Source organism: Pholcus phalangioides, unplaced genomic scaffold (assembly GCF_987345545.1).
Source record: "Pholcus phalangioides strain wild (caught in Gottingen) unplaced genomic scaffold, Ppha-v1.0 ptg000015l_1, whole genome shotgun sequence".
Taxonomy (NCBI): domain Eukaryota; kingdom Metazoa; phylum Arthropoda; class Arachnida; order Araneae; family Pholcidae; genus Pholcus; species Pholcus phalangioides.
In genome coordinates this window covers 33728769-33800857 of record NW_028301608.1, presented here as the reverse complement: position 1 = coordinate 33800857, position 72089 = coordinate 33728769, and the positions used below count along the sequence as shown (strand labels likewise).

Sequence of the window (72089 nt, the reverse complement as noted above, 5' to 3'; positions counted from 1 at the left end):
AATGTGGGTTGTAGGAAAAAGAAAAAGGATAAGAAAGATAAAAAGAAGATCTTGGAGCAAGTCGCAAAAGTCGGCGTAAATGCTGATGATGATCCTGAGACATCCAACTTGGAACAGAAGGGGAAAAAACCCATACCTTTGACGAAAGCAGAAAGAGCGTTTCTTATGATGAAGGAGAAAAAGGTGAGTACCAGTTTTGGTATTTTGCTATTCAGTACTCAAGTCTTTTGACTTAATAACCATTACATACAGCCTTTTTTTGGAGCTGCAACGATATTGCAACTCATTGGAAATGATGGTTTCTAAAACATTTCACGATACAGATGTGAAGCAGAGGTTGACTTAAGGCCGAAGCAATAGAAAAAAAAAGTGGGGAAGGTGGGGTTATCTGTGAATCTGAATTCACTCCAAATGTGAGAAAGTAACTGATATGAAATAAAATACTTAAGAGCCTGTTGTTTGATCACTTTTGTCTTTCCCTCCTTGAAACGATTTATCAAAAATTTCTAGCTGAGAAAATTCATAGACTAACAATTCCCCAATAACAGGTTTGACAGGAGTGAGAGTGAGCTAGTGATTAAGCAAGTAAGTGAGCAATGACTTAGTGAGTCAGTGAGTGACCTAGTGAGTGATTGAGAGAGAGAGGCAGACAGAGGAAACAGCCTAGTGAGTGAGTGAGAGACTAAGGGCGATATTCATAGACATGGTTTGAACTATATTCAAAATTTTTGGATAGGGGAATATCACGGATTGGCTAAAAACCTGGATTTAACCAATTCGCATCAATCTCCTATGAAAAAATTGTGACTATAGATTAAACCATATCAGTGAATACCACCCCTAGTGACTAGGTGAGCCACTTAGTGATTGAGCAACTTAGTGAGCGAATGAGGTAGTGAGCAACCCAGTGAATAAGTGAGAGAGCAAGTTAGCTTTAGTTACTGGCTGATTTTATTCAGTCCCCTGACTTGCTCATTTGCTCACTCACCCAGTTATTCACCTTCCACTCACATGATTTAGTGATCATGTGAGTGGAAGGTGCACTCCCTTCTCTCTTCCACTCCCTTATTTACTCACTCATTCCCTTGCTCTGACTTACCCATTTGATCACTTAATTGCTCATTCACTCACAAGGTTCGCTCACAACTTGCTCAATCGATGACTGTCTTGCTCATTCATAGACACACTTAATTGTTCATTGACTTAATAACTCATTCACACTTAATTGCTCATTGTCTGACTCATTTGCTCATTTACCCACTCACTTAATTTCCTCATTCACATTGAATTGCTCATTCACTCTCATTTTCTTTTTTTCAGCAAATGGAACGTATAATGGAAAAAGCAGCCAAAACTCACAAGCAGAGAGTGGAGGTACGTAACGATTTACTCAGCATTTCGGTGTCTGTGTTGATAGATTCATAATACATAATATCCTGAATTATGTAACCCTCGCATAATTGTCTCTTCTTAAAAATTATTATTTTCTCAATTAGACACAGTTTGAATGAAGCTTGAAGACTTTTCAAATTGCGTTGTTGAAGAGAAATGTTTCTCCGAGAGAGTCCTATGATAAAAAACACAAATACATAGGTCGGCTTTTTTTAGTAGTGGCAACTATTTATTTTCTAGATATATAGTGAACATACAAAGTTCTAGTTTTACAAGTCTTCGATATAACCAGCAGCATGGCCCCCACAAGGGGTGGGCTGGCAAGGCTTCAGCCTATAGAACTTTTTACAGAGGAGTCAAAGGTGTCAGTTAGATTTTCGTGGATCCCAGGGAAATGTTCGTGAAACATTGATGCATGTGCACCAAAAAAAAAAAAAAAAAAAAATGGGTGTTGAGATATTGTGTGACCTCATGAAACTAAGGCACTGGGCACTGACAAAGATATGTTAAAATATTTTAAAGGTGATCCAACAAAGTATTGAGTGAGTGAGATACATTAAAGAAATATACCTTTTCTGGATATTATGTCGAGGTGAGCTTGGAAAGGGAAGTAATCTAGTTTCCGCTAGGAACCAAACCTAGCCCCTCTTACAAACTGGGCAATAGCGCTACCATATGCACCTCTGGGAAACACTGCCTTCCGTATTTCATGCACTGTGGAATGAAAGGCTGAAATATATATATGTATATAGAGGCATAAGAGGTTCCCCCCCAAGTTCAGCAAATGGCATAAGCCATGAGTGGCCAACTTCTCACTGTTCAAGGGCCAACATGACACTGCCTTCCGTATTTCATGCACTGTGGAATGAAAGGCTGAAATATTGCGGGCATATTAAATTTATGTCAGCTGCAATGTTGCGGGCCACACCACTCTGGTGTATAAGTCACACCAGTGAAATGACCCAGAAAACTCAGATTTGTGTCCGCCATAAATAATACGGTGGAAAAACAAACATTCAGTCATTAAAGTTTTACCCTGGGCTCCACTTCATAAACTGGGACGTATCTATTTTTTTTCTGGTTCCCAGCTAGTAGATGCACTGAATAAAAAATTACAGTTTCTTTTGCAAATTAGTCAATTCAATTACATCCATTTTTCTGCAATTATTTTTATCCCTTACTCCTGATTTGTCTGGTCATGGCTGGATTTCGAATACATCAAACTATGTTACAGTAAAGGCACCAACTGAAAGGTGCAGATTTTTTAGAATGCCAAAGGGGAGGGGGTGATTTTTAGGATGCCAATTGAAAGGGAGGGGTGATTTTTTTATATCAAAATATCCTTCGCTTACATTTGAAAAGTGTCCAGAACTGGCTCAGCAACATGTAGGGTCACACGGGTTGAATGGACGCTCAAAGAAATGCTTCACACACTGGTAAACTTTGAGAAGAGTTTTATTATCACAAAAAAATGAGTAACTTTGCCTGGTTTTAATTTATACAAAAATTGCCACGTTTTTAAGACAAATAAATTACACTGGTCGAATGGTCGACGCGTTTCGGCTCTTCAATGGAGAGCCGTCATCAGGACCTCGTGGTCAGAACTCACACGAATGAAGAGTGATGTTTACGTCTGGTCGTCCGAAGAGTTCGCCTTTGTATTTGCTGCGTCCGAGTGGTCTTTGGATGCGAATTGGGGAGCCATCTGTTGTAAAGTGTTGAAAGTTTTTTCACGACTGAGGTTAATAAAGCCTGTCCAAGCTGACGAAATAGGTGGTGTGTTTCTTCCATCATTAACGAGGAAATTCTGGCATGTTCTGATGAAGTATCCCTCGAGAAAATTCAATTCCGAATTGTGTGTTGCTTTTTTAAAAACAAATGCTTTGTCAAAATCAAAATGATGTGAATGTTGCCAGCAGTGTTGGGCAATAGCCGAATTATCCGTCCGTCCCTTCTCAACATGCTTTCGGTGTTCGAGAACTCGAATATTTAGATTTCTTCTAGTTTGGCCAATATTTAGATTTCTTCTAGTTTGGCCAATATATCCATTTTCACAATTCTTGCATGGGATGAAGTAGATACCAGATTCTTTGGAGGGTGAGATAGGATCTTTCAGATGGGAAAAGGTGAGTATATTTGTTGGCTGGAATATTGTATGGAAGTCAAATTTCTTGAAGATAGAAGAGATCATGAAACTTGAAGAAACGAATGGAAGAACAACGGTATTAGAAAACTGTTTTGAGTCAGCTGGAAGCAGGTTCGTGGCGCATGTCTGGGTCATTTTTCTGAGGACATTGTCGATGATAAAAGGTGAAAAACCCCGATTAGAAGCGATGTCACGAAGGATATTGAGTTCATTCTGGAGGGAGGCTGAATCACTGCAAAGTTTTAGTGCTCGATGAACAAAAGAAGAAAATGCCGAAAGTTTCTGATTGGGAGGATGAAAGGATTTTGCATGAGGTGGCATGGAGATAGCGAATGGCTTACGGTACACAGATGTATGAAATTCAGTGTCTGTCTTTTGAACAACGTCTGCACGTTCCTGAAACAACGTCTGCAAGAATTCCACTTCTCCTCGATTGAAATCGAAGAAATATGTCAACTCACCCAACTTTGTGTATCGCACAATTATTTTTCAGTGTTTGGAAAGTTTTACCGCCAAACAGAAGGTCTTGCCATGGGCAACCCACTCTCGCCTATCCTCTGTGACATATATATGGATTTTTTCGAAACAAAACTTTTGGAAACCCACCACTTCAAACTTTGGATCAGGTATGTTGATGACACATTCACTTTAGTTGATGAGACTGATGTCAATGTCACTGAGTTATTCAATTTTATGAATTCTATTGACCCACATATTGAATTCACCTATGAAATGGAAAAAAATAATATACTGCCTTTTCTCGACGTGCTCATTAAAAAGACAGACACTGAATTTCATACATCTGTGTACCGTAAGCCATTCGCTATCTCCATGCCACCTCATGCAAAATCCTTTCATCCTCCCAATCAGAAACTTTCGGCATTTTCTTCTTTTGTTCATCGAGCACTAAAACTTTGCAGTGATTCAGCCTCCCTCCAGAATGAACTCAATATCCTTCGTGACATCGCTTCTAATCGGGGTTTTTCACCTTTTATCATCGACAAGGTCCTCAGAAAAATGACCCAGACATGCGCCACGAACCTGCTTCCAGCTGACTCAAAACAGTTTTCTAATACCGTTGTTCTTCCATTCGTTTCTTCAAGTTTCATGATCTCTTCTATCTTCAAGAAATTTGACTTCCATACAATATTCCAGCCAACAAATATACTCACCTTTTCCCATCTGAAAGATCCTATCTCACCCTCCAAAGAATCTGGTATCTACTTCATCCCATGCAAGAATTGTGAAAATGGATATATTGGCCAAACTAGAAGAAATCTAAATATTCGAGTTCTCGAACACCGAAAGCATGTTGAGAAGGGACGGACGGATAATTCGGCTATTGCCCAACACTGCTGGCAACATTCACATCATTTTGATTTTGACAAAGCATTTGTTTTTAAAAAAGCAACACACAATTCGGAATTGAATTTTCTCGAGGGATACTTCATCAGAACATGCCAGAATTTCCTCGTTAATGATGGAAGAAACACACCACCTATTTCGTCAGCTTGGACAGGCTTTATTAACCTCAGTCGTGAAAAAACTTTCAACACTTTACAACAGATGGCTCCCCAATTCGCATCCAAAGACCACTCGGACGCAGCAAATACAAAGGCGAACTCTTCGGACGACCAGACGTAAACATCACTCTTCATTCGTGTGAGTTCTGACCACGAGGTCCTGATGACGGCTCTCCATTGAAGAGCCGAAACGCGTCGACCATTCGACCAGTGTAATTTATTTGTCTTAAAAACGTGGCAATTTTTGTATAAAGAGTTTTATTATTATTGTTATGAAAAGCGTGTCAAAAACCAGTCGAGTGGATAGTATTGAGTAGCACGAGTAAACCCATGATGGTATCAAGATAAAAGAGACAAGTTTTGCATGCACCAGGGAAACTACCTGTAGATGTGAAAAGATACACACATGCACCATCACCTGGTGATTCTGTGATTAGTGGTACCTGGTGGTTCCATGAGATTACCTGTAACCAGATTTGTGATACCTATTTCTTATTATTTGAGTTACCTTTTTGGAACAGAATATTGACATTTTGGTTTGAGAAAGTGTTGGTCAACTTCAATGTGGAATGTCACCACCCTGCTATATTGAAATTTAGAAATGACCGCTTCTCTGTTTCGACAAAAAAAATCATAGTGTCTGAGTGTGGAACTCTCTTGTTCAATGGCTCAACCCGACTATCCCATATGACACATTGTTGCTCTTTGGAATTATTGGGGTCAACATAGCCTAGTTGATTGTAATTTCGAGGTGCTATTGTGAATTGGCATCCACTTCGAAAAAGTTGTCGTGCTTGAGCAGAGCATCACAAATATGCATTCAGTTACAAATACAGAGGCCACAGAAAGGCAACTTGCCCAACAAGGTGGCAGAAAGAAATGGTTTAAAAATGTCTGTAACAAACTTCAAGAGCAATACGTGCGTACGACAAGGCATTGTGATGATAACATAATTACTATTGTCATATATAGCTAATTACTATCGTCACTAGAAATAATGAATGTAAATAGTCTGTTAATCAGGTTTGCTGTAGAGAATGATAGCTTAAATAACGATAAAATTAATTTAAAGCACAGTAATTTTGCCTAGTCATGGGTCACACAAAATCACCCTATGGCCCACCCTCGGGCTGAGAAAAGCAATCTCATACTTTATACCATCCCAACTTAGTGGGGGAAAGAGATATTTTTTGTTGGAAATTTTTTTACACAGGCAAATGTGTCTTAAGAAAGGACACCACCTTGAATATTCCACCACCTACAACCTTGTAGGTGGTGGAATATTACGCAGTGATGATGCACTCAGCTATTGATTGCTCATAATTAAAATATGCACTTAAGTATTTCAGTATTCACCATAGATTATCTGTTAGTGATGTTCTTTTTTTTCCACAGGAGTTCAATCGTCATCTTGATTCCTTGACTGAACATTATGATATTCCGAAAGTGAGCTGGACAAAATGAGGAGTGCCCTGCAAAGTGTCGAAGTTTGCTTACGCAAACATATGCTGGTTCATACAATTCGTGTTTGTATTATGAACATTGTACAATCTACATTTTATTTTCATTAAACTTCATGTATCCACAACTGTTTTCTCTTTTATGTAATGAATCACTCTTCATTGATCAAATGGAACTTGAAATGTGGAAGGTATTTACTTGCCAGGGTGCCTCTTATATAACGAAGTGTGAATATAGTGAAACCTTGATACAACAATACTCTGCTGACCAAGGAAAAAAAATAGTTGTAGAGAGATTTGTTATATCTAGCGGCAATTATCATCAAGACCCACCAAATTTATGTTGCTGTGGACAGTGTATATCTTGTGTTGTCTGGGAGTATTTAGTGTTAGTCCGAGTTCTGTCTGGTTATCAGTGCTGCATCTATATTTCAGAAGCGAAGTGTAATGTTTGAATTACAATTGTACCGTTTGTAGGTCTGTGGCAAGACTTTTTAAAGGAGAGATCGGCTCGCATTCGCATCGAAGTTGGGAACCACAATAGAGGTATACTGCATTGCACTTTTGTGGCTTACACAGAAAGTAGTAACACCAACATCTTCAACAACACTTTTGGTAATCATGTGGTGCAAAATACTGATGTTATTAAATGGTTCAAAAAAACAAAAACAGATGAAGCGTTTAAAAGTTATTCGAAGGGATTTTGAGCAAGATTTGAAAAATATCTTAGTAGCGGTTTCGAAATCTCTTAAAAAAATATCGTTATAGAGATGATTTATCATTAGTGAAGAGTATCGTTATATCGAGGAGTTTCACATTAGATTATAGACAATTCCAAACAAGATTTGAAAAAATATTTTTGTAGGGCGATTTATCGTTATACTGAGTATCGTTGTAGGGAGGTTTCACTGTATTGTTATTGAGTACGCAAAAATTTTGCGAATTAAAAGGGGGGGGGGGAAAGGGAAACAACTTTGGCCACTTTCTCCTGTTCCGGGGGGGGGGGCAACATAATGGGCAGCTTCAGTCTTGGGCCACAATCCCACATATAAGACGCAGCAGTAAAATGACTCACAAAATTGCAGATTCTTCTCCGCCATATGTAATCGTGAAATACGTTCAATTTAGTTGAATTTTTACCCTGAGCTTCACTTCTTCATAAACAGATACATACTCATTTTTCATCTGGTTGCGTCCCTAGCTAGATGCAATGCATCAAAAATTACCGTTTCCTCTGAAAAAAATTCCATCCATTTCATCCACGTTTGGATGTTTATTCTACCCATGTTACTCCATGGAAGTTATTTTCCTAAAATGTTTTGTAACATGTGTTTCAATAGGGATATGCATTCACATTTCAGATATCATCGAATACCTCGTTGGGCATTTTGCCTGCTGTGATCTTGCATTTGTATTTGAAAACTTTGAGAGCACCCATATCTCGAATTTCATTTGCATTTGTAAGTTTTTGCGGCCGCTAGGTGCTCGTATATCGGCAAAGTTACTTTATGACCACCCTGTATGTTTATAAGATGAAAACAATATAGCTTATTTAACGCTCAGCCTGCATTCTTAGAGCACAAGCATGCAGAGTGCAAAGACGTGTAGGAGTATGCCCTAATTGTATTTGGGATCATTATGGGTATCTTTTTTTTGAGCCACCTAGTTGGGAATTTTGCCTGTTGTAATCTTGTATTTGTATTTGAATACTTTTGTCACAAGAAATAGATGAGTGGAGTATTTAAATATTTACAACAGGGTTTATCAAATAGTTTGAACTCATCAAAAGCAATTTTGACAGAGGATTTGTTTGTGAAGATATTTTTTCGGTCATAATTTTCATTCCAATAATAAAAGAATTGGAAATAATGTAGTGATGGATTTTGGAAGGAAAAATTACAGGCCTCTGCGGGAGATCGAACCACCGTCTTCTCACAATTCAGACGAGTGCGAGTATCATTTCTCTACATCAGGGGAAGGAAACCCTTTTTTTCCGCGTGCCGTGCCACTATTAAGACCATATAAAATGCGTGTGCCAATTTTACATTGGTATGCGAAGACCATACGTCCATGGGCGTACCCAGCGAGGGGCAGAGGAGGGCAGCTGACCCCAGAAGAGAAATCACTTCCTGGTTCAGATCCTGGGTACGCCCTTGCATACGTCCCATGTTTACTGAATACGCACCTCCCTGATATGATTTAACTGTCTTGTCTTCGTAAGAGTGTTAATTTTTTCACTTTTTTTTTAGAAAGAAAATGTTAATGCTTTTGAGCCATAAATTCAGTTATCGTAAAACAAATCATGTAAGCACCTACAGCTAGGTGTTTCCAAGACGAAAAACGAAAGTAAGGCCGGTATTACACTAAAAAAATTTTATAAAATCCCTTTTATAAAACTCAAAAAATTCAACCAATAAAGCTCATAGGTTACATTCGAGCAAATGCAACCGATAATCTTATTGGTTGAATTTTTCAAGGTTTATAAAAGGACTTTTAGAAAACTTTTATAGTAGTGTTATACCGGCCTAAAACACATTGAATAAAAAAATAATAATCACTCAATATTGTACTCTCTGGATGTTGCTCAAGTAATTTCCCTAATTTTTCCTCTCGACGTAGTATGCCAAGCATCCATGGTCTGAGGAGATGGACAGCAAGCGAATGGAAGTGAAAGGGCGTCATTTCTGGACAGCATGTGGAGTAATGCAGGGGCGTGCCGGGCTCAAGACGAGAACATTTATCGCTGGCAACCGCTTTAAAGCTATGTAAGGTTTCTGGGAAAGGTCATGAGCAATTTACTACCTAGTGCGTTGTGCCGGAGGTGTAAGTGCGTGTACCCAACAGTCTGAGTGCTTAGCTTAGGGTCACCAACCGTCCTCCTTTTTGATGTCATTTCAAGCATCTTACTACGTTTATGAAAATTCGCATTTTTGTCCTTGTTTTCAGGTTTCCGGAATTATTTTTCATTTTTTCTGGGGGGAAATTTTTTTTCTCCACTTTGAAATATTTATTCAAATTTTCTTTCTATATTTATTCATTGATATGAGTGTTTTTATGGTTTTTCCCCTCACGCATTCACCAATATAGCCGCCAAAATTCCCATAATATTTCTGTTTCTGCTTCTTCTCGCTGTTCTGTTTTAGAGTTGTGAAAAATTGTTGCTGTGGTCGATATAGTGGTGTATTGTAGTCGTCTATGTTTATAGTCATCTATTGGTGAAATTGGAATAAGTGACGTCACTAAAGGCGCGTGAGCAGACGTCCTCCTTCCTCAGGCTTCGAACCTGGTAACCCTAGCTTAGAAGGTGTTGGCTTAGCCGTGTGTCTAATTTTTCAGTGCTGCCATCTATATTTCAGAAGTGAAGTGTAACTACTGAGTATTTGTATTCCTGTTGCTCTCTGTGGCGAGACTTTTTAACGAGATCAGCTCGCATTTGCACCTCGAAGTTGAGGACCACAGAAAACCGCGTCGGTCGAACCCGGAACCTCGCGACGCGAGACCGTCGCTATGACCACTCGACCACCACAGTGGGGTGGGGATTGAATACAAGACTATCATTCACAAGAAAAAGATCATTTAAAAATTAAAAGAATTTCTTCAATCGTTGAAGAAAACCTTCGCATATTCAATCGCATTTTTATGTTGGAACATTTCCAATAAACATCCCCTCCCCGCCTAAGATGAATCACATTACTTGGAAGACAAGACTTCTTTAAACACCAACCTCCAATAATATATACTTAATTGTTATCAAAATACTCTCAATACTCTCATTTTTAGTACACACTGCTTCCGACTATCGTTCTTAAATAAAAACATGTTCAAAGTCATGTATAAAATCTATCATGCGTAGATCTAAGTTTAATAGTTTCAGTTTTACCTGACAAGTGTGTTACGTAAACTGGAATATAATTATTATTTATTCACAGGATCAGAAGCCTAACTATAACTAACTTATTAATATAATAATAAAATCAGATAAGCATTTCGTAATTTATTCATTTTTCCATCGAATATGGATTCTTTCAATTCTATACTGTGTATAAAAAAAATCACGTGTTATAATAACATTTCGTTATGTAATTCAAGAGTTATATTATGTGAATGGGAAAAAAAAACCCTTTGTCTCTTCCCTGACGCACGAGGTAATGAAAAAGAAAGTGCTTTTCATGACGTAACATTCGCGTAATGCTTATATAATGTCATGTAAGGCAAGATTATAAATACCAGTTGTTTCTTCTCTTATAACAGCAACGAAAATTTTCTAAGAAAAATAGTCTTAGCATGTAATTTTGTGCTATCATCATTTAGGGGTGGGGGGGGGGGGTCTTTGCGGTTTTTTTTTGTTCACGTATGGTGAGCAATAAGAACGACATCCAGCACCAAATCTTACGATGGATGTACCTGTTGTATCATTAGCTTCGTTTCTCAATTTTTTTTTAGTTTATTTAAGACACAAGATGGAACCTTAAGGCCAAGGTTCTGCAATCAATCTACCCATTTTTTGTGGCTTCCCACGACCGAATATGTCCTTATACTTTGGTACTTAGTTATTCATTCCTTTCTCCTTTTCACGATTCTTGTCTATCCATTTGTGCAGGACCGCCCTTATCAGACGCGGGGCTCGGTACTAAAATAATAGCAAGGTCAGGGTGTCTCAACAATTCCAACAACAAAAACTTTAAAAAATGTTTAGAAGCCCCGACCCCCTTTAAAAACTAACAAAATATTTGTGGGAAGGGGGAATCGGGAATCTCTCTCTCTCAATTGTTTCAGAATATGCAGGATGTTTAAAAAAAAAGACCAAAATGAGAGAAAAATTCAGGCATACGATAACAATCCGGAATCACATAGGAACAGAAATGCGCAAACACCATCCGGACCCGCTACAGGGAGTTGTTGTTGCACACACTTGTAAAACAATCCCGAACTCAAGCAAGTGCATGCACCCGGCGGCAAGCATGAGAAAACATATAGCATCGATGTAATGCGTGTGCCAGTGCATTTGGCAAAAACTTTGAGCATTTACTGTAGTAGTATTGTTCCTAAATAAATAATTGTAGAAGGATTCTTCTTCGTCGTCCTTGTATTACGTATTGTTTTAAATGACGTCTGCTGCTTCCAGATGACGTTTGCGCACCGCTGTTCCTATGTGATTTCGGATTTTTATAGTATGCCTGAATTGTCCTTTTATTCTGGCGATGTTTTTTTTAGAAATAACCTGTTCAGGAATGCTGAGAAATAACCATACAAAAAAAATTTTAAATGAAAATTAACACAAAACTTGTTGAAAATTCAGAATTGAAGATAATTTTAAACCAATGAGAGAAACAATTCTCGAAACTAATGAAAATTTTAAACTTTATGAATTAAAAATAATTGAAAGAAATAATTTCAGCACAAATTAAAATTCGGAATTAATGAAAGTGATAATTCCGGAATTGACGAAAGAGATGATTGCAGAATTGATGAAAATTCAGAATCAACGGAAGAAAAAAAAAATCCCAGAATTGATGAAAATTAAGAATCAACGGAAGAAAAAAATCCCAGAATTGATGAAAATTCTGAATCAATGAAAGAAACAATTTCAGAGAACTGGTAAAAGGGTTCCGGACTCTCTGCCACGAAGCTGGGCTGGAAGAGATCTCGGCAACGAGATAAATCCAGTGGCAAAGCTCTGGCGTCATTCATTCAGAACTGGTAAAAACCTCTAATAAATACCAAGAGTGCGGGCCCTTCTCCCTCCCAAAGCACGAGGTCCGGTGGAACCGCACCTTCCATACATCCCTGAGGGCGGCTCTGCATATATGCATCCGGCTAGATCCTATAATTCTTTTCTTATTTATTCATTATTTATTAGGTGTCGGCTGTTTCACCGACACATAACAAAAAGTATAATTTACGCCCAAGAATACAAGCGTCAGCTGTTTCATCCACTAGTGGCGGGTGTGAGTAAAATGGAGGCGCCGGCCATGAAGACGACAATCTATATCTTGTTATAACGGTGTGATTGCTTATACTGAAAATCAATGAGATTGGTATATTCTTGATTGAATAAATTCGATTCCAGATTCTATCATATACAAGACAAGAATATTGTGCGATTATCAACATAAAGACAATCGTACGATTACGGACTGATTAACTGTGGGCGATGTCATGATCACAATGTTTATTTTAGATTCCTTATTGTAAATATTGTATGTATGAAATATTGTTGTTTATTATTTTTTTTATTTGGGTCCTGCAGAAACAACTCCTCGTGTTCCACAGAGTACGCCACGAATTGTTTGTTATTTTCACACAAGTTAATAAATTTCTGGATAAGAAGAGATGGTAAGCGGTTTGTGTCCGGCTTTTCAATGTTCAATGTGGAAAGTCCAACGATGTTCTCCAAAAATATAAAAATTGAACGCCAGGCAGCGAACACCGTTGAACGTCATCTTTTTATACTGTGCTAAAAAGGTGTTTCCATTTGTACATTTTTGTTATTCCGAGCAACCCCTGCCCAAAAACTCTGAGCACCTCAGAAACCAAACTGGACACTCGAACAGCCTCAAAGGGAGTGAAACTTTAAAATCTACATTAAAAAAACTAAAAACAAACAAATAAAAAAATTCTACTCTTATTTAATTAAGAGATTCGTGAGAATGTGGTATTTGCATCATATTTTAAAGTATGTGTGCCTTTAAGCATAAACAAAGTTGTGGCGCAGCAATTATTTTTTAGTTATGTACATGAAATAGCAAGCAAAGATCTGATTGTTAAGTATTGAAAGCAAAAACATGTGTTGTTCCTCTCTGAATTAACAGAAGAATAAAATCTGTTCATGTGCATAGGCTAAAGTTTAAATATATTAAAGGAGAAAATGGCGATCACGACGATAATTATGACTCGATGTAAAAAATAATTCTAGAACGAATGAAAATTAGGACTTGATAATTCCAGAACTGATGAAAACACAGAATTCATGAAATAATTTTGCAATGAAAGAAATAATTTTGGAATGAAAGAAATAATTTTTGATTTTAGAATTAATGAAAAAATAATTTTTGATTTCAGAATTAATGAAAAAATAATTTTAGAATTAATGAAAAAATAATTTTAGAATTAATGAAAAAATAATTTTAGAATTAATGAAAAAATAATTTTAGAATTAATGAAAAAATAATTTTAGAATTAATGAAAAAATAATTTTAGAATTAATGAAAGAAATAATTAATATAAACAGCCATAAATGCATTTTATCGTGTTACCAACAACACAAAATTAAGAAGAGATGCCAACAACAGCAGCATAAATTTGGTGTCACCTGATGATATTGCTACTTCTTGATATGACGGTAACCTCTCTCTTCAACGATATTTTTGTGAACAATGTTTCAACAAAACAGTTATTGCCCGGTATGCAAGAGGGCCTGGGTTCGAGTCCCGGCGGAGACGTGATGACTTTTCTTTCCGAGCTCACCTCAGCATAATATCCGGAAAATAACTGTTTCCTTGATATCTCTGGCTGAGAAAAAAGCCATCTATATCTCTCTAAAACCGTCCCACCCGGGGGCCATTTCCTGAAGTTAAGAGAGGCTACTAATGCCTCTACTTCAGCGCCTCACGACACAGTGCGTGAAATTTGGAAGGCAGATTCATGTGTCTCCAGTGGTGTAGATGGTAGCATGCTTGCCCGGTATGCAAGAGGGCCTGGGTTCGAGTCCCGGCGGAGACGTGATGACTTTTCTTTCCGAGCTCACCTCAGCATAATATCCGGAAAATAACTGTTTCCTTGATATCTCTGGCTGAGAAAAAAGCCATCTATATCTCTCTAATGTTTCAACAATTCTGAAACAATTTCAAAGTTTATGATTCCGGGGACTCTTTCAGTCTTCAATGATTCTGGGGACTCTTTCAGCCTTCAATGATTTCGGGGACTCTTTTAGCCTTTAATGATTCCGGGGAACACAGTCTCATTCGAGACTCAACGCTTGGGCTCCACCTCTAGTCTCAAATGAAGCGATTTTTCATTTTACCTAATCTAACATTGGGAAATTCACATTTTAATTTACCAAATACTTTTGCCTGTTTGTGGATTTCTGACATTTTTACCAAATATATGATACGTCTCTGTTCCCCTTTTTTCTCCTTCAAACCCCTCCCTACTTTTCGACTGCCATTATGTGAAAATCCCAGAAAATCTAAATGCTTTCTTTCACTTATTTCATTGCAGGATTTTACACATCTTTTCTTATTCTTTTCTATTCATTCTTTTTTGAAACTATTAGAGCAAGACTCGAACAATTGTTGCTGCTGCTAGAGATAATCGCAGTTTCATTCGTTTTGTATTTTCCCAGGACATTCTGTAAAGTTCCCGGAGTTGTTATGTTGAGGCCAATAGGAAATATCACCATGCTGATGAGCCAACCGGTAATTCTGTTGGAGTAGAAAGAATTCTGTCAAGGTGATTTATGCGTTTATAGTTTGCACGTTGTTTCCTTATCGTGATTTTTAGATGGGTTAACCCTTTGCGGTCCAGAGATTTTTTTTCGCACTTCGTAGGTACAGTTCATACTTATAACAACTCTCCCTCAGTGAGGAAGGTCCCTGGATGTTTGTCTTTTTGCAGTTCTTGCGTAGCTTGTGAGTTCTGCTGAGAAGCCGAATTCACAGGAGCCTTTCCATTATCGTAAGGGGCCGTTCATGTGGAGCTATGTCGAGATGGACTCGGCATAGGACTGCAAAAGGTTAAGTCTTAACCCCTTTCAGACCCTGTATGCATAAACGGAGGGGGGGGGGTTACTTTTTCTTACTGTAGATATATTTTTTCTAACCTCTGGGAGTTAAGCCCTGACTTAAGGGATTGTGGTGGGTGTTTTGTGTTAAAAACATGGTTGATATGACCTTATGGGCTTTCATCAGAGGAAATCACTTGAAGCAACTTGCGGTTTCCTCCAAGATGGCCTCCGGGAGAAGGTGACTCCGGAAAAAGTGTGATTTATTATATAAAATTTGGCAATGAAATTCTGGAAAATTTTTTTTATGTGAATAAAAACATACCCTGTATCGTATCTTAGCTGAAAAGATTTGAACGAGCTGAATAATTTACTTCTGAAGCTCAAAATTTCGACATGCACAATCGTGCATGTCAGGACTAAATTTCGTTTTTTTTTATGACAAACATGTTTGAACTATTTTTGAGCTTTGTGATCATTTTAAAGAAGTTTTTGTTGCTAACTGACACATTAAAAAAAATTGAATACTTTTTGCATCGTGAGATTGAAAAAAATTTACATTCCTCATAGTTTAAAGATGATTATTGCATTTACATTGCGTTTGATTCAAAAACCGTGTGCTTAAACAATAAAAACTTGATGCAATACAGATGGAATTTAAAAAAAAAAAAAAACTGGAAAAATGATGGGCTGTGTGGAATATCCCTTAATGAAAATGTAGTGGCAGAGAAGGGTCAATTTTGGCGACTGGCCAAATGTAGATGATCTCAAATTCGCTAGACGTTGTAGACAGATAGATAGAGGACGAGATGGCAAAGTGTTGCGACGTGTGTCTGAGCAAAGTAGTCAAACTGCTTTTATCAATGTCACAACATGCGACAATTCACAAGGTGAAACCCAGAATACACATTTGTGTAGACCCTGTATTTACCATAAAATTTGGGGGGGGGGGAATATATATATATATATAACATTAAAGTTATATAACGAGCTTAATTAGTTCCGCCAACGTGCTCGTTATACGAATCAATCGTTATTCGAATCAAACTTCCCCATAAGAAATAATGAAAATTTGCATAATTCGTTCCACAGTTTATTCATTCACATAAAAGTGACTAATAAAAATGGCTTCATTCAATAATACAACACAAGAATAAACTTATTCTTTTTGTCCGACTTTGAAAAAGAACGTATCTAATGACACTTGTTTTTGGCTCCTTTTTAGAATTTCTCAGAAATGGGGAATTTACATTTGTCTTGGACGGATTCATTTCTCGCACACTGTGCTAACACAGCTTTATTTCACAGGTTCTTTCCTACAGAAATTTGCACAGATTCCCGCCTTTTATACATCCTCCTAACCTTATTTGAATTGAGGCACTTCTCTCTTCCTCACTAAAGATACCCTCCATAAGATCTTGCTGCCTGTTGCAGGCAATGAAGGTCCATAAGTTTGTCTACAGTCACCTTCTAGCCAAGCATAATTTATAATAAAATAATAAAAAATACTTTACGGGCTCATACGCGTGGTTACAATGCGACATTTAGTTTGGTATCGTAAGCAGTCAAGGCCGTACATGATTGTTCATTTTTCGAGTAAGGCACGCGGACTGGAGACTGCAGGGGAGAATATCACCCACAATTCCACAGTACGTGTGTGGACGAAAGCGAAAAACCATCAGCTCAGTTGTGAAAACGTGACAATAAATAAACAAAGCTCAAAACTTTTGCTCGTAATGCGAATCATCGCTCGTTAATCGAATCAATTTTTTTTCAACACTTTTGCTCGTTATGCGAATTGCTCGTTCCACTGTATATATAAAGGTTTGCTAAACTTTAATTTTAATTGGATTTTTTTAATATCAATACTACAAAAACATCTTAAAAAATTCAAAAAATGAATGAATGCTCGGTTCTGAAAGGGTTAAAGTTAAGTTATAACATTATAACTTATCACGATACGCAAATTGCGTTAAAAATAATGAACCATATTTTTCTTATGTGAATGCACGACAAGTCATTCGTTTATAATCAGAATGCGTTGAAATGTAGGCTACCTAATTAATATTCACTTCTTTATTTTGCATTTACGCATTTGGTACATCATCAAAAACAGGAAGTATTACATTATTACACGGCCGCTTGGTAGAGCTTTGACGAAGCGTTCAATATGAAACCAATTTTTTGTATAACTTGGTGGCATTAGTACTTCTCTGCGATCGATGAAAGGCTATCATTTTATATTGCGCATCTCAGTGGAATCTCAAAGGTACTGTTGCCACTACCTCTTCCAGCACTGGGCTTTAGCATCTCTTCTGACCCAGGAGGCAGAGGGGACAATGGAATTTCTTAAAACCAGATCTGCTAATTTTAGTTTGGGTATAACTTTAATTTGTGGTAATAGTACGCAATTTGATTTTTTTTGATCGGCTCCAATTAGTGATATTGAGCTGTATCTGATGTAGAGACAACCTTGGGTGTGCATGATTTATGAGATCAATAATTGGCTACCCTAGAGAAAACTTCCATTCATCGCATAATTTTTTTGTCTTACTTTTTATAAATGACATGATTACGGGGTTTACAGATATTTATCTCATTTTCAAAATACCAACCAAAAATCGCCCTCTTGAGTTCAAAAGTTTCAAACATGAAACTGCTATTTGCTGCCTCCCTCTTTTTTTTGTCGTATGTAATTGAGAAATGAGGCTGGCTACAAAGGAAAAAAATCTTGTTCCATAGTGTTATTTTTAGAAAAACCGGCACAGTACACATCACTAATCATTGCATTGATAAAAATCCCTGAGAGTATGCATCTCTTGATTAATGATGGTTTCTGAATGAAAACCTTTTGTTTCACAATTAGGAAATGTAAAAATTCGCCCATTAGGCCTATGGTTCGAATATATCAAAGTAAAACGAAAAACTCAAAAGAGTCCGACAAGAGTCGGACATTATGTATATAAGTTGCGAAGTCCCTTTATCCTAGAATAAATTGCGAACCGTAGATCCTAGAAACATACTTTCAACTGGAAAAATTATCCACATAACGTGTAGATCTCAGATATACGTCATTCATATTGCGAGGGGTCGTATAGTCATGAAAATAAAAACTTTTTATTTGGTCACCCTGTCCTGAAAAACTTGAAGAAGACAGAGTTGCTGCCTTGGGATACTTTTCCCCAATTGGAAGTATGCTTCTAGGATCAACTGCTCGCGAGTTATTCCAGAATATTGAAGACTTTCTTATACACCCTGTATAAATATAGTACTACAGCCGACGCTCGTTTTTACGAACCTTACGGACGTGAAAAATAGTTCGTAAAATCGAAAGTTTCTAACTGGGAAAGACGTTCAAAGAAATAGTGACTTATATTAGTTGGGACTAGAAGATTATTCAAGGATGACGTCACTCTTCGCTACCATACGAAGGTTTCTTAACAACTGGCTGTGTGGTGCGAAGATATATTTTGGAAAGAGGGAAAATTCAACTGCCCCTGCGGGGAATCGAACCCACGTACTTTCACTTTCCGGGTGAACGCCCTACACCACTAGACTACAGAGGCACAGAATCTCTCAATCTTTCCTTGGAGCTCGTGTACACTGAAAGGGACCGTACATGGACGGCCGGACCAGACTCAGGCCAAGCTCACAACCGCTGACGCTGCCACCAGGTGGCGACTTATTCAAGGGTGACGTCACTTTCTGCTACCATACGAAGGTATTAGTACCATCTTGTAGTAGTAGTGATCTAGGGCGTTCACACCCGGAAAGTGAAAAGACGTGGGTTCGATTCCCCGCAGGGGCAGTTGAATTTTCTCTCTTTCCAAAATATATCTTCGCAACAGCCAGTTGTTAAAAACCTTCGACTAGAAGATTAGTTCGTAAAAACGTGTAATTCGTAAATTAGAGGCACGTAAAATAGAGCGTTGACGGTCCTACAGTAAAACCTCTTTTTCGCGGACAACGGTGGGATAAAAAAAAATCGTACGTAAAATAAGGGGTGACCGTCAATCTGGAGCTTCAAAAGTATACTTTCATTATACACGAGTAAATCATTATTTGGCCGTAAAAGAGGAGTGACTGAGGATGGCTGAGGGTCCATTAAGAGGGATTTTACTGCATTATCAAACCGCACATGCATTTTCGTAATTCGCTCGTAGTCGGAAATTACTGTGCATTGATGTCTCAATGTATAAATTGTTGTAGTAAGTTTAAGCATTTAATGCATTTTTTTTTTATCTCGACTATTAGGCATTAGACATTCAACCAAGAGTTCCTTTCAAAAGCAAGGCCATGTTATCGATCAACGATTTGCCTCCGGAACTACTCGTGCACATATTTTCTTTCTACATCAAATCGCAGGGACATCGGAGATTCTTGAAGAACATACCACGAGTCTGCAAAAGTTGGAACGATCTTCACTCGGCCCCTGTACTATGGAATGACATCGATTTCTCTTCTATTGCTTGTTTTCGAAACCCGTGGACTTCGGACAAATTGAAGAAGTTGGGCGAAAGAGGACTACTTTCATCTACTCGAACTCTCAATTTACATGATGACACTTTTCTTCGCAACGAAAGTGAGATAACTGAAATTATTCGCTACTGTTACAATCTGCGAGAACTTACGGCTAGACACGTAAGCAGGGTTGCGATGGAAATTTTGGCAGCGCAGTGTCCGGGTATCGTGAAGCTGGACATCCGGTTTGGTCGTCCTCACACGCATGTAGAAGATGGACTCGGTCCATTCTTAAGGGTACGTGGGCGGAATCTGACGCATCTCAAAATTTCCTGCAGGGATAAAGACCTCGTTTCGGCGATCGCTAATCATTGCCTCTCGCTGGAAGAACTGCTGATCGAAACGAAACATTCTTTACCAAGTGTTCAGGTCCCGATCGACGAACTCGTCATAGGATGCCCGAAGCTACGAAAGTTTTTCATGTGGAAATGCGATTTGGTTTCATCAGACGGGCTACATCACAAAGGATTTGAAAACATGGTAAGCTTTTACGTCTCTAAAACCGTTTTCCGTGGACTAGATTTATATTCGATATTGAAAAGCTCAAAGAATCTGGAAATTTTCGATATCGATGATTGTCAAAATGTTGTACTGAATGGTCTGTGGATGATCTCTTCTGATAAACTGAAATGCCTCGAGATCGTAGACCAGAATCTTGATCACTGTTCTTCTAATTTTGTGGAAAAAGTCGTAAGCAAGTGGAGGCGTTCCCTGACTACACTTCGTCTGAGAGGCATAAGGCGTGACCTAACCACGGTTCTAGAAGCTTACATGCTTGAAAATCCTGATCCAAAGCTGAAATTACTGGATCTAAAGCGCTCTGGATGTGTGAACCGACAAATTTTGAAAAAAATGATGCGAGCTTGTAAATCTCTCCAGTATGTGCATTACGTGTCATTAGATACACATGAGTGGATTCAATTTCATGAGCGAGAAGAAGTGGAAGATTTCTGTGCTTCCTAGAATAACCTGGGCATAGCAGTGCACTGGAATTTTTTTAAAAGTTGGATTGGACATGCCAATAACACTGTTATCTCTTCTATATTTTATGAAAATTTTTACCATCAGGTTAGTGATGATATATAGTGCTATTTCGAGATATCGTTTGAAGGACATGAAACTATGAGTGTAAAAAGCCTAATACAAATTTTGAGGTACCTTTATGCAGTCTTACTATCAGGCTTTGTATGTTTTAGTTTGAGAGAAGTTTCGCTATATTATGTTGTTTCCAAGAAAGTCATACACATGCTTTGAAAGTACAATAAACGATGCTAAATTATAGCAACAGAATCTGATTTATTTCTGAAAGTGTTCTATTGCTCAATTGTATATAAAAATGTTCTATTTGGATTTCATTCTGATCTGGCGAGTTTGCAGTCGCCAAAGCGGATACCATTTCCCTACAAATGGCAAATTTATACTTGATTCCGTAAGGCCCCCTTGAATACTCATTGGGAAAATTTTCGGAAATATTTGGCAGGTCGGCATTTTTTCAACGGCGTTTCAACCGGATACTTGTTCCTTGCTTAGTGAAAGTGTCCGTCACTTCGTTTTGAGACATACTCAAGCTTTACTCGACCCACCCTAATAGGATACATGAGACTTAACTATTTGTTAGAAATGTTGTTCGTAAACTTTTAGAAAAAAAAAATTGGAAGATAAGAAAATACTACCATCAAGATGAACAATATTTACAATGGAACCTATTACCGCAATCCATTCAGAATGTCCTCCCTCACCTGAATTAAATCTATTGGACTTCTTGTGGGGGAGGGGGGGGGGTACACACGAAACCATTGGTGTACGAGACGCCTGTAGACTCTGTGGAAATCTCGTCGTAAGAATCCTTGTCGCAGTGAACAAGATCAAGACGACACCAGGAGTCTACGAGAGAGAGAGGGTGCGCCCATTCACTCTCCCATAGAGAGCAGCAGGTCTACACAACAGTGTAAATATTCAATCATTACATCTCACTCACAGCTTGAAATATAGATGACAATACTATAACAAGCACTGCACAGACACAAACTTCACTTTAGGTTCACAACACGCTCCAATTCGTTAGAAGTTCCGCAGAGGAGTGTGTGAGCTTTGGCCTGAGTTAGGACCGACCGTTCATGTACGGCCCGGTTCAGTGCACACATGCTTCAAGGAAAGATTGAAATATGCGTTTCCTTTGTAGTCTAGAGGTTTAAGGCGTTCACCCGGAAAGTGAAAGGACGTGGGTTCGATTCCCCGCAAGGGCAGTTAAATTTTCGCTCTTCCCTAAATATATCTTAGCATCAGTCAGCTGTTAAAAACTTTCATATGGATAGCAGAGAATGACATCATCCTCGTATAAGTTTACGAATACTCAGTAGAGAATGTCGTCTTAACGCATTGTCCCACCCAGACACGGTCCGGGAGCCCCCAAGCGCAGAGAAGATCCCATGACAATAAAATCAGATTAAAATTTTTTCGAAAGTAAGCATGTGAATTGGTAGGCAGGACATTGCTGTTCAGCAAGGGCCTCAGAGAAATCTCGTTGCCCGGGGGTCCACCAGGATGCTCTCAAGACGGTCCTGTCTGTATACATCAGTGTTTCCAAAATTGGAGATATCAACCAGCACCTCCTAGTTAGCTTAGCAACTAAATAGCGTAGCAAGAAGTGGTATCAAGGAGGTATAAAGAGTAGTATCTAGGACAGGTGCCTTCAACCCATACCCCCGTGTGGCCCACGGAGCTTTATGCTGTTGCCCACCGACTATTTTTCTTAAAAAAGCTATTTTACAGAAAAAACAATCAAGTTTCTAAAGAAAGTTAGTTGAAGAGCTGCATCTCCGTTGAAATCTGCATTGCTGTATTTCGAACTGTGCGATAATCTCCAGGTTCAATAGCATTTGATACATTAAAAGGGCCATCGTGTGCTGATAACGAGGTCTATGATATCATTTAGGCTACATATTACCAGCGGCAGAATTCGGTATCCAAAAGCTATACATAATTGCAAAATTTACAGAAATGCTTAAAAATCCACCTTAACGAAAGAAATAATTTTAGAATTAGTGAAAAAAAAATAATTTCCCAAGTGATGAAAATTTAAATTTCATAAAAAATAGTTACAGAAACAATTGCAAACCACTGACGAAAATAATTTCAAAACTGTCAAGAGTAATTTCAAAATTTTCAAGAGTAATTTCAGGATTTTCAAGAGTAATTTTGGAATTGTTAAAAGTAATAATTAGGGCTCTTACTATATGCAAGCAATAGCTCTTTCTTTTGGTGACTCTCTCACCGAAAATTTCAATCTGGAGGGAATTTTCTTCAAAGATGTAGTCACTTACAATGAATTCTTATCTCTCTTTTTTTTTTTTGGGGAAAAAAGGGAGATATTTTATAAAACATTTTTATAAAGTATTTTCATTTCCAGTAGGCCTAGCCACTTCTCGAAGTATCCTTTTACTATGTTTCTAAGAACTAAAAAGAGCTCTCACCTTCTTTGCTGAAGTTAAGAGAGGCTACTAATGCCTCTATTTTAGCGCTTCATGCCACGGTGTGTGAAATAAAGAAAAAAAAAGATCATGTCTCCAGTGGTGCAGATGGTATCATGCTTGCCCGGTTTGCGAGAATGCCTGGGTTCGAGTCCCGGCAGAGGCAAGATGACATTTCTTAGTTCGTTGATGCCTTGGCTGAAACAAAAAGCCATCTATCTCTCTTAAGATATTTGACAATCACTTGCAAATGATAGTGAGATTCTCTTTATAACGGAGTTTTGCTGTATATCATTTTCATACGAAAATTTCATGTATCACAAATATAGGCCTACACTTGGAAGGTACGTGTCAGCAGCTGCGGTTTAATTCAATCAAAGGACACGATCCAGATTGAACGCAAAGTAAAGATCAATAGTGCTTAACTCGGTTCGTTGAGTCGAAAGTGAAGGCGATAACGAAGTAGAAAAAGGACGCGTTGAAAACATGATCCGACCGTGATGCGAATTGTTAATGAATCCCTTATTATTATTTATTTTTTCTCCAACGCGATATCAATGCGTTCGGCCTTGATTTCGTTGTTGATGCACAAAGTGGAATGACTTGTTTTCTTGTGTTCAGTTCTCGGCCTTTCTAGACGCGTGAGATATAACTAAACAGTGCATTCTATATTTCCATGGGAGTTTTAACTATTCATTTCAATGCACATGTATTCATATCGAAAGGTCTTAAAGATTTATGCTCAATAGATATGAACAGATACCGGGCTCTCCCAAAAGGACTTTCTCATTCATTCCAATATGACCTTTATTTTGTATTCCATTGTATATATTCAATTTTGTATAATTGGCATCTACTGAGAATATAAGATTTATTGTTATGAATATGCACATGAAAATTGAGAATCGGGATCAATAGCAACGATAACACGAATAGGCGCCTGAATGAATGAATATGTAAAAAAAAAACCTTCTGTGTAATGGCAGGTTTGATTTTGTTTCACTGTGATATCAATATTAAATATCCATGAAAACAAGCAAATTTTTTGATTTCATAAATCGGAATAGAATTATTACACACGTGTCCGGAATGGATATGATACAGTAAAAATACAATGAGCTCAGATGTGAAATGGTTCGACGCATGAAAATGTTTTTCAAAAACAAGCACCCACTATGGCTGGTTTATCTGGCCGATTAATCGATTAATCGGACGGATTAACCGATGAACCGCGCGCACCCGAGTTCAGGGAAAAAAATATTCTTGAAAATAGGTGTCACTTTCTATTTCTAGAAGGTTTTGTGATTTTCTCTGTGGTAGTTATGATGCGCGGAGAGAGATAAGGAAAAATTTAAAAACTACTTAAAAAGTTAAAAGATCCATAGCTACCCAAAGTACAAAAAAGGGCCAAGGTTGACCCTTTTTTCCTAGATGGCCTCTCCATTAATTTATCAATGGCTTTGATTTTGTTATTTCGTTCCATAAAATGAAATCTTCACTTTTTTAACGAATAAGGAAATCTTATATAGTCCCCCCCCCACCCGTTCAAAGAATTGTATAGGCCTATTATTTGGATTTTACAGTGTCTGGTACAGTTTTAACGAAAATTGACATTAAAATTTTCACACACCCTTACACCGATAATTTCTTAAATATTTTCCTTCGTTTCTTGCGACTTTAAATTTAATTTTTATAACACAGAAAGTGCTACTAAATACTACTTAATCGTACTGTAGATCTTTGTACTGTGGAATTTCTAACGAATCGGCATATGCCGGAACAGGGCCGTAACTAGGATTTGTATCCCCTTCTCGGTTCAAACATTATTTTGCTGCTCCCACAACTTTAAAATTTGATAATTTTCTAACGGTATTCTTTGTTCCCACCTAAAAATATCACCTCCCTAAATTTTGCAGTCCGGGGCAGTTATTCCCCCCCCCCCCCCGCTAGTTTCGGCTCTGCGGTGGAATGTATTTTCTGATTATATGAGTGACCCCAAAGTATTTATGTTGTGCTCGTTTCGCTTCAGCTGCCGTCTTTCTTACGTATTTTGAAGTGAAGATGGTAAATGATTGAGAATTTTCATGTTATGTAAGTATCATGTTGAGTGTCTGCTCTGTGTGGAGCAACTTTCTCAAATGAGGGTAGGCTCACATTCGCGTCTCAAAGTTAGAAAACTGTAGAAATGCAGAACATACTAAAATTAGTAATCGGTTCTTATACAGGGTATCCTGTAAGTCGTAATTGGGCCTTACATATATTTATTATAATTTTTGTTAATTGCATTTTTAATTGGGTTGCTATATTTTTGAAATATATGACATCCGTATTTTTATGGGCATCTTTTTCTCAGCCACCTCATTGGGCATTTTGCCTGTTGTGGCGTTGTATTTGTATTATCTCATGAACCGTTAGACGTAGAGGTACGGTTCTAATTGAAAAAATGCTCAAAATGAGTTCAGAAATCACTCTGTATTAGTTTCGAGAGTAAAAATGTTTTGTGTCATACAAAAAGAAAGATCAAAATTTTTATACGTTCCCCCTGTCCTCTAACTTCCAGTCAGAAAGTTGCTGTCCTGCTGAAGCCAAGAAAAAAAAAATAGATCTTTATGAGTGCAATATTTGCCGTGATATTCTAATTCCAAAGTTGGAGGAAAGTTGGGAAAGAACAGCATAAATGAAGGGGAAAAAGCGTTGTTCGTTAGTTTATGCTGTTCATTTCCATCTTTTGAATTGAAATATCTAAGTGAATACATAATCTCAGTGCTCTTGGGAACGTGGAATTTTTTTTATCCGCAATAGAGACAGGACAACATCTTCCCAATCGAAATTGGAGAGCGGGGGGAGATCATATATAAATTTAGATTCGTTATTTTATGACACACACTTGCAAAACTGGCACCGAATGATTCTTGAACGCATTTTGAGCATATTTTAAACTAAAGCCAAACGTCTACAAGGGGTCATTCAAGTATTACGTCAGCATCGGGTGGGGAGGGGTTTCGGATTTGCTAACTTTTGATGACAAGGGGGGGGGGTGATTTGAAGGTTGCTTACGTCATGAACCACCCCTTTCTGAAGGTATGAAATATTCTAAGCTGCTGACGGGGGGAGGAGGTGGGTCACTGTTTTGCTGACTTTTGCTGACAAGGGGGGGGGGTTTCAAAAATGGCTGAAAATCTGCTTACGTAATACTTGAATGGCCCCAACGAACGGTTGATGAGATAAAGATCGAATTATAGGACATATACAGAACGTTTTGCATACAGAATATCGAAATGGGAGAAACATTCAGTTCTCGCACGTTAGCATTGACCATCACATTCACGTGTCCGTAATTCGAATGACATGTGATTAGGACGCAAAGAAATAGTGAACAAGATCTTAATTTGTTTTTCGTGTATCATTAACCTTTGTATTTTTTGTTAGAGTTCACCATTTGAAGGAGAGGGAGATGGAGTACAGAGATTGAATGAGTCTAAAAGCGTTAACCTGCGTTACCGGTCCGGCCCATAAACGTAATCTTTCTTTCATCAAAAAACAGAAGGTCTCTCTCTGTATTTACGCGAATATAATTACCTCCAGGAGATTTTCTCTTTAAAGAATATATTGAATGTGTTTTTTTCTTTACCTTCCGTTCTCGTGTGTGTATCCTCAACCTTAAATCTCGGCATTTAATCGCGACTGGTAGGTGGAGAAAAGGGTGAAAAAGGGTATTTTGAGACTGGATCCTCAGGTTTGACGTCACTCTCGAAATGCGTGAAGTCACGTGGCATTAGGCGACACCGAGATTATATTTGAAAAATATTCCACTGGGAAAGTTAAAAAGCCTTACTTTAAACTGAGAGATCAGTCACAAAAATATCTCTCGTCACTGAAACGGAACACCCTCTAAAAAAAGCTTATTTGAATCAATAGGCGATCGGTTCCAATCAGATGGATGCTGGAGATAATATCGTAGCGGCTGGAAACGCTTCAGTGGTATGTTGAGAATTTTCATTTTGGCAATAACGTACCAGATCTAAAATTAATGAAACTAATTTTAAAATTGTTAATTAAGCTCATTTTTTTTACGCGTTGATATAAATTATTTAAAAGTATTTGGAGATTTTTAAGCAGTTACGCATCTTCTATTTGAAAATATCTTCCATGAATATTAGTATTTATAGTTCGACTTATGGTATTGCATCAATGAAAATTTCCTAATAAGCAATAATGTAGACATATTCAATTGAAAAAACATTTTCCATTTACCGGCACATTTGTTTCACGGATTCCTATAATATATTTCAACTTAATATCACGATTCATTTTTAATAAATAAAGTTCGAATTTTATGCTTGAAACCTTCCGGATAATGCCTTTTGATAAACTTTCAGATAATCACCGTTTTCTTGTTTTTAAATTTTTTTTTCTGCTTTTCGTCCAATTTTCAATAATTGAATGCAATTTGATTAATTATTTGAATTTTATGTTTATATTTGGTATATATCCTTTTCAGACCCTGGTGCCACAAATGTGAGCTGATTTTTCCCACTGTAACAGGGTTTATTTTTTACCTCAGGGAGTAAGCCCCCTGACTTAAACGATTGCATAAGTTTCGAGTTACAAATATGGTGAATTTGAAATTTGGGAGCTTTCATCAGAGTGCAGTGAAAGTCAAACTTTCAGGGGATTTTTAAGATGGCTTCCAGAACAAAGTACTTCCGAGAAAAGTGGAATATACATAAAATTTAGCAATAAAATTCTGGAAAAAATAGTATGAAGATGAATATATCCTGCATCATGGCTGAAAAAGGAAATCGGAGGAAATGACATTTCTTCGCACAAAAAAATAAAATTTTAAAAAATTTAAGATTTGCTGATATTTACGTTTTTTAATGCATTTTTTTGTCAAAAATGTAAACATATTTTGAAAACTTCTGAAAAATCAATGTTCTTGTGCTAAAAAATAGATTTCTATTTTTATGGAAAAATTAGAATTTTTACTTCTGGGTACACAAAAAATACAAACATAAACCTTAATTTTTGAATACGCAATTAAGCTAAGAAATATGTATCATCGAGACTCACGCGGGAAAAATCGGAGTATCTCGTCATAATTCATACATGAAGTTTGATACGGGTTCAATAAAGTTCCCATCGAACGGCAATATGCTGCAAACAGAATAATCATTGACATATCAATGTGATCAGCAGAGAGATCTTATCGAATATTAAGAAGATCGATCGGGGAAAAAAAAACGGTGAAAGGCGTTTTTTCCCTTGCGCAATGATCAGAGCATATAGGTATTTTTATGACCGGATACCACCAAAATGTTCATGTTTTCATTAAGTCATTGCGAGTATAATCGGATATATTCCCATATTATTTCCTATTTTTCTTGTCTTTGAGGAGAGATCGTAGTGAAACGCTACTTCAGTTTGTGATGGGAATTGTTGACATTTCGAGTTCCATAAAATCTTCAAACTCGAGCCAGAACTAGTCATTAGGTATTTATTTTTGATTTCTGTTTATATTGTATGTCAGTTTTTTTTCAAAAAAATTACTCTATATATTTTTTTACTACCATTAGCGTTAGGTACTCTTACGCATGACCAAGTCTTAACTTGAAAAAAAGGATCAATAAAACCAGGAGTGCACAAATTTTTGCCGTACGTACAATAAAAATTTTCAACGAACCACATTTTTGAATTTTTATTATTTCCTTAAATCAAGGATTCCGGGTTTCCTTAATTTGGAAATTGTTATAACTTAATCCATAATTTTTTCACAAATATATTCATCTTGCATTATCTGCCAAATGTATACGTTTTTATGTTGCAAGTCAAAAAATGCCTTCGAATGTAATTCAATAGCCCTTTAGTTCCTGCCATTGGCGATTTTTCATCAGTTTTAGAGATACGGTGTGTTTAAATTTTTTTTGTCCATATATATATAATTGACAAATTTACTTACCTTTCTGACAATTTTTTTGATGAATTTACTTTGATCTGACAATATTTTGGTTACAACTGGTGACTTGCCTTACCTCTAACAGTTTTTGTGGCCAATGCAGAATTTTATTTACCTTTGACAAATTTTTCGCTATGAGTGGCAATTTACCTTTTTTGACTATTATTTTCAGCCATAATTAGAGCTTTATTTTGATAATCCTTTTGGCTATTAATTTTCAACTTCACTTACATTTTGCAATTTTTGGTGACAAGTAGCACTATGCGATTTATAGATCGATTGTCCATATTTTTATGAAGTATTTCCAGTCTTCACTACTGATACTTTTCTAACGGAGCAACCTTCGCGTGCCAAATGGAATCTGGCAAGCCGCATTTGGCTTTCGGACCAGAGGATGTGCTCCCCTGATTAAGACCATTTTAAAATGCGTAAAAAATGAAGGTACCTCTACAGCAAAGAGGATACAAAATTTTTCACGTGATTCAAAGGTTGAGGCCGCTGACTCCTTTCATAAAATGGGGAAAGAGGAGCGAAATTTTTGACCCTCAATTTTTCAGCCTGTCCAAGCAGCAAGGGACTAGGACAGTGACCAAAAGAGTGGCCTAGTAAGTTTGCAAGCACGTGAGTGAGGAAGCATGTGAATGACTAAGCGAGTAACGTACAGAGCGAAGGACTAGTTCAGTGAGTGACCTAGAGCATGTGCAAGCACGTGAGTGAGCGAAAAAGTGGGAGCGTGAGCAAGCATGTGAATGACTTCAGAGTATGGAAGTGAGTGCCCAAAACCATTGTACAAGCATATGGATGACCAAACGAGTGAACTAGAGGATGAGCAAGCATGTGAATGACCAGAAGAGTGACCTACAGTGAGGGACCAGGTCAGTGACACTTGTATTGACATTTGACACTCCTAGAGCGTGTGCAAGTATGTGAGTGACCTTGGAGCGTATGCAAGTGACCAAAGCGGTGAACAAACATGCGAATAGTTAAGTGACTTTAAAGACAGTATACTTGTAAGAGAGGGAGGCCAAGCGGGTTATAGCACAGGGTGGCGAATTCAAGGAAAAAATAGTCAGGAAAATTAGACTATAATGGAAGAAGGGCGGCAAAATTCGTGTAATCCACTGGTGGCAAAAACCATAAATGCACCTCTGCTGTCAGCTCCACCTTTTGTGGTCAGTGTGACCTGAGGAGGAAGGGGGCATGGCTGAAGGTTTGTTTACCGGGACAAAAATGTTCATCCTTAAAGTATGAATCATTGAATGGTTGGCTCATTTGCTGGTGGGAATTTGAGACTAAACAATTTGGTCTCGAAATTCAAGGTGAATTCGGTGGCTGTATAAATGTAGTTCAAGTCCTTATTTTAAATTTCGTTCAAAATTCCAAGGTTTACCAACTTTTTTCCCACCTCCTATATACAGCTTTTTTAAAGAATTATTCTTGTACGTCTTAACGAAGTTTAAGATTCACCACGGATGTACGTACAGTATATTCAATGAGCCGGAGTATTCCACATGGCGTAACCAAATTATTTATGGTTCAATAAAAGTCGCGTGGGTTTTTCTGGAAGACTACCGACTTGCATAGGGTGGCTCCATTTCAAAAACGATCTCGCGCATTTAATTATTCCTAGTCCAATTCGATATATATTGACAAATGATAAATCGATTTATATATTATAAATAGCATAGACCTTGGAATCGAGCTTTCGAAAAGGGGGGGGGGGGAGAAACTGTCTTCTAGAGACATTCGAAGGTCGAATTGATGTCCCATTGGACGAAACGACACATGCAAAGGGACATCTCGATAATTATTGCTGATTACCATCGACGAGTAATTAATTATTCGCGGGTATAGGAATTAGTATGGAAATGATTGGACTTATTTTTCTCAGAGTTGAGGTCTGTTTACTGTAGGTAACAACGTGATAGCCGTTGGCGAGGTTCGTCACTTACGTGGTGTAGTCTCCCATTTTGTCATTCACACATGCATGCAAAATAGTCAAACCAGGTTATAACGACATCGAAGATCCAACGAAATTTTGTCCTTATAACCGAGGTGTCGTTACGACAGAAGTTGACGTTTTTAAGACCATTTTTTGACCAAACAATCTGAGGCAATCAAATATTGTCCATGAAGTTTTAATTTCTTTATTAGGTTGACCATAATTGTGATAGAGGAAAACTAAGGTAAATTATTGACATCGCATATTCTCATCAATCATGTCGCCAGAATTCGGTGAAATTGCCAAATATTGCTTATAAATAATTCTTGTTGGGAAATATTGCTACAGTAAGTCAGCTGAAATTTATTTTACGGAAAAAAAAACCTTTCCCGATATGTGACGTGAATAGTTAGTCATATTCATTATAACAATTTATAAATTATGCAAATAGCTTTCATTCCTGGGGGTGTACCACCTTCAGATTCTTAACTATGGATTTGATATTTAGTTAAGAATCGATATGATCCTAGTAAAGATTATGAATTGAAGCAAGCTTTTCGTTGAAAAAACGGGACATTTGTACAGGGCCGCGACTAGGGGAGTACATTCAGGTTTGGCTCTCCTGGCGTCGAACCAGAAGAGGCTCAAATTTTTTCCTTTAGGCCCTTCTTCAGCATTACAAGGGGGCGCTAACATGCGTTCTTGCCCCGGCTGACTTAGTTAAGGCCCTGCATTTGTAAAAGTCAAAATGTGGATGTACTGATGCTTAAAATTTTTTTTGCACATGTTCCAAAAATTACTGCATTTGTTTGCATTGTAGAGTGATGAGAATCGCATTATTTCTAGTATTTTTTTCAACCGCCCCTTGAAAAAGACAGCCAGATGACTCTTGATTGATAACAAATGCTAATTGCACTACCTTTATCACTAAGACACCTCTATTAATCAGCTGAAACTAGTATAAGGTATATGCTGAAGAGTTTTTCATTATTAATGCATAATGGCTTGGATATCCACGAATCTAAGATTCAAATTACCAATCTTGTGGTGGAGGAAAACGTTTCCGTATTCCTCCTAAATTACCTCGGTCCGTCCTTATCCTTGACACACTGGCAAGGAAGACGAGAGGTTTCAAGGACGTAAACAATGAATGACTGAATACTCGTGGGCATCAAAGGGCTGTGAATAGATATACAACATTTAGCAAGAAATTCTTGAGCGACGAATGCAGATTTATACAGTATCTTCAATTTATGGATATTTGTAAGAAATGTTGCGTTACATAAAGGTTTTCCTCTATTCAACGTGACAGAACAGCTTTTTTAACCAAGCTATACCATGCGCTGTGCCACCTTGGATATTTGTGGAGTACTGCGAGCCCCCTAAAAGATTGTCATTGATTTCGTTTGTATGTTGAATGAGGAGCTTAACAGTTAAGTTTTACTTAAGTTTTAAAAATGTAAAAAGTTAATTTTTTTCATATGCGTTTTTTGCTTCACAAAAGTGGGAAAACAGCTCAACAGGTAGCAATACAATGAATGAATGAACGCCAGAACTTTGCCACTGGACTTATCCCGTTGCTGAGGTCTCTTCCAGCCCAGCTTCGTGGCAGAGTCTGGAACCAGGTAGCAATACAGGAATGGTAGAATATTTAAATTCTCTGTAATATTTCTTGATCAACATTCTAGGGAGTTAATTCTCTACATTTGAATTTTGGAAATGTTCTGTTTTGAAAGAAAATTAGTGGAAATGTTACCGCCTCCAATTTTAATAAAAAGTTTTTAAGTCTGAAAAATTGCTTAATTTCTACATGATCTGTTGATTCCAGGAGGTTTGTCCTAGGCCAGGAAAAGGAACCCTTACTGCCCTCTCGTCATTAACATAAACACGATCACATTTCTACAGTGGAACCTCATAATTACGTAATTCAGATTAGTGAAGCTCTGCATTGTCTTCTCTAATGCACATAGGTGGATAGGGGCAATCGCGTCAACCGTTCAGTGAAAAAATTGTCTGCCTCCGTACTTCCGCTTATGCCAATACATTCTTCCCTGATTCATCCTCCCTCCCCGTTCGAGGAGCTTGTATCAGCTTATGCTAACGTATTTATCGCGTTTGAAGTATGTATCTTGCGTGTGTTCGAAGTGCTGCCATCTACCAAGTTGGAAAATAGTAGACGTAATATTTTAGGGTAAGCTGCTTGCTTTTTCTGGGGATTCTATACAGCAGTGCTTCTCCTTTGCTTTTGTCATAGTGTAACCGCCGCTTTGTAGAATAGGGACAGATATTCTGCACCCATAAAAGAACTTAAACAACCGAGAACAGGAACGCGTCAATATCGCCAGCACGCCGTGATGCCCCTGGGAGCCACGACGCATATTTTGAGAACCACTGCTTTATAAAATGATGGGAAGAGGGGACAGCCTCGAATTGATGCAGGGTCATTCTCATTTCAGTAGATAATTGCTAGAAAACAATTCCAAGACATTCTAAACTGACCTCTGATACGTGGCAGGGTGTTGGCTCAAGTATCGTTCTTGCACGTGTTTCGAGCTGATCCTTCATCATTTATTACCAAATTCATATTTAGAACATTTCTAATAAGACCACAATGACGACTTGTTTACTCTTCTAGCTCTGTTAAAAAAAAAATTCGCTCGGGCGTCCAAGTAAACAAGCATCAACTTGGAGAATATTCTATGTATGATATTTAATTTCCATGAGAGATAACTACCTGGCAGTAGCACGTGCATTAATTTCTCTCCGGGCTATCTCTAATATCTTATGGATATAATGTTTTTACTACTTCCCCCCCCCCCCCCGAGAAAAAAGTTTTGTTTGACCTTGATGGGACGAGTTTTGCTTTGCATTTTTCTCCTTCGTGCAGTAAATGCTAGTCTATTTTTTTCCCCCCGATAGATTTAGTTTCAAGGTTAATGCTCTTCCAGACGCAACGTGTTTTTCTCTTATTGAATTCATCGGGTCACGAGACCAAACGTGCGGTCGAATCTTTATTTATCTCAGTGGTTGGGGAATTTTTCTAATTATATACATATCGAATTTGAATGCCCAATTGAGATTTCTGAGGAACGGGAGGATTGTAACATGCTCTGTAATAGCTTTATGCAAAAAGAGACGTATTTATTATTTCATCGCAACTCGAAATTTCAGTGTCAAAAGGGATTTTTTCCCTATATTTACATAACTGGGATGTCCCTACTCTAGGGAATTCCCCGGATCATTCGCCCATTATGCGGTTGAATACCTTATTTATAATCTATACGATTGACGCTTGATGCATAAATATAGCAAGCAGTATATATCAATCAATATTTACTTTTTAAAATTAAAGTAAGGGTTTACCAGATATTTGTTTTTAGTGGAACAGAATTTCTATAAACATTTCCAGAAATTTCCGAATTCATTTCTGTTTTATAGAAATAGTATAGCAATTTATAATTGAAATGCTAATGCTCAGACTTTAATCACGCTTTTCGGGTTGGAAGTTTTACCGAAAAAAAATTCTGTAAGATCTCGATCTGAGGTCTGACTATTGGCTAATCCCGCTCTTGCGAAATTCATTTGAGGTGCTTGTGATCGCACCCGTTTGCTAGATCATGTAAAGCAAGTAAGGAATATCTCTCTGATATATATATATATATATATATATATATATATATATATATATATATATATATATATTAGGAATTTTGACTGTGCATCCAAAGGATGACAATATCCCATCGTGTGCACGGTTATTTTGAAATGTTGCTCAATTTGTTTTTACGCTATGAAAGTGTTACAATCTTAAACATATTGTTTTAAAATACCTAGGACTAAGTGAATTTGAGACCCATCCCGGACCTATTTAGGACTAAGTAATTCGTACAGCGAATTAATTTTTAAGAAAATGTTATACCCAAGTTAAACTTGAAAACTGATTTGATCAGTGTACAAATGATTTTTGTTAATATGGGGCTCGATATGTAATTTACCCTTCTCATTGGCATTGACGAGATGTCTCACGTTATTAAAGGTCTTCAGTGGTGACAAGCACAGGTACTTTTTGGTATGGAGCACAGCTCCATCGAGAAATCAGCTTTACATGCTTCTTTCCCTTACTTTGCTACTTTGCATCTGCTGAAAAGTGAAAGAAAGCCCACTTCGTAAAAAAATTTTATAGGGGGTTGAATGATTTCTGCTAGGTCCGGTTAAGGACTTTCTCCTTACCAAATCATCACCAGCTGCTCTGCCTAAAGGAAGATAAACTGGTGGTCAAACACGTAGGCCATGCTGGGAAAAAGTGAGTGTTGTGAACATTACGGGAAGTTTGTTTCTGTGTAGTGCTTTTTATAGTGCTGCCATCTATTTTTCGAACTATGAAGGGTACTGATTCAATACTCGAATCGTTGCAGGCCTCTTGTTCTCTGTGGTGAGACTTTAATGGGGAAATCGGCTCCAATTAGCGCCTCGAAGTTGTATTGGTGTTATTAACCACAGAAAACCAACTTCAGTCGACCACTGTGGCGCCAGTGGGATTCGCACCGCTTAAAAGACCAAGTCCTAAAATGCTAAAATTCCCGTTTGAAACTCGGAGAGAGGACCAAAAGGTGTTATTGTACCCATGTCGTACATAAATTTTTTGATAAACTAATTGTATATACCCCGAAGAAATCGCTATAGGAGCTTTCATAAAAATCAGGTTGTGTGGCTATGATCCTAGTGCTTTAGGACATGGGTATTATTTTAACTCCTTTTCCCGACACAGCAGATACCGCTAAACCCCGGTAAAACGCCTTATTTTTTTTCTAGGAAGTAAGCTTTCTTCTGATTTTTAGCAGGTAAAAAGTAAGGGAAGGAAATGTTTCCATATATTGAGACATCAGCTTTACAAAAATAACTAATTTTCTCGCCGATTTAACCATTTATTTTAGCAATAAGATGTCTTGTCAATGCTGGTGAGAGGGTTGAAGGATTATCAAAAAAGATTGAACAACGCTGTCTGGAAGGGATAGTACAGCGTACGTATTTAAAATGACACCTTATTTTATTCTTAGGCTGGGATTACCCCGGTTGCATTTGCTCGAATGTAACCGATCAGCTTATTGGTTGTATTTTCCAAGTTTTAAAAAGCACTTTTACAAAACCTTTTTTTTTATAGTGTAATCACGGCTTAAGGCCGGTATTACGCTATAAAATTTGATAAAATCCCTTTTTATAAAACTAAAAAAATCCAACCAATGAAGCTCATAGGTTACATTCGAACAAATGCAACCAATAAGCGTATTGGTTGAATTTTTAAAGTTTTATAAAAACTTTTAGTAAACTTTATATAGTGTAATACTATAAAAATACTGTAATGCCCCTAATACCGGGATTACACTATAAAATTTTTTCTAAAAGCTTTGATAAAATTTGAAAAATTCAACCAATAAGATTATCGGTTGCATTTGCTCGAATGTAACCTATGCGTTTTATTGGTTGGATTTTTTGTTTTTTTTATAACAAAGGGATTTCATCAAACTTTTATAGTGTAATCCCTTCCTTAGGCCGGGATTACACTATAGAGTTTGATAAGTTATTTTATGAAACTTGAAAAATGCCACCAATAATCGTACCGGTTGTATTCGCGCAAATGCAACCAATACCGGTCTTATTGGCTGCATTTTTAAATTTTTGTAAAATTACTTTTATCAAACTTTTATAGTGTAATCCTGGCCTAATAAATGTTTTCTCAGTTTCAGATTTTGAATCCATCTAAATCCTGTTAGATCTTCATATTAACGGCTTGTGATAACGATCTTCAGATAACTGCTTGCTTTATGTCAAAAGTAAAATTTCTCCGGAACTCGATGTCCCATATATACGTAGAATGCTTCTGAAACGTGATCTGGTAACACCCGTCACAGCCTTGCAACAAATTCTTAAACGTACGTCTGTGCGACGGGTGGTACCAGTCGAGGGTTGAAAACAAAAGCTCTGGAAATGTTTTATAACCGTATTCGCATTCAATTCCGTGCTTCGTAGGAGGTACAGACAAGGGCAAATATGAGAGCCCAAATGCGCCATCCATGTGTGTCCTCGCGTGCTAGGGGTTGGCATCGTATAGCCCTACTAAACGCCTCATTGTCTTTGAATAATTGTCTATTATCTTGATATAACGTCTCGAAGAATATTTTTCGAACTGGTTCTATTTCCCGTTCACGCCATAGCTGTGTGTGTCTCGAGATGACTTTTGGTTTGAATTGTTCTTGCAGGCGATATTTGTTTTATCAAAAAGCGCTCTATTGTTCACTCGACCCTGAAAAAACAAAAAGCACTGCTATTCACGTCTTATGCATTGTATTATCTCCAAGAAGCTGATACCAATCTTTCATTTGATTCTCAATCACTTGGAATGAAATCCTATTTGGGTTTGTAGGGGCGGAAATGCACTAATTACCTTACTGATTTGACGGAATAGCTCAGTGCCAAGGTCATCCGATCTGTTTTCGCTAAAAAATAATGCGAGACATTGCAAATTTTCCTACAGTAGGAAAAAAATCGGGTTTTTCTGTATGGGTATTGTTAAAAACATTGTATATTTCGGTTTCATTTGCACGTCCGCTCTCTGCGAAACATAATTTCCTTTTTTAACTTCCCGTTGGCAATTTTGGGTATTGGTTCTTCAGTAGCCATACATGCTTGATAGTGACAACAAGTAGCGTGTAAAGTGAGGTAGAAATTTGTGCGCATGTGAAATATTTCGATACTGCATCGGGTACACTATTTCGAAGAATACAGCGTGATTGACCTTAGCTGTAAGTGAAAATCTGTTATATTAAATAATTTTCTCTATTTCCGACGGTAACATTAAAATAGACTATAACTGAATTTTGCCAGGCATAAGAATATATTACTGCAAAATATAAATTTGTATTTTCAAATTTTTTTTATCAAAGACAATTTTTAGAACTCGATCGTTTTCTATTGAATTTTATGTTTGTGTGTAATTTCGAGTGAATTTTATGAAAGCTATATAGCTTCTCCCCATGAAGAGAACTGTCACCCATGTTGACTCATTCATAGATCCATGATTATATATCTGTGGTGTTTAGTCAGAAATTGATATCTCCAAAAAATGACTTTTTGATCTAAAAGTGAGTCTTGCTAATTATAATTTATAAGAAGTGGGATAAATGCACAAATACTTGTGTGCGGCTAAACAACATGCTCTGATGTATAATATTTATTCATATTTGTGTGTATGCTTTATTTTTGATTTTTTAAATGACAATGAAAATGCTTATATCTCAAATGTGATTTTGGAGTTACGTTCTGACCAAACACCACAGATATGTTCATCGAGGTATCTTGGAGTATGGTCGACCTCCTTAAATTGATAAAATCCTCCCGCACAAATTTCTTCCATAGAAGCAATGTACCCAGCTTAATATAATTTCAACGACCTAATCGAGAAGATTCTTCTTGCATCAACTGTTAATACACATCAACCACTATACACATAATTTAAAATGCTTCATTCAATAAAACGTTAATGAAAAATATGCTATCGAGTAAAGATAGAAAGGCCAATACTTAGTTTTTTTAAGTATCAAAGTTTCTTTCAATACGTACATTTATTTTATTTTTGTTCTTTGCTGAGCCAATAGAGGACGCTAACATTAGTCATAAAAAGTAAAAATCTTGGGTATTGTAATCGTAGTGATTAAATGTAATTTTTTCATTTTTGATGTCCGATTTATTCGGGAAACTTGAATTTTAATCCTTCATCAGTTTTTTTAATATACGAACTATACTAACGATGTAAAATGGGAATTGATTTGTTCAAGGATGACGTCACTCTCCGCTACCATACGAAGGTTTTAACAACTGGCTGTTGCGAAGATATATTTTGGAAAGAGAAAATTCAACTGCCCCTGCGAGGAATCGAATCCACGTACTTTCACTTTCCGGGTGAATGCACTAGACTACAGAGGCACCGAATCTTTCAATCTTTCCTTGGAGCTCGGGTACACTGAAAGGGACCGTACATGGACTGCCGGACCAGACTCAGACATGACAGATTCGGTGCCTCCTAGTGGTCTAGGGCGTTCACCCGGAAAGTGAAAGGACGTGGGCTCGATTCCCCGCAGGGGCAGTTGAATTTTCTCTTTCCAAAATATATCTTCGCAACTGCGAATTGATTAGTTCCCCGCATAATCGGAAATTGTTTCCTGGGAATAGTTGATATCCGGTTAAGCGGGACCGACTGTTTTTACAATAAATCGGCTAGCCAACGTATGCGAATACGGTTATAAAGCTTGTGCACCCATGTTGTAACTGGAAAAAAAATCCTATTTCAAACCACGAGGAGGCTCTCTAAATTTGCATTATAGCGAGAAGAATGCTATTTTGGTGGCCTTAAGGGCCGAATATCTCCCTTGAACCTAACCTTTATTTGGAAATGGGAACGTGATGACATTATCAGTATTTATAGCACGTTTGACGTTTAGAGGTCATGAAGAAACAAAGTATTTTGTGACGAGTCGGTGAGTGAAAATAAGTGAATTCGTTAAGAAAGTTATTTTTATAGCACAAAAACGTGAGCTCAATTACGAATTTTATAGAAATGAAATTGGTAAACTTTTATTTTTTTCTGATTCGTAACCCTGATGACGTGCTTAAAAAACATCCTTGAACTTTACGCGCGCGTGATGCCAAGCATATGGCAGACTTTATATCCGAGAGAAACTATGTGGGCAATTTATGTTCGAGATTTTTAGTTTAATATAGTGATAGGCAAACTGCGGTCCGCCAAACGTGTTCAGGAAAGTATCAACGCATAAAACACGTAGGCTGACGATACTTCCTTCATAAAAATACGAAATAGAAAATCGTCATCCATACGAGATATCAGAAATTATAGCCAAAATGGCAAAGGCAAGTAAAGTTGACAATTGTCACTAAAATTGCTGACAAATCGCCAATGGCGGAAAGTAGGGATCTTCTACAAGGCGCAATGGGGGAAAATTTATAATTCACCAAAAAACACAACGTATGTTTGACAAATATGAGATGAATGTTTGACATGATAAAATTATGACTAAGTTTTAAAAAAAAATCTAAATTCTTGATTTCAAAAGTTCTCTCTCAAGCAAACCTCATTGAAAATTAGAGGAAATGGAAATTGGACGTCCAAAATTACGTTAATGTCCCGTAAAATAAAGATCATATGGTCATGCTATGCATGAGTTTCTGGTCCACGAGTTGGAGAAATTCCGCATATCTGGCTCGGGAGTGAAAAGTTTGCATATTACTGTTTTAGATTATTTACCAATAAGCCTGCAATTTTGAAATTTCATGATGTGAAATTGGTTTACGTACTCGAAGAAAATAAATAGTATACAGGTAACGGCGTATGGTATTTTGCTGGCGAATCGTTGGTCCTAGAGGCATTCTTCCAATTAGAAAAGTATCTAAACGTGTAATACACAGATACGTCATTCATGTTGCAAGGGGATGTATAATGATTAAAATGAAAAAAATACTTTGAAAATGAAAATTTATACGAATACCCTGTGCTCAAGAACCAAATTACAATTTGCTGCCTTGTCATTTCTAAGAGTAATTATTCCCCGAGATATTCGAAAAACGAAAGGAAGTTGGGGAAAAAAACAGCATTAAATATTGGGCAAAACGGTGTAGCCGTATTTAATGCCTTTTTCCAACTTTCCTCCGTTTTTCGAATATCTCAGCGAATATTGCACTTACAAACAGGGCAACAAGTTGGATTCTTGAGCACAGGCTATTCGAATAAATTTTCATTTCAAACTATTTTTTTTAACTATACAACCCCTTGCAACATGAATGACGTATTTGAGTACTACACGTTGTTTAGATACTTTTTCTAATTGCCAGTATGCCTCTATGATCAACGGTTCGCCAGTAAAATACCATACGCCCTGTTACCTATGCACCCGGTACATTCAGTACGGGAAATATACAACTATATTGAAGATTAAAGCGTTTGGGGAGAAAAATGTTTAATACTTCTGAATCTGCGCTTTCTGATATTCGTATGAAAGAGTATTTTTTAGCTAAGAATGCAAAGTGCGATAAATAGAAAACTATACAGGTTTGTATTTTTTCTAAATTACGGATATTACTAAAATATCCAATTTTTCTCTGAAAAAATCTAATTTGACAGTTTTTGTGTTATAAATGACTTGATCGAATTAATTTCTTTTTTCAGGCGGGAATATCGAAAATGAATTCACTTATAACTTTCAAGAGTCCTTCTCTTCTTTGGACTGAAAACTGGTTCGGTCTCGCTGTGGAATTCGGGGTCCTCGGTTTGTTCTTACAAGCGTGCAATCATGGTAAGCTAGCTCTATCAAGATCATCACGAGCTGTACATTTTTCATCCAAGCTGCCGGCTGTAGAATTCTCAATGAGCTTTTACTGGCACAACTTTTTATGTAGCATTTATAATAACTGAGGAAATATAACTTCCTTGCCCTGTAGTGATATGAACCGCAGTTAGTCAATTTTTTTTCTAAAAGTAGGGTTACTAGACGTCCTCATTTTTCATATTTCAAGCGTTTACATGTTTTCGAAATTTCTCTCCTGATTTTGAGGTCCCTGGAATTTTTCTTTCCAGAAAAAATTACACTGAAACAATCCTGTTCATTTGTGAGTTTATTTGGTTTTCTCTCCACGCATATTTATTCTTTGAAGGAACCCAGCGCTGTCACAACAGCATATGGGATTCTGAGCAAATTAATATTCCCCAAGCTTCTATTTGGCTTGACATACCAACTCACCCAATTAAATACGTTTCCAAATCGTAACACCAGATCTTATCATAGGTAGCCCCCTCCGATGCACCAGAGTCCCTTCGGCCGTGCCCAGGTGGGGGCCGCCCCCCGGGGTTACATCTTCGATCTTCTATCCAGAAATAAATGAGTGAAACAATACCCAATGCCCATTTAACCCTGAATTAGCAGTGTGAAAATTCTGTGCATAACTGGCGTCGTGGGGCCATTCCGACCACAGCAGGCATTAAGCATTTCAAAATTAACAAAAGAAATTTTCATGAAAGCAATGGGTTTTTTACATGACTTCATTTATCAATTAATTCAATAGATAATTTTTCAAATTTCTTTTTATTTTCCTCAAAAATGGACTTTTATTAAGACATTCAAAAGAAATGGAGGGATACATCCCTCCATTATATAAAATATTTTTGAACGGAATTTTCGTGATTTAAAAAAAATTAACAAATATGATTTTGAATTATACTCGGAAAATAAAATTTACACATTAAAATGATATTTACTGTAGTTTCACAAGCATCAAAATTCAAAACTCTTATTCAAGTTGGTAACACAGTACTTGTAAACAGTACCATGACATGTCGATCACACAGATCTTAAGTGCAATTCGCTATCATGCTCACCTCAGATATCCGATGTTTCACGACTAATTTGAAACTGTTATCGAGGAAACTGGCTCTCTTCCCCGTGGAAACTGTCACTTTCCTTCCCTCTATATCATAGTTGCCCAACCTTTATTGTCCCATCGCCCCTTTCTTCGGAAATTGCTTTCTTCCATCGCCTCCCAACGCAATCTAACCCATAGGGTCCTATGTTATATCCGTAGCTTCTACCGCCTCCTTGGAACATTCCATCGGCCCCCAGGTGGATTAACACCCACGATGGGAATCACTGCTCTATATCATTGATCAAACATTATTCTAAACACACAAACTAGCTTGAAAGGTACTGAAAATAAGATGATCCAGATGCATTTCTTAAGGGATGGCAAGATGAATGCGTGGGGTCATTTTCCGAATCTGGTAACCCCTTTTCTGTAAAGTGTCGCCATCTATATTTCTAAGTTTTTTTACTTTAATGACTATTCACTTGAATGCAGTCATAAAATAGAAGTCTCGCCACACAGAGCAATGGACCTATATATATACACTGTACAATTATTCAATCATACACTTCGCTCAGTTAGAAAAATTGGGCAGATGGCAGCACTACAAATAACAAACATTACACAGTAACAAAACTTCGTTAGGTTCACAATATGTACCAATTCGTTAGAAGTTCCGGAGAGGAATATAAACGAGTTGTGCATGTGTAGTAAGTAGTAGTCACAAAATACAGATTTGAACATTTAACTATTTCTGCCCATGTGCTTCTAATCAAAATCAATTTTCGTCTTTCACAGCCTGTTCTTTGTGAGGAATGATGTCTATTGCAGTTTCATCCTCTGCCGGTCTCCCATTTGAAATTATCTATCCGCAGAGAGCAAACCAACCTTCAACATACCCAACACGAAAAATTCAAGCAGTTACCATCTTTACTTCAAAATATAGAAGACGGGTGGCTGCACTAGCAGAAACACTGAACAAGCTCAACTCTGAAAACACGAATACGTTATATTTACCACATTTTCCATCCAGAACACGCATTTTCCCGACTTGTGCTCATTCATTAGAAATTCCGCAGAGGAATGTGTTGTACGAAGTGCATATATGATCAAGTAGTAGTAGTTTCATTTTATGGCGATAGATTGCAGCGGTTTATTGGTTTATTGTTTCATCACGATCAGTTATGAGCTCAACTTCATTCTCTGTTGGTTGCAAATTTATTTTGATTTCTGACTGCATGTGAAACTTTTGAAAACTATAGCAGGTATTATTGAATTGCATATCTCGCGTTATCAGGGAATGATACTCAGTTATATTTTTGAATTTAAAATTATATAAGAATATTTGACGCCAAAATGTCCATTTACGCCAAATGGAAGTTTCAAAATTTCGCCACTGAAATTTATTTTTCAGAAAAATGCTTAATTTCAATTAGTGAGCACCTAAAGATACCAATTAAAAACGTTCAATTTTTATTTTGAAGAAAAAAATCTGGTCAGGAAAAGGGTTAAAATCTGGTAGGATGTTCATCTGTGTAGGATGACACCTGTATAAACGAACTGACGCGCTATCCACCTTTGAGCTAACAGGTTTGCCACCCCAAGTAATATTTTGGAAACCGTTGAAAAGAAAACGATGGAGGGGGGGGGGGGACAACGATTATATCTATAGTGATAATACTGATGCCATACTTTTCCTGAAAGCTGGAGCATTATATTTAAGCCGATCGTAGCACTCCCACAGCCATAAGCATAAAATATGTAGAAGCTCAAAACTATATGTGCATACAAAGAATTTTGACCACCCCATGCTAAAGAATCAAATGAAATGACCAGTACTTTATTAAAGAGGGCATCTCCCCTTTTGGATCGATGGGATTTTTCAGGGGGTTGGTAGATGTGAGTATAATATAGAGGGTAGGTATAAATTTAGCTTAATTTAAGAGGGTGATGAGGGGAAAAATTGAGGGTGATGAAACAAAAAATTATGGGGAAACACTTTAAGCTGGGCTTACACCGGTTAGACAGGCTTTAGAAAAGCTTAGTCATTGTTCAGGTTGATTTGCATGACGCAACGCACACCGGTTAGTCATACAAATCAACGTAAACAACAATAACTAAGCTTGTCTACAGCTGTGTTTTTTTAAAATCGGTGTGCGCCTAGCCCTAGACGTTATCAACCGGTCAAGCTTAATAGTCATAGGAAGGTGAATTGAGTCCATTGTAAAGAATGATTGTAATTTAAAGTTTTACACGCCAAAATGGTGCGAAATGAGAACTAATGAACAAAATATTTTTATATGTTGCATAATAAAATTGAAAAAGTTGCCACTGTGGGGCAGGATAGTGTCTCATCACGGCGCAAAGCAATAAAAAGGTGACGTACATTTACGAGTGACATAAAAACGTTCAATATAAGTTGTTCTCTACATTTTAACACATGCTGAAATTTAAAAAAAAACCAAAAACCATGTTTTATAATACACGCAAATGTTTTTAAGACTATCAACACATTTAAATTTCACTTCATATAAGATGTCAAAAGAGTTTAGAATAATTAGCGTATGTTTCCGAGTTAGTGAACTTAAAGGAATTCTTTGAGTAGAAGTTTTATCTGGATGTTATGCTAAGGTGAATTCCGGGAGAAAGTTACCTGGTCTCCACCGGGGTAGAACCCCGTCCTCTTGAAAACCGGGCAAGTGCAAAGAACAGCTTTGCGAATATCGGCAACAAAAAAGTTTTCTTCCTTAAAAGCTATTTAACGGTTCCATAGCGTTTGATCATGGGGAAACCAAAAAGAAACTGTCGCGGAGCATCAGTGGTTTAGTCTGAAGATAGGTTTTCCAAAACCGTAGGACGTACTTTAGGCCCGGATGAATGGGAAAAGGTGCGATAGCCCAGGTCGATAAGATGCTCGCCAAAAGTACCAAAGGATTTTTAGAGGTGCCGCGAGTTCTATACCCGATTCGTCCTTGTCAAACTTTCCTGACACGGGTACAACAGATAGTGACATGATCACAGGAAAATTTTGCTACCGCAGGGTTTCCCACATTGAGGGGGTTAGCGCACCAACCTCTCGATGAGTATAAAAAGGGCGCCGTTTGGAATTGGCTATAAACTGTAGGTCCCGGTCGAATTAGCCCTCGTGTGTAGAAAATGACCGTAGTGCGACAAAAATGATTGATCAATGGAAAAGCTGAAGCACTACTCTAGGGGGAACGCGAAGAGACCTTTTTTAAAAGAAGCTGGTATTGTATTTGACCACCGCGGAACAATGTTGAGAACTTGAGCCGCTCGTCATCGAGAATTCCCATTTAAAAAAACTTTCATATCTTCACCTTGCTAACCAAGACTGGGAGACATCTTCACAGAATGAAACTCCATTGCTTCACGAGTATTCAAGAATTGTTTTGTTGACATACTGACCACTTCTGATTTCGCCACCACTATAAATCTTTGCTAACTTTTCGGACACAACTCTGAATCTTTTGAGATAACGGAAGTAATGTGCTTGCATCAGTTCGGGGTTGTGAGCGGTTCTATCTATAGTCACTGAATATACTGCAGAAAAAGGTAAAGATTTCGCATACGCGTCATCCTGCAATAGCGAATGGCTACAGGTGAAATGGACGACTTCAGTGACGTCAAAGCTTCATACGGAGGCTTTCTTCTAGAGAAGGTGTTGGCAATGTGCAACAGTATCATGATGTGAAAAATTTTAAATGATTTCGTAAAATTATAGCGTTTTTGATACGTTTGGATATTTCTGGAAATACAAAAAGCTTTCTGTCGGAAAGCATTTTCTAAACTTAAGTTTTCAGATGTTAAGCAGCGTTTCTATTAAACAAGCTTATTCTGCAAGGACCCAAAGATGTCTATATCAACATCGCATTTTGAGTTTCTGCTATATTTCAGCATCAAGACGAGGTGTTAAAGAAGCCTACTTGCTCGTAACTTTGCTAGTTGCGGCCACTGGTATAGAAATGCTGCAACAAATACCGCACGACGGCTACGAACTATGGTGGTACCACGAGTCTGCCGTGAATCTCTTCCACCACAAAGTTCCGCTGTATATCTTGTGCTCATGTAAGCATTCTGCTTTATAAAACTTTTATTGTTCATTATTTTTGCATCTGAAATTTGCGACTTTTTCGAAATCGATATTCAACTGCGAATATTTACCCGCAATAATTTTTTTTCTTGCAGTTGCATTGATATATTATTGGGTTGACTACGCATTCCGAGACCTCAACCTTCCACTACTGACGAAATCATTGGCGAATGCCGTAGCGTGCATTGCGGTATCGTTCCCGCTCCTGAGGCTCGCACCAAACTACCTGCTCATGATGTTCCACTTCGACGACATGGTGTTCAGAGACAGGACACTCAACGTGCCATTCAGCGAAATAACGTACCTGTTCCTCCTGTTTTTCCACGTCGGGCATCTTTACAATGCTTTCTACGATGAAATCGAGGTGCAGGACAGAAATTTCTTGAGGTGAGAACCCTCTTGACCCTTAAATGCGTAGCTTTGCACGTATGCAAAGTGTTCTTTAGACGTTCATTGCTGCAGCCAGTTTAAAGATAAAGATTTAGAATTTACGCTTATATAAGCTGAGGTCATTTTCTTTCCATTTTATATTTTGAATTGGCTGGGAGATGTTGCAGTTAATGATTTGCAACACTTTGTTGCAGACCATGAATGTGGCTGTGATTTCGCTGTTTTGTTCAAATGTTCTATTTGCATATTTCTTTTCAACCTTCAAGTTTAACCCGAATTTTTTTCTTAATATAGCGTGAACCACAAAGAAAGTAGTTATATGTTTGGAATGTAATATTACTTTGATACATTTATTTTCGGGCGATTTTTGAGGTTCTGTATGGTTTCTTTAAGATCCTGTGTTAGCAATACAGTTCGAGATAATTTTTTTAAATGATTTTAAAAATAAACGGTTAATAAATACGCTTTATTAACCGTGAAAAAAATTAGCTTGAAAAAAAATGCATTAGGGTTGGTTAACACTTTTGTGTGCGAATTTCAGCTGCAATGATGAATGTTTTGTAGTTTCTTCTAAGCGTAATATTGGCGTTATATTGCAAACCTGTAGAGAAAAGATTTCTCCATAAATACATACTCATCTCGTTCTAGCTCCCCCCACCCCGTATACCGTGATACACATGCTACTAAGTAGTAGCATGCCACTTTCGTGCTACTTAGCGGCATGTGCACCAGAGGATAAGATAACCTCCATCTTAGTTATTAGCTATAATACCCGGCGCTGGCCCGATTTTTTCCATGTACTGAAGTCCATTGATGAAGCTTTCGAACCATTGGGCAACATTTCGGACGTAGGCTACTTTGAAAATTCGTCAAATCTGAGCAAATCGTTTGTCTGGTCCTGTTTCGTTAATGCGCAAAATTTGGAGATCGGTAGAAAATTGTGGATTTCTAATCCCGTTATAACGAACTCCGAGACTATGGAAATCACTTCGTTATAACGAAATTTCGTTACAAAGGATTTTCAGGTATTTGCATTGTTCCTATGTAAACTTGGCTGGGGGAATTAAAAGAGCGTTCGTTAAAACGAGATTGTCGCTATAACGGTATTCATTAAAACGGGATTCGTTGTATACAGCACGTACGGAAACGCAGGTAATAAATTTCATAAATTGATTTCCCAGTTCAAAACAACTCAATATACTGTTTTGAGATTTCGATTTTAAATATTCCCTTTGTATAGACAGTGGGGGAGGTGGGCGTGACTTAGGCACCCCCGCTATAAAATTTCCCGATTTAATGAATGTTTCCCATCTAAAATTTGTCACCCGGGGCAGTTTCCCCTCTTTGCTCCCCCTTCCTCCAGATCCCAGAGATATACCGTACACATTTTTCACCAACTCCAATCAGGCGAAGCGGAAAAATAGCAAATTTTCCACGCCTTCAAAAATGTGGCGAATGATTCCATACTCGACAACTTTCTGCTGCCGAAGAACGAGTTTTTATAGCCTAGTCAGAGTAGATCGGAATGGGATACGCCCCCTCGACTGGGAAAGATATATTTTTGTCATACAAACAGATTCGAGTAAGAAACGTTAAGTTTTAAATTTTTTGTGTGTTCAAGGTACTTCCGATGCGCCTTCCAATCCGGTGTCATTTCAGCTGCTTACAGTCTGGTGGAGTTCTTCCTGCTTTACGTCGTCTTCAAGCTCATCCTTAAGCAGAGTTCTGGTTGGTGTTTCCTATCTGCTTTGGTCATCTTGGGATTTCTGGCTAAAGACGAAGTCAACGAAAATGTCCAGGCAATATCTTCTCATGGTAAGGTGATTGTTTTTCAACCTGACTTGTACTATGTGTGGTTCGTGAGTACTTTGTAACGGGGTCTGCGGGATAGTTTTTATTTACTACCATTGCGTGTACGACACATTAGCATTGTGAAATTAATTAAGATTTATTAATTGTAAATTTATATTAATTGTATGCAATACATTTTGAATTGTATGCGGGTTGGGCATGTTCCCTCAAGGGTAGGGTTGCCAAGTCTCCAGTCCGGGACGATTATTTTTTCATACAAGAACGGAAGCATTTATTGAAAGGCCGGGTAGGGGGGGGGGTTTCCACCAGAGATCACAATTTCACATTTACATTCGAGAGCCCTGCTGCAGGATACGGTTGGAGTCATGGGGATCGCCACTGTGGTGGTCGAATGGTCATAGTGACGGACTCGCGTCGCGAGGTCCCGGTTTCGAACCCCACCGTCACCACAGTGATGGTCGGCTGAAGTTGGTTTTCTGTGGTTTCCAACTTCAAGGCGCGAATTCGAGCTGATCTTCCCTTCAAAGTCTCGCCACAGAGCAACAGACCTACAAACAGTACAAATTGTAATTCATTCATAACACCACTCACTTCAAATATAGTTGGCAGTACTGAAATTCAAACACAACACAACATACGTACTCAGACTGTTAGGTCCACACAGTTACACTTCCGGCACAACTCACTAGGTAGTAAATCGCCCATAGATGGTGATAGACCTGAGTTGTGCTCGGTTTGAAAAAGTCATGGGGATCACTCGAAATTAACCTTCCTTAGGTTCGCGGTGCATTGTCCTTCAGTATTGGCGGTCTCCGACATCAAAAAGGTTCAGGAAACACTGGTGTAAGGAATAAAATTTCCAGACTGATCTGAAAAATTTGTTTGAATTTCAGTAGATTCATGAATTCGTGGTACCTGTTAATCTTTTGCAGGATTAAGCGTCTTTAAGAGGAAAGAATGGATATATTTGGTCTCTTTCTTTGCTATGGTATGTTTGGTTCCCATTATGGTTCATCCTGAAGATGTCGCTTCCAATGGAGTGAGGCTGGAACTCGGCCCGTGCGATACTATTCAAGCAGTTTCTAATATGTCGCCTCTGGTACGTACGACTTGGAGAAGTTTCCTTAACGGAGATTGTCGGAAAACAGTTTTTTTACGAAACTAAGTTATAATGCCTCGTAAATTTCTCAATTGTTTCGATTTCTCTCGATTCCTAGGACACTTTCCGAAGACGTTACATCTGTCCCAACGACACTGAGAAGTTTGGGTTCGATTTCCACTGCGTCGCTGAGAGGGAATTGCAGTCTTCGAAGGTCAGGAGCCATTACACGATCTGCGGTGCCGCTTTCAGCAGCTCTGCCAAAGTCTGCGAGACCTTGATTTGGTATTCGTTCGTCGTGTTTGTGTTTTTTCACCGCATGTTCTCGTTGAAGGTCACTTTGATGCAAGAAGCAGCTCCACGTGAGACAAAGAAGATCGACTGATTTTTTTTTTTCCCTCCATCTTTCACTTCGTTCATATCCAATGAGAGACAATATGGGAAGTAAGCTGAAAATATTTTAATATTATTGAAACGGTAGATACGGAAACACTATAACGATTCTTTTACGTTTAAAAAATTATATCTCCCATATTGTGGAGTAATGTTTTCTTCTGCCATTTCTTGCTTTTGGCTTCCCATATAGACTTATTGAAGAACGAAGCGCTCGTAAATCTTGGCGTTGAATTCATTATTCTCGCTATTCGTTCGAATAATGAGAAAAAATGTACTGCAAAAGTGAGAATTTTTCAAATATTTATAAATATTTTTCGTATAATGTCTCAAGTGAATGCAATAAAAGTTTTGTTTACAGTCTTCGTGATTAATGTATCTTGACATTTAGTTTGACTTGTCTAATGCTATGCATTTCAGTAAATATTAAATGTCTGTTTCTGTCAAATATATATATATTGGGGGGGGTACCCCCTTTATATTCGACTGTACCCTTCCACAATTTGCGAGATAACACTGGGAGCGAATGAAGAGTCCGTTCTCTTATGCGTCCGCGAATGAAGAGGCGCTTAGGTTCCAACAGAGTTTCAGGCGGATCTGTCCGACTTGTTTCCAGTGGCGCGATGTTTGCTCCCAACAGCAGGATATGTATGATCCGTATCTTAAAATATTGGATATTTCAACGGATTTTCATCGGCACTCCCTAGAATTCGCTCCGGTTCCGCGTTTTATGGAGATGGCACCCTTCTTGGCCTAAGTTGTGATATTTTATTCGTTCAGATTTACTATTTGGTCACCGAGTAAATTTTTGTTCCCAGTTGTCTCTGCAATCATGCATTGATTCGTGACTGTAATCGCGATTATTTACACGTGAATATTTTTCATACATAAAGTCAGGCCCACACTTGTCAAGCATAGGCAGGGATATACGCGAGTCTGTGGTGGGGGGGGGGAAACTATGTCAATTTACATATATGCATATACAGATTAGTAGGCTCCACCTTTGACGCTGGAGACATTGTTCCCCCGTATCTCCGCCCATGTTGTCAAGGTTGTCCAATACGGTTCAAGGATGGTCATGGGCAAGTAGTATGAACGCTCCACTACTGGTAACGATCGTCAAATGTTGGAGGCTGGTCGACCAGTACCTTCCAACTCAAGGCTACGAACATAGGCTGGTTTTCCATTCTAAAAATCGGTGCCGTTACGGATTTGCCGAGTTGAAAACCTGAAATTCAGGTTCTTAACTAGCAAACGGCACCGACTTGCAGAATCTGAAACTAGCGTGCACAATGTTTATACCCTAAGTCAAAGATGCAGTTTTTCTTTCCGATCTTCCAATCCGTCTGGCCACGCAGCGTTCGGAGAACGCCAACATACATAACACGGAGAATGTTCTGGAAGATAATATTCGCAGAGGAATATTGGGCCAGTATGTAGCGAGCCTATGCCGTAACAACTCCTTTGCATCGAGAAGACTAATATTGGGAGCAAATATTTGCAAAAGACTTGGGCTAGACTTGACAAGTGTGGCCCATATACTAGTGACATATTTTTTAAGATTTTTGGTCAATTACACATGATCAGTTTAACTTGTAACAAAATTTGCCAATTTAATTTTCTACATGAAAATTTTAACTCCCTTTTCGTTAGTTACATGTACGAAAAATCTCATGCATTCTATAAATACCATAAATTAGGGTTACCAACCGTCCTCCTTTTTGGTGCCATTTGGAGTATCCTAAGTTTCGGAAAATTCGTCCTCTTTTTTTAGGTTTCAAGAACCAGTTTTTTAAAGGGGAATTTTTTCAACCTGAAACATCTCATTGGTAAGAGTGTTTGAGTCTATCTTTCCCGCACATTCTTACACACTTTGACCAACGCCTTCGAAATTCCCAGACGAATCCAAGTTGACTTTCAAGCAGGGCAGGTGCTATTCTAACAATGTCCAACTTGCCTCATGATAACATGAAAAAGACTGTCCGAAAAACCACTCTGGAAGAACCACCGCAATATCCATTTCAAGAACGCGCCAGTGTTTGCTCACCAACAGCGGATGCCGTTTACTGAAGTGTTCTCCATTCAGACATAATGAAAATAGGATACAACCAACACTCAATGCCGGAATATTGTTGGAATAGTCTTTTTCATAACTAAAGAGCCCGGATTATACGCAATTCCATACGTGCATTTGCAAATTTTGACCTTTTTCAGTGTTAGAGCACACAAATGCATAAAATTGAATTCCACAGAAGTGCATATTTTTGAGGTTTAACGAGATTTCGATCACATTTTTATAATTTTTCGGATTAGTATTGCTTTTAAAAATGCACATGAATAATAAGCAAGTGTTCGTATTGCACGCGATACGAAAGATAAGCATTTAGGGAGGATTTTTTTTAGCGAGTTACTAAAGATTTTTAATTACCTTTGATGGTATCCGTTGCTCAAGCCGGATTAAAAAAAAATTATTTTATCCTGGTTAAGATGAAGCGAGTATTAAAATTTTTCACGGTTTTTTTTTCAAAAAAAATGCAAGACGAACCAACTCTATAAATAAGTTATAGCATCGCCCTGCCACAACGGGGGGAGCAGGCGGGTCTAGTGCCCCGGGTGCATTCTTTAACTGCAGCTTCTACATTACACGTGGGCATCAAAATGCGTGGTAACCAACTCGCACCCATCACTAGAAAGTTCCAAATTAAACCGTATAGAAATAATTTGAGAATTTTTTCTCTAATGAGAGTGCACTGTGTGAGAAATTGAAAAATATACATTTTAATAACGTTTGCTTTTTTTGAAGGTATTCAATTTTCAAATGCACATTTTCTCAGTTTTAGTACGTAGTTTGGAATTTTTAACCACTTTTTTGGTGCATTTTGACATTTTTTAGGGCGTATTTGCACAATTCTTTTGGAGTATATTTCACCACTTTTTAGTGCATATAATCCGGGCTGTATTCATAACTATTATAACAAACATAAATATTACAATTCTATAGGTAAAATATTTTAAGGTTAAAATATTTTTTACATGATGTTTTTGTTTTCATTTAATTAACTGCCATCGGGCCTCGGGCCGGAAAGCAAATGTGTATTCACAGATGAACTCTCCGTGAAACATATCGATGTTTTCCGCCAGGCAGAGAGAGCACGAATTGTTGCCCAGTAATAACGTGTTTCAATAAGCTTGTTAATTGTAATGGTAGCTTTCTTCACATTTAATCAACATTTTTAAACGTAAGCAATATCACTGATCGAATCGATTCCATCATCCTAGAATGAAATTTTCGCAAAATTTCCGGTAAATTTAAATGATTTATTGATGAGATTTATCATTCGTATTTACAAACACGAGCTGGGGATAACACATAATCACCGATAAACGTGAAAAACAATTTAACTTTTACTCGTTGGTAACTATGCGTAACAACCGGATTTATTAAGTTCCTGGAACATATATAGCAGATCTGTGTTTTTTAGGCCGGGATTACACCAAGTTTTCGAATATTAAAAGTTTAATTTACTCTATTAGTTATACTTAGTGTGCTTAAACTAATTGTGCTAGCTAATTACTCTTATAGAATTAACTCTATTACAAGTTTTCTAAAAGTTCTTTTATAAAATTCGAAAAATTCAAACAATAAGATTATTGGTCGCATTTGCTCGAATGTAACCTGAACTTTATTAGTTGGAATTTTCAAGTTTTATAAAAGGGATTCTATAAAACTTTTTATGTGAATATAATCCCATCCTTAGTTGTGAAAAATAGTAGTGGGTTTCTTTTTTGGTGGGGACGTTTGTGGCGCCATCTGTTGTCTAAGTTGGGGTAAATGGGTGTGCGCGCAGGCATCTTCTAACTTATACGTAGGGTTACTATAATCGATAAAACAAAGTTCCACTGCTTGATATGTGCTGCCATCTAGTTTTGAAATTTTTAAACGTCTTATTTTCCGGAAAAATCAACACGAATTCATTGGCTTAATAATTATTGAATACGCAGCAGATAATATATTGCCCGAATAAAGGATAAATTATTTTGGATATATTTTTATACTTTATATACTTTTGACCATAGAAAATAAATTTCATTCTATAAGACAACACTGACGGCAGAGAAGCGACAGTTACGATCAACAATCACTTGATTGGTGGGATTTTTCATTTGCTGCCGAAAATGACGGAAAAATCATACTATACGAGAATTAGAACCTGCAGGTTCAAGTTAATTTATTTGCCATCTGATTTGAAACATGAAGGCTTGATTGGGCGGGTTGCTCGCTGACTCACAGGTTCAAGTGAGGAATTTTCCTCGGATTTTCTCATTACTCAATATGATTTAATTTTTTATTGAATCCGGTCTGGGGCTTGTGTGACGAGATTGGTGAGGGCAGTACCGTCCATGGGCGGAGATAATGCGTCAAAGATTGAGTCGACTGATCTAATGTATATATGAATTGACATCATCTTGCCCCCCCCCAGCCTTTCAAGTCTATCTCCGCCTATGGTGCCGTCTTAACGCATGCACGGCCCGGGGGCCTAAGGAGAAGAGGACCCTCACAAAAGTGAGCTCCGATTGAAATTTTCTAGAATTTGCAAGGTAGGACCTCAGAAAAACCAGTTGGCCCGGAGGCCCATGATGCTCTTAAGACGGCCCTGGAGCCGTTGAGTCGTATCTCTTGGAGCACAAAATGGCACTTCGGTGGAACGTATAACAGCTCCATTGCCGTTACTTCAATTTCATTGTTACTTAATTTCACGAGCCCTGAATAGTTGTAACGAAATTTTTTAGCAAAAAATGTGGCACTTCCCTCATGGGTATCGGACGTCATCTAGGATTCTTGGAGGTATTTCTTCTTGCTGTCTATTGGGTGCACATTTGCGGTAACCAATCAGTGGTAGATGAGGAAAAGACCTGGGATAAAATTCCAGGTCACCACATCTCTTAGCTTGGTTTGAAATATGTTGAAAAGAATCGGGATAATACAAGATATATTAATTTTTCGTATAAGTACGTATTTTTTCACATAAAAGATCCAAACTTCATTAAAGAAAATCCAAATGAGAAATTTTTCATTTTTCGTAAATACTAAAATTACGTTATCCGCTCGCGTGGAATTGGTAATCTGAAAATTACTCGGAGCGGTGAAAAAAAAAAAGCGTTAAATGCGGGTGAAACGGTTTTTCCGCATTCAGAGCTGTTTTTTTATAATTCGAATATCGCAGCAAATATTGCATTTAGAAACATGAAATTTCTTTCAGTGGCCCTCAGAAGAGACTGGGCAACCCCCTTGCAACCTGAACGACATCTGACTACTATACAATGGTTATTTGGAACATTTTTCTAATTGGAAGTATACCTTTAGGATCAATGGTTCGCCAGTAAAATGCAATACCTCCTGTTTCCTATGGGCCCTGTACATATGTAGATGTGCATTTAATGGATTGATTTTGTTTCCCCGAATGTATATAAATTGTTTCGTTCAAATAGTGTTCACGAACTTTTATTATATGACAAAAATTTCTTCGCTTATGTTTATTTAATTTTCTGCAACAAAAAATTTTATTGAGTCCCTTTAAATATTTTTCCATATCGAGAAAAAAATCTCGTGCATTCCCTAGAAGGTATTGTGCTAGATATATAATAATTACCAGGATCCCGGATATTGATGGCGTTTGCATTTTTTCGCATTTTCTATGCGTTTTTGAATGTTTTTCTTTTTCACTTTTAAGGCATTTTCTGGCATTTTTAGGATATTTCATCACTTCAAAATTTAAAAAAAAGAAAATAAAGAGTAGGCTACATTTTTTTCTTTTAAACGAAAGGAAAATTTTTTACTTAAATGTTTTTCTATTTTGACTTTAGATTTCCTAACCCACACATAAATTATGAATTGTTTATTTGAAAAACTCTCCATTGGCAATTTTTGATAAAAGCTGATGTTGAGATTGAAGGTGATTTCCGATAGGTACCAGAGGAATTTTTCTCTTTTACTTCCCGTCAAAATAATTATGACTGGTTCAGTTTCTAAAGAAATTTGCTTCGTAGTTTTAATAGCCTTTTTACCATTTTTGAGGAATTTTTCTTTAAGGCATTTAACCCCTTAAAGAAATTTTTCTTTGAATTTTTAGGTCTTTTTTTTCCAGTTTTTTGGGGCTTTTTTCCAGTTTTTGGATCGTTTTTCAGGATTTTTAGGTCAAAAACCTCGGGGCCTTAATAATTACATCAGTGATTCCCAACCGGTATGACCATGCACCCTAGGGTGCCGCGATATCGGCTAAAGGTACCGCTAGATGTTATGGAGATGAATCAACAAAAATATTACGGTCCACTTAAAGTCTTAAAATAAAATTAAGTTGAATTAATTACTCATATGCATGACAGACTTGTCGGAAGTGGCTGTGTCAGCAATGTCAACTTTGGCCCGAGTGTTAGGTCTAGCTGTTCATGTACGCCCCGTTCGGCGCATACGAGCTCTAAGAAAAGAAGATTCGTTGGCTTTGTAGTTTAGTGGTCTAGGGTGCTCACCCGGTAAACGAAAGGACGTGGGTTCGATTCCCCGCAAGGCCCGTTGAATTTTCTTTCTTGGATTTATCTTTGCATCAGCCAGCTGCTGAAACTTCCGTAGTAATAGCGGAGAGTGACATCATCTTCAGATAAGCTGAAAGACCCCATTTGTCAACACTTGCAAACACACTGCAATAGATATGTACTTTCCATCTTTTTCCACTGGAAATCTCGACTGGGTTGTCTCACCATTTGCATTCGAAGACAATGCGGAAAAAATAGATTTCCTTGCTTGCGCGAGCGAGATGAATTTATTTATCTTTGCGCCGATTCCACATCCAAAGGTAAGTTCACTAAGAGTGAGGCGTTGGTGACTGTTTTGGCTTGAATTGAGAGGGGAGTATCTTAATCTAATGAAGAAAGCAATTAACACACTTTTGCTCTTTTCAGCTCATATCTACGCGAGCAAGCCTTCTCTGCAGGGGCGTCGGAAATGTTTCGAACCTGTGGGTGCTCGTCTTGAGCTTTATATTGGAAATTACGATTTGTCAATCAATTCTGGGGGTGCTCAGACCCGAGCCACAAATTACCGTGGGTGCTCGAGCACCCACAGCACCCCCGGCTTCGACGCCACTGCTTCTCTGCTAGAGTGACAATAAAATTCAAAGCAAGAAATAGACTGCAAGACCTTTTGAAGACAATTTACGTGTTTCGTTGCCAAGTGTAAGGTCCGATATCAAGTATCTGTGCTCTAAGCATAAATCACGAATTTCATATTAATGATTAATCGAACAAAACTCTGTTGATGTACTTTTACTGTGATTTTTGTTGCAGTAAACCGTATTCAAAGAAGGGTGCCCCAGGTTTTTAATATTATTCCCAAGGCTGCCGCGAACTTCGAAAAAGGTTGGGAAACGCTGAATTACATGATTATAATCGGAGGTATATGGTGTCGCCATCTATGCATCAGGATACCAATTCAAAGAGAAAATATTTGTATTTCCACTAATAGGGGGGGGGGCATCAAGTATTACGTCAGCATCGAGGGGGGTGGAGTAACGGGGTAACGGATTTGTTAACTTTAGATGACGGGGGGGGGGGGGAAGGGGGGTTTGAAGGTTGCTTACGCCATCAACCACCCCTTTTTGAAGATATGAAATATTCTAAGCTGCTGACGTAATTTTGTTGGCAGGAGGAGAGGAGGTCAGTGTTTTGCTGACAAGGGGGGGGGGCGTCAAAAATGGCTAAATACTTGAATGGCCCCTAGGTACCGTAATCATCTGTTCTCATCGCAGCAATAAAAAAACAATAGTAATAAATATTTTTAGAAATGTTTAAAGTTCATCGCACTTTTTTCCGAATAAAAAGTGTACTGTGTATAGCGGAAAAAGATTCCAGTTGAAATCGGAACATTACGGCTTTCTTCTTTCAGGCCGAAAATTATATCGAGTTAACGCTCTTTTATTAGAACTTCCACAAAATCATGGGCGGAGATACGGGGGGGGGGCATTGTCAAAGGTGGAGTCGACAGATCTAATGTATATGCATATATATGAACTGACATCATGATCCTCGTGCCCCCTCAGACTTCCAAGTCTATCTCCGCCTATGCACCAAATACCCGCGGAGATAAAATTTTTAGCGATTTCACATTCAATTACAAATTTTCCTTGTGTTGGCGAAATTTTTCTGAAAGAATTGTTTTTGCGTGTTACGAGAATTATTAATTCCTTTTTTTAATTCACTCAATGAAATGTGGTGACGATATTCATTTTGGACAGGCATCCTACTCTATGCAGAAAAAAAGTGTAGATATCATTTTTTCATTAAATTAAGGACAGCAAGGTAAAATGACACTAGAAATAAGGACATCTGGTAAGAGAGTGTAGCTTTATGCAGTTTACCAAATGTGGGTTATTTTTGCGGACCAACGAGAAATGTTTCCTACCAAGGAGGTTGTTGTAATCCCCAGCTTCATAGCTAAATGGTTGCCAACTTATAGCTTGTTTACAACCAAATCTAGTCCTTTCGCAGTTCAAAAAATACAACTTCAAGATGCGAATGCCAGCCGATCTCCCCGTTAAAAAGTCAGACCTACAAACAGCCCAAATGTAATTAAATCTCAACACATCACTCACTTACCTTCTGAAATATAGATGGCAGCACTGAAGAATCACCGCTATGGTGGTCACGTGGTCATAATGACGGACTCGCATCGCGAGGATCCGAGTTCGGACCCCACCGTCACCGCAGTGGTGGTCGGCTGAAGTTGGTTTCCTGTGGTTTCCAACTTCGAGGCGCAAATGCTAGCCGATCTCCCCGTTAAGAAGTCTCGCCACAGAGAACAAGAGGCCTACAACGATAAATTACTCAATCATTACACTTCACTCATATATACAGAAGACTGGATGTTGTGAAGATATTTATCATTTGAGATGTTAATTTTTTTTTTTAAGGAAGGAAAAACTCATCTCTGCCTTTTCCGGGAGTCGAACCCGGGTCCCTCGATTGCCGGACTAGAGCTCTGACCTCGTCCGGCAATCGAGGGACCCGGGTTCGACATCTAATAATCTCAAATGATAAATATCTTCACAACATCCAGTCTTCCGTATATCTTGTATGGAAATATATATATATACAGGGCGCTTAGCAAAGAAGGGGCATAACATCTTACTGGCGAACTGTTGATTGTAGAGGTACATTTTCAATTAGAAAAAAGTTTCCAAAAAGCGTGTAGTGCTCACATGTCACTCATGTTTCAAGGGGTTTCATAGTAATTAAAATAAATACACTTACTGTCATACAGTCTCCGTGTGCAACCAAACGCAATTAAGAAGCCGTTGTCCTGTCTCTCCGGAGGCAAACAAAAAAAAATTCACGTTTTTAAGTGCAATATTCACTGAGATATTCGAAAAAACAGAAGAAAGTTGAGGAAAAAAACAGCTCTAAATGCGGGAAAAACCGTTTAATCCCGCATTTAACGCCGTTTCCCCCCCCCCCCCAAATTTCCTCCGTATTTCGATTTCGAATATCTCAGTGAATGTTACACCCGCAAACGTGGAATGTTTTTAGTTGGCATCAGGAGAGATATCGCAACAACTTCCTAATAGGGTTTTTGGGGTACATGGGGTACTGCATAAAAAAGTTAATTTCTTCATTTTAATAGCTATACAACCCCTTGAAACACGAATGACATGCCTTTTTACTACACGCTATTTGGGAACTTTTTCTAGTTGGAAGTGTACCTCTAGGATCAGTGGTTCGCTAGTAAAATTCCATACTCCCTGTTTGATATGCACACTGTGTACGTCCATTGCAAAAAGAAAAGAGAAATATCTCTCTCTCTGCAAACATAAATAATGTTTTCTTCGGAGAAACAGTGAATCCGAGTCATAAGATTCAAAGTTCACAAAAGTCGTCTTACAGAATCGTTTACGACGCGCGTCACATTCCAGACGTTTTCGAGAGAACGAGCTTGAAGATACGTTCAGTAAAAAAATAGCTCTTGGCTGTTCTATCGCTCTTATCGGAATGTATAAATCGGCACAAATTACCTTATGGACAATGATGAAGGAAAAAGGATATGATTCGAACGATTCACAGTTGGCAAAATAATGAATGCTGAATCCCATTATGTATACGTTTTTGTCAATCTGTAAAATATTTTTATTTGAGAAATCAAAAATGTTAGACAAGTTTTACTTTAACGTTTCTCATCAGCTATCGTTGCATTTTGAATGTGGCCCACCCCTCAGGGTTTTTTTTCTTCTTTTTAATATTGACCAGAAAACCCAAAACACAACACACTCCTAGTTGTGATACTGCTAATACTATACAAATATTATTCTAACGAATATAATTGCAAGCAATATAATTTTAATATTTTATTTGTATAAGACTGAAAAAAAAAAAGTTTTTATTCCACAATTTACTAAAGCACACATGCACAACCAATGACCCGCGGGAAAAATGCCCCTCGGAGTTATCTGATGTGGCCCGCGACTTCAAATCTAATTTTATAAAAATGAACTAAGCGTCAGATTTTTCCACATCACTTGGGTGACTTGTGACATGTTATCATTAAGTGGCTTGCGACACGTTTACACGCATCACTTGAGTGACGCACGGCACAGCTCCAGAGTATTTACATTTGATGTTCCGTAACACATTTCCAGATTACATAACCTCTTCGTTCCAGGGGGGTTAACATATGTGTTTATTTCATTTTTCACGATTATAAATGGTTTTTAATGATTATTTTTCCAAATTAACACCTGAGGTAGACATATATGTACCTAACTGATACTCAGCTGACTGTACCAAATGATCCTAGTAAAGATGACCCAAATTAAATAGTTATTTAAATTGTTTTTTTTATCAAACGACATTTTGATGTATAATAAACATAAATCAGGCTAAAATTCTTTTGTAATCGTCACTATTGGTCAGCTGTGTGAAGAAGTTAAATGTCCTGCGGCACATTCCCAAGCAGCTTGAGTGACTCGTGATGTAATTACAGATCATTTAAGTAACTCGCTGCACAGCTCCAGATCTCTTAAATATCCCGCGTTGTATTCCGAAATCACTTAATTGTCCTGTGGTGCGTTTCATGATTACGTGAATATCCTGCGATGTATTTACAGATCACTTGTGTGACCTGCGGCACAATTCTGGAGTATTTAAAGTATATTATGTCGTTTGTATAAATTATATTGCAATAAAAGCTCACTCTAAGTTCCACAGAGGAATATGGACGAGGTATATGTGTGGTTTAGTAGTAGTAAACCTCTCTTTTGCGGACACTGATGGGACGAAAAATTCTTCCGTAAAAGATGCGTGACCGTTAATCAAGGGTTTAAAATGCATACATTTATTATACGGAGAAATTATAATTTGGCCTAAAAAGAGGGTTCACCGCATCTGAGGGGTATCCGTTAACGGGGGTTTTACTGTATCTTCTTTTTTTTTTTATCCTAAAAAAAAATCAAATAAATAAAATCAAAATCAAAATAAAAATCAAATATGAACATTCCGAATCATTTCGGATCACTCTGTTGTAAAAGCAATCTGATGAATAACGACAGGAATTTCAGTGTATTTATTTTTACAGTATTTTTTTCGGATGCGATCAAGAAACTTATGAGAAAAACAATAAAATCTTTCGATAGCTCCATTTTTTGACTGTTCTTAACGCTTTTATTATGAATGGTGAGTGGATTTCTTTCTCGAAGGTGCTTTTGGAAGATACAAAACTCAACACATTGCACACCAAACCTACAAAGAGAACATGCGAAAAAGTATGAGTACGAACACCAAAAACAAAATTGCTGGAAACGGGACCAATAAATAAATAAATAATAATAATACAGAAGACCCCAGAATAGAGAATTTTTGCTGTTATTTCCCGCTCCTATTTCACGTCCTGTTGGTCGTAGCCTTAATGTTACACGAAAGCTATTGTATGTATCTTGAGAAGGTGGTGTAATGGTGTTTTCCCAAATTCACTTAAATCAGCTACTGTTTTCGCAATATTTAAATCAGGTGATAAAAATGATTTTAACAATTTTAGACCAATCTCTATTCTGTCTTCTATCTCCAAGATCTTTGGAACTATATTAAAAACTAGAGTCCATTCATTTTTATCTAACCATAATTTTTATTCTGAAAATCAGTATGGTTTCCTCGTAAATAAAAACACTGAATCTGCCATCCTTAAATTAACTTCCTCTGTTGTACATAACCTTGATGCATCAAGAAAGACTGTTGCAGTTTTTCTAGATATAAGAAAAGTATTTGATATCATAAATCATGAAATCATCATCTCCATAAACTTGAAAAACTCGGTATTAGAGGTAATGCACTTAATCTTTTTAAATCTTATTTACACAATAGAATACAATCTGTTAAATGTATTACAAGCATTAGTGATCCCATGAACATAATAAAAGGTATTCCTCAGAGCTCAGTACTCGGCCCACTTCTTTTTATTATTTTCATTAATGATTTTTTGCAAACTTGATATTGAAGGTGAAATAATTGCGTTCGCGGATGACACGGTTCTTCTCTTTTCTGCTTCTGATTACCAATCTCTCCAAAATACTGTTAATAATGATCTCCTAAAAGTAAGAAATTGGTTCCGCGCTAACAACCTCCAAATTAACGTTACTAAAACCAAGTTTATTAATTTTTCTTTAAATCCTACTAACCAATCTCGCTTAAGTATCACTTTCCATGACATCAACTGCAACAATGATTTTTCTTGCACTTGTCACGATCTAGCGCAATTCAGTACAATAAAATATTTAGGTTTACATATTGATCAAGATATGAAATGGAAATCGCATATCAAATATTTATTAAATAAACTTAGATTTATGCTTTACAAATTTTATTACTTAAAACAATGTTCAACTAACACCTTTTTATTAACACTTTACTATGCTTTTTTCCATTCCCATCTAATGTACGGTCTTCTTGCTTGGGGCAGCGACTACCTTACTAATCTTCAACCAATCATTTCTATTCAAAATAGAATTTTACGGTTTATTACTAATGATTATCACTCGCCTACATTTGCCCTTTATAACCGCCTACAAATATTACCCATTCGCCATCTTTATTTTTACAAATCACTATTGCACATTCACAAAAATCAGTTTTCCTTCAACCTTAATACCACTCGCTTGTCCTCAAGAATAAATAGTACTTACACTCTACCACTAATACACAAAACAATAGCTAGAAAACACTTTACATATATTATTCCAAAGTTCTATAATTCACTTCCTTTAAATTTCGATACAAATGTCTCTCTGTCTACCTACAAAAAATTAATTAAATCCTATCTCTTATCTGAGACTAACATAGAAAAACACTTTTGAACTTTTTTTTAAATTATGGTGTATATATATTTAATTTGTTTTTTTTCCTTTGAATTTATTTGTGTGTATATATTAATTTTTTTCTCTTCACCTTGAGCTTACACGTTCTCAGCACTTCTTTTTTTTCTCCTTGTAAATTTTTCCTCCATATTAATTACTCAAAACACCACCACCATGGTTGTCACTGTTTAATTATATATCTTGTTAATCCCCCTTTTTTATTTCCTATAATTCTATTGTGTATCATTTTCACTTGTTAGACGATTTGTCTATGTATTAAATATCCAGTATGAGCCGTTCCTGGCTCCTTGGGTATAACTCCTTCAATTGTATACGTACACTTTTCATGCTTGAATTAAAAAAAAAAAAAGAAAAAAAAAAGGGGCTTTGAATCGATTAAAATTTTAACTGGTTAATCAAAAAAATGGAATGGATGAATCGAATTTTAATAGAATATTTTAAAATGCCAACACTTTGCAGCAAACGTATTAGGTGTAATGCTATAGAAATATATTTCGTTAATTTCACTCACATATTCGCCAGATGTAAACAAATACAGGAATAGATTAAGAGATGGAGGCTGTACACTTGAAGTAATGCCGAACGTATTTGTCAGATCCTGGAATTTCTTAACTTGGATATTGTTTTTTTTAGAAAATATCAGTCATTTTAGGTTTGTCACTGATTTCGAAAGTACTCTGTCGATCTTCAAATAAACTGCTATTAGTATCCCAACAAACTGCTCCTAAATGATACTGGGGAGGGGGGGGGGAGGAACTGTTGTTTCCAGAATATGAAAACTGCTCTTTCCAGTGGAGGCAGTAAATTTCGGTCTTGCCTTCTAAAACTTCCATCAGATCCACAACCCAATTTAAAACTGAAATCATCATCAGTTTTAGTTGAATCGACTTGCCGTCGAAAAATTTGTTCAAAATATTGATTCAAAAATTTGTAAATATGGTTAGAAACATAATTTAAGATATCTAATCGGTTTCGTTAAGTATATCAAATAAATTATGAACTTTTGATAAAAGTTTTAATCAAATTGACCGATTCAATTAACTCCACCAAATTATTTAAGTACTATTAACAATTGGTCGATTAATTGATTAATCGGACCAGCTCCAATATTGAATGAGGCCTAATAACTTCTTTTCCTTCCAATGTGATTCAGGAAACCCAAAATATAGGACACCTTCAGTTGCGAAACATAATGGCATTCTGACAAATATAACTTACGAGCAACATAACATTTTATTTATATAAGACAGAAATTCTCGATATATATATAATCATTTCACCTCCAAACAAACATATATAATCTCCTTTGTAACCCCCTTATATCTCCTTTCAGATAAAAATGAATTATGAATATTCCAAACCATTCCGGATCACTGTATTGCAAAAAGCAATCTGTTGAGTAACGACTGCATTTCAGTGTATTTATTTTCGGGATGCGATCGTGGAACTTATACGAAAAACAATAATCTTTCGATAGCTCCAAGTATAGTTAGTTCATTTTTTGACTGTTCTTAATGCTTTTATTACGAATGGTGTAAGCGTTTTATTTTTTCCTTTCTCGAAGGTTCTTTTCGAAGATAGAAAACTCAACACATTGCACACCGAACCTACAAAGAAAACAGCTGCGAAAAGTATAAGTACGAACACCAAAAAACAAAACTGCGAGAAACGAGACCAAAAAAAATAAAAATACAGAAGCCGACCAGGAGAAAAAAAAAAAAAACGGAAATCGGTTAATGGAAGTTCCAGTTCGGCCATTTATTCCGATTTCGATAAAATAGCGGGTAAAAAGCGAGAAAACTTTCCTCCCTTCCGTTTTTACGTATATATACGGAATATATATTTTTTCTTGTATTTTTGCTAAGGATAGATCCTATTTTTTCTTTTATTTTTCTTCATCTCTTCTCTATTCTACTTTTATTCTTTACTCCATTCCTTTTATTCACGTACGAACTGATCTTTCAGAACACTATAGAAGGGGAAACTCTAGGAGAAAGAATGAAATAAATGAAAAAATAAAAATAGAAGTGAAAGCGTTTTTCGGGAATAAAACCAATCGAAAAACGCGGCTTCGAAAGTCACCAGATTACTTTCCGTCTTTGCAATCAACGCCAGTATCTAATCGATAAACCAATAATTGGTGAGAAATGCTGTTAAGAAGGCTTTGTCTCCTTTTTTTTCTTCTTCCTTTCTTATAGAAGGTAAAAGAATAAAATATAAAGGAAGAGAGAGAGAGAGGCTTCTTCTCCATCTACTCGATTCTTCGTCGCCGAAAGCCTCGCTACCATAGTAAACTTACCCACTAATTGCTGAGATCTATTTTTCTTTTCCTTCTCCGGATCCTGTTTGTTTCCATTTTTCAACTGGGTTTTTCTTTTTTTGCGTTTTGGAAAAGAAGGAAAAAAAAAATCGACTTGTTTTTGAGAGTTGCGTTTTAGAGCTTAAAAAATTACGTTTAAGCGTTAAGATGCCGAGCCGATCGCATGGTATGGGCATTTTCTGACGTGAATACGTCTTTTAAGACTAGAATTACTGGAATTTCTATCCTTCTAAGGATAACCGAGCGGTCAAAATGACCGCTATCATAAAAATACAGGATACAGCTGTAAATGTTGATTCATTTTTTTGGATTAAAACAAATATCACGAGAGCTAGGGTAGCCTATGTGGGTTTTTGGTGACATGGAAGCACTAAGGGTTCCAACTCCTTGAAGAAATATTATGTATATATTTTCCAAATTCATATATTGCATATTATTAATTGATTTAAGAATTTTGGAATGTAAGTTAATATACGGCGTAAGTCGTGTAGAACCGCATCCCCTTCCTTCTTAGGGTTCCGATAAGGCAAAACAATTAATTGTTACAAGGGATGCCCGACATCTCGTATATAAGGGATTCAATTAAGCATATGGGGGGAATACGTGCATTGCTTTGTATGTTCATGAATTATTGTGCACATGCCTCACCTGATATCCTCGAGGGCTCAGGAGACCTGAATCCAATGAGTTCGCCGCTTATGCTTTTCTCCACTCCACCCCATCCCAACTGGGGCAGTCAAAAGGTTTCACGTTCGAAGCTAAATGGAAATGTTGCAGGTCTGCTTACTCTCCACGCAGAGACTTTTTGAAATAGGAGACCGTCTCGTATTCGCGCCTCGAAGTTGAAAAACCCGCAGAAAACCAACTTCAGCAGACCACTACCGTGCTGTCAATTGGGTTCGAATCCGGATTGTCACGATGAGCCATCACGATGCCCACACGACCGCAAAGCTGCATTCATGAATATCTGCTGAACTCGACCAAAACCCGTCCCTGATTTGTTCATCTCCATTATACCCCGTTATTGCTCATCCAAAAGCCATTATTTACTCAAGGAGCTCCCAGTAGAATATTCAATTCTGTAATGTTCATAACGCTAAATAATTCTAATGTTATCTTTTGAGATTTTAATCAAAAGTGTCGAAAGAAAGAAAGGAAAAAGAAATGAAACATATTTAAATTTCTCAAGATTCCATTAATGTTCTTGAACATATTTCAAATCCATTTTTAACCATGGTATATTTATATCTATGAAAATAGACACGGCGGAAATAATAATTCCGATAGGAAAGAAAAAATTGGTACTTAAATACGATCTTTCCAATTGTTAATTGGAAGCCCAAGGCAAAATCATTAATTTACGTACGTACTCAATTTTTTTTTTCCTCTTTCGTCCTGGGGAATAGAATTTTCCTCTTCTCGGGATTTTCGAGTTATGATTTGAAAGTAAATTTAATTGAAAGTTATATATTTTACTTCTCTTTTCTTCTGGTTTTAATTTGGATTTCAATTTTTTACCCCCCCCCCCCTATTCATTTCTTAACATGAATATGACGCATATTCATTGCTGAAGACGCATCACAAACTTTGTTCGTCATTCCTATTCCTAGGATTTTAAAATTTTTTTTCCTCTTTTTTTTTCAAATTCATTTTTTTTATAACATTTTCGTGAATATTCACGAACGCGGTTTGTAATTAAAAATTCGGTATTTGAACATCGGTTATAATGGGAATATTCTTCTTATTTGATGATTCTTTATCAGTGTCTCAGTTTTTTTTTTCTTTGAATCATTCATTTCAGATTTTGACATTTCTTGTCATATATAATTATAAGGCCCAGAGGTAAATTTTTTTTCTTCATGTATGCTAATGATTGAAATTTATTTTTATTAAAGGAGTATAACATTCCTATAATAGAATTCACGGTCGTAATCCCTAGAGACAAAATCTCGGAATGGTCCCGGCAGGACATCGCATGTTTCACGAAGAATATCGTACGTTTTCATATAAAGTAGTATTTTTCTTTTTGAACGTTTCTCAACCTATGGTCTGCGGACCAGAGAAGTGGTCCCCTGGCAGATTTGATAATCTAATTTTAACTGAATGAAAAATCATTCAATTATTGTTATTGGCAGTGTATTGCTATTATCCATACTGGTTCAAATAAAAATTATACTTTCATATTTAGATTCACATACACATCAAGGAAAATCGCGATCCTGAGTTCGGGAATCAAATTGAAGCCAAATAATTCAATTTAAGAAAAATTTTATAATTATCACTAAAATGGGGGAAGGGTGGGGGAAATGAAGGGCTGCTACAAAAATACAGTCGAATCGCGTTATAACGAACGCGAAGAGACCGCAGGAATCACTTCGTTAAAATGAAATTTTGTTATAAAGGAATCCCAGGTTACCTAGCATTGTTCCTATGTAGACTTATTTGGGGATTAGAAAAGTGTTCGTTAAAAGGAGATTCTTGCTATAACGGTATTCATTAAAACGGGATTCGACTGTAGCAGTGAAAAAAAATGTGATGATGACCAGAGGAAAACCATACGAAAAATTAGGATCTTAAATACAGATAAATATGGGTCACCACCAGTTTTCATCATTTCTTCTAAGTCGGAAAAATAATCCCGAATTGTAATTGAAATCATTGAAAAATTGAAAAAAACTGTTTAACTTGACAAATATGTGAGATGAATATTTGTATTTATAGCCACACAATTATCATAATATGTTATAAACACTGTGTTTATTAACGATTTTAGTATATATTATTTTAGTAAATTGAATGAGCATTTCAATTTGTATTTGGCAATACGGAGCAAACGTGTGAAAAATACAGACAAAATTTGAAATAATGGAATGTCCTGCAATACGGGACCAAAGTAGTCCGTTGAATTGTAATAGACATTGTAACACTGGTCCTTGGGTTCAGAAAGGTTGAGAAAGATGATACAAAAAGCATGATTAGCACGTTTTTCCCCTACAAATCGCGATCAGATGTATTATTTATATTTGAACATTGTCATTGATTTTTCATTCAAATGTCAAATTTATGAATAATTTCTGTTTATTTGTGGAAACCGTTGTTTTCTTCTTTTTTTTTTTTGGATTATTTGGATTGGGTCGCAGAGATTGTTGAGATTTCAGTAGTGTAAGAGATACGTGTTTTTTGTTGGGATTTTGGGCATAATGGGATTTAGAGATTGTATATATTTTTGGGCTATTGAAATTTTGATCTCAATGGAATTTAAATAGAGATGTGATTTTCGGATGTTAGAATTTTGGCCTTAAGGGGATTTTGAGCTTGACGGGATTTTGAACTACTGAAATTTCAGCCTCAACGGGATTTTCAGCTTGTCGGAATTTTTGGCTATTGAAATTTTGTCCTCAACGTTATTTCAAGAGTTATATGATTTTGAGATATTAGAATTTTGACCTTAACGGGAGTTTGGACTTGGCAGGATTAGAGTTTGAGCTTGACGGGATTTTAGGCAATTGAAATTTAAGCCTTGATGAGATTTTTAAAGTGTCTGTATTTTCAGGCTATTGAAATTTCGCCCTCTACGAGATTTCTAGCTTGTCGGGATATTTAGGGTTTTGAAATTCTGGCCTTAACGAGCTTTTGGAGCTTGTCGGAATGTTAGGGCTATTTAAATTATGGCCTCAACGGGGCCATCGAAAGTGATGTGATTTTGCGCTGTTGAAATTTATTCTTTAATGTGATGTCGGCTTTAATTATAATTTCAAAGATATTGAAATTTCGGCCTTATCGGGATATCGAGCTTGTCGGGATATTTGGAAAATTTAAATTTTGGCCTCAACGAGGTTTTCGACAATCGAAATTTAGGCTATTACGGAATTTTCAGCTTGTTGGGATTTTCGGGCTGCTAAAATTTCACCTTCCAAAGGATTTCAGGAAATTAAAATTTAGGCTTTAATGAAATTTCGAGTTACGAATTTTTGGGTGGTTGAAAATTTCGTCTCCCACGGGATATCAGACAATCCAAATTTAGGATTTAACAGAATTTCAAGCTTGTTGGGGTTTTTAAATGTTGAAATTTCGGGCGATTCAAATTTTGTTCGTAACGAGGTTATATGGTCGATATTTCGGCCGTAAGCGATTCGGAAGCAGACCCCTATGTGAATGCGTGCTTGCCGCTAATGATATTGCGACTGAAGTTCTATATCATAACTTATAAGTCCTATCAACCTCCAGTACATTTCAGAATTTTTTTTCTCTAGCTCCTCTTTCGTTCCCAAGCCAAGTCATAAAATCCTATATTGTACTTATCATTTGCAGCTTCTACAAATTCTTGTCTGCTGTTCTTCTATACATTCCAGCAACCTCAAGAGGCGATATCGAGAGAGAAACTTTGAGAAACCCAAATGTAGAAACAATTTCAAAATACAATAAGATTTTATGATACTGACGGGAATGATCAGAAAGCACGGCAAGCATCCCCATACCAATATCATAACATAGGAAATAATTCACTTATAATTATCAGTACATCGGGTAATGATATTTTTTCTTTTTTCGTCGAAAGTTCTTTTTTGCGTATTCTGAAGCTGAGGTTCAACTAAACCTATTTTTTCTCTGGAAGTTATCGCATTTAAGCTGCAAGACTATGCAGGATGCTAGAAGAGGGTGTTCTCCTACCCTCCCCCCCCCCTTGTTGACAAACATTTACACTTGGAGCTGCTTTTTTGGAATGCCCTGGCTACAGTACAGGCGAATTGTGTGATAGAAAACAGCCTTTTCCATGCAGTTCTTGATCAGTTTCTTTCAGTTAACCAGATTTAATTTTTTTTCCCGAAAGACTGTTTCAAGGGAATATGTATGTGGAACGTATCGCACATTATAAAATGTATTGTGATTCGTAATACACATCAGATAGTTTCATTCGAACGCCTCGCAATGAAAAAAAAAAATCAGCATTTTAGCTTAAAAGCAAAAAATAAATCCCGTTTTAGAATAAAATAAAAATAATTGAACGATTGAACATTTTGCGACCAATTATGTGGAAAGAAAAACAATCATCCCATTTTTACGCTACCCGTTTACCATACATCCCGTTAGACCAAACGGGATATATGGTCACCATACTTACAAACGGGACTTTCCCGATATAGTTATCATTCAGTTTTTTTATCAGAAACCTCGAGTCCCGATGTGATCGCAAAAAGCGGTGTGGACTATAACTTTGATTCTATATCTAAACACTCATTTGGATTACATCCAAATGTTATACTATTGACATATTCTCTCGGAAGATATCAAGATTAGAAATATACTGTGAATGACTGAGTATCCAAAGCCGGAACTCTTCTATGGTGATTAATAGGGAACACGATAGTGTGCTTTCCTGGAACTTGTTGTATGTTCCGAGTAGTTTGCTTCCATCTATCCGAAGTGTTTTTTTTCCAATGTTTTTCCGCTGTCTTTTCTTTTCGTTCGTGTGTTGTGAAGGACGACTAATTGATTGTATGACACTTGTCTAAATGCTTCAAAGGATCCTCTCCTTCGAACGAAACTTTTCTGTCAGCCGGAGTTCGTGTCAAGTTCAATTAGCGATGAAAGGGAGACCTAGAAAAAGCTAAAAAAAATAAAAGAAAGATAATTTCTGTGTCTATTTTTTCTCTCGATAAGATCTAGGCATATTGGTCAAATGCCGTAGACTTGAATCTTGGGAAATGCTCAAAATACTCTCTAAGAATTGCTCAAAGACAGTCGTGTATGCTCTGACGGCACTCAATATTTCGCATCATTAAGAAGAATGCACTCGCACAATTATGATATTGAAAAAAAAAAAAAAAACGCATACTGATCTACAGGGTGACTCTAAATTCATAGGATAGACTTCAGGAGGTTATATGACACCTAAACAAGCATTTGTTTAGCGGCAGAGTGTGTTTTTGAGGCAAGGCATAACATTCTACTAAAAGGAAATGTATTTTCCGACATATTTTCTCCGATATATGCTATCAATC

The 72089-nt window shown here is 37.2% G+C and overlaps 3 protein-coding genes across 6 annotated transcripts in view; all 3 read left to right on the top strand.

Moving 5' to 3' along the window:
* The window catches only part of LOC149075848 (protein FAM32A-like), a 9512-nt gene extending 2863 nt beyond the window's left edge, over nt 1–6649 (top strand). The window contains exons 2-4 of the mRNA XM_089243369.1: nt 15–183; nt 1321–1374; nt 6457–6649. Of these exons, the coding sequence (XP_089099495.1) occupies nt 15–183; nt 1321–1374; nt 6457–6525 (292 nt within the window). The 3' untranslated portion in view covers nt 6526–6649. The remainder of the gene's footprint in view (nt 1–14; nt 184–1320; nt 1375–6456) is intronic.
* A 12890-nt stretch (nt 6650–19539) lies between these two features.
* LOC149075847 (F-box/LRR-repeat protein 6-like) lies at nt 19540–20727 on the top strand. The gene has a single exon (XM_089242153.1). It carries the CDS (start codon nt 19540–19542, stop codon nt 20725–20727), a length of 1188 nt encoding a protein of 395 aa, XP_089098279.1.
* Nucleotides 20728–26711: 5984 nt separating this feature from the next.
* Nucleotides 26712–50721, top strand: LOC149075846 (uncharacterized). 4 transcript variants are annotated; one of them, XM_089243366.1, is made up of 8 exons: nt 27063–27215; nt 28630–28727; nt 41367–41493; nt 46469–46639; nt 46760–47051; nt 48676–48869; nt 49799–49965; nt 50084–50721. In XM_089243366.1, exons 3-8 carry the CDS (start codon nt 41382–41384, stop codon nt 50348–50350), a joined length of 1203 nt encoding a protein of 400 aa, XP_089099492.1. In that variant the 5' UTR covers nt 27063–27215; nt 28630–28727; nt 41367–41381; the 3' UTR covers nt 50351–50721. The 4 variants fall into 4 exon arrangements, with proteins under 4 accessions (XP_089099491.1, XP_089099492.1, XP_089099493.1 ...); XM_089243367.1 differs by having other exon boundaries at nt 27071–27215; nt 28633–28727; XM_089243365.1 differs by lacking the exon at nt 28630–28727 and having other exon boundaries at nt 26712–27215.
* Nucleotides 50722–72089: the final 21368 nt, after the last annotated feature.

Excerpts from the sequence above, each read along its gene's own strand:
- LOC149075847 (XM_089242153.1), top strand. The coding sequence starts at position 19,540 with ATGTTATCGATCAACGATTTGCCTCCGGAACTACTCGTGCACATATTT.
- LOC149075846 (XM_089243365.1), top strand. The coding sequence starts at position 27,171 with ATGGATGCTGGAGATAATATCGTAGCGGCTGGAAACGCTTCAGTG. Across the intron at positions 46,640-46,759 it reads GCTGTATATCTTGTGCTCAT|TTGCATTGATATATTATTGG; the intron begins GTAAGCATTCTG and ends TTTTTCTTGCAG. Across the intron at positions 49,966-50,083 it reads TTTCTAATATGTCGCCTCTG|GACACTTTCCGAAGACGTTA; the intron begins GTACGTACGACT and ends CTCGATTCCTAG.